Raw genomic sequence first — 58,395 nt, forward strand, 5'->3', positions numbered from 1 at the left:
AAAGTGAGTACTAATAATAATAATATAAATATTTGCACAGAATTGCTTTTATTTGCTAAAATTATCCTTAGAATTTGGGTGTTTAGAATGCTTAGGTATAACCTATTTGGGCTCAATGGATCTATTGTTGTGCTAAACATTAGTCGCACACCTTTAAGACATTCTTCATGATAGCAGATAGTTTAAAGAAAAAGCATAGAAACAGGCCCTTCGGCCCACCAAGTCCACGCCGACCATTGATCGCCCGTTCACACTAGTTGTATGCTATCCCACTTTCTCATCCACTCCCAACACACTCGGGGGCAATTTACAAACCCTTCACGTCTTTGGGACTTGGGAGGAAACCGGAGCACCCGGAGGAAACGTGCAAACTCCACGCAGACAGCACTGGAGGTCAGGATCGAACCCGGGTCTTGGCCACTGTGAGGCGGCGGCTCTACTCGCTACACCACTGTTCTTAAGTTCACGTTATAGGAGCAGAATCAGGCCATTCAGCCCATCAAGTCTATAGACAATAGACAATAGGCGCAGGAGGAGGCCATTCGGCCCTTCGAGCCAGCACCGCCATTCAATGTGATCATGGCTGATCATTCTCAATCAGTACCCCGTTCCTGCCTTCTCCCCATACCCCCTGACTCTGCTATCATTCAATCATTGGCTGATCTATCTTGCCCTCTCAACCCCATGCTCCTACCTTCTCCCCATAACCCCTGACACCCAGAATGTGCTGCGTTTTACATGGTTTTGCAGGCATTAACAGACAGTAGTTCCCGTAAATGTTTCAAGATTGTATTATAAAGTCCTGTAATCTTTCTGGTGGTATCTTGGTACAATTCCTAAAGAAGATCGATGAATATTGGCAATTTCTTTTCGTTCTTTTCGGTTCCTTACTGAGCCTGTTCAGTGAGGTAAGACAGGTATTGTGTCAACTTCACCAGAACCATCAGTATAATTCCACCTAGGAACAGACAAGAAGGCCAGATCATCACATAATACAAAGCTTTAAACATATCAACTCTTTCCAGGAGAACGTTTCTTTGCCGCCCTTTCGGATCATAATAACATGGAAAAGATTGGAATTGTGTGATGTTCCCTTTAAGATAAGCCAACAGCACTTTATTTTCTGAATAATTCCTTTTACAATTTGACGTGCAGAAACACTGTAAAAGAAAAGAAAAAAGGCAAATAATTTTCATGCTGTGGGATTCATTCAGAGCAACTATATGTTTAGTTTAGTTTAGAGATACAGCGCGGAAACAGGCCCTTTCGGCCCACCGGGTCCGCGCCGACCAGCGATCCCCGCACACTAACACTATCCTACACACACTAGGGACAATTTGTATATTTACCAAGCCAATTAACCTACAAACCTGCACGTCTTTGGAGTGTGGGAGGAAACCGAAGATCTCGGAGAAAATACACGCAGGTCACGGGGAGAACGTACAAACTCTGTACAGACGGCGCCCGTAGTCGGGATCGAACCCGGGTCTCTGGTGCTGCAAGCGCTGTCAGGCAGCAACTCTGCGCTGCGCCACCGTGCCGCCCAAAATGTTGTTCTAACTCTGATGCAGAGTTAGTTTAATTTATTATTGCCACGTGTACAGAGAGGTACAGTGAAAAGCTTTTTGTTGCAGTGAAAAGCTTTCCAGTCAGCGGAAAGTTTACATGTGATTGCAATCAAGCCGTCCACAGTGTACAGATACCAGTTAAAGGGGATAACGTTTGAACCAGGCAATTGAACCATCCTACAAACAACAAGGGAGTAAATGAGGTTCTTGAGGAATATAAAGAATGTAAAAGGAATCTTAAGAAGGAAATTAGAAAAGCGAAAAAAAGATATGAGGCTGCTTTGGCAAGTAATGTAAAAGTAAACCCCAAGGGGTTCTACAGATATGTCAATAGCAAAAGGATAGTGAGGGATAAAATTGGTCCATTAGAGAGTCAGAGTGGACAGCTATGTGCTGAGCCGGAAGAAATGGGGGAGATATTAAACAATTTCTTTTCTTCGGTATTCACCGAGGAGAAGGATATTGAATTATGTGAGGTAAGCGAAACAAGTAGAGTAGTGATGGAAATTATGAGGATTAAAGAAGAGGAGGTACGGACACTTTTGAAAAATATAAAAGTGGATAAGTCTCCAGGTCCTGATAGGATATTCCTAGGACATTGAGGGAAGTTAGTGCAGAAATAGCAGGGGCTATGACGGAAATATTTCAAACGTCATTAGAAACGGGGATGGTGCCGGAAGATTGGCGCATTGCGCATGTTGTGCCTTTGTTTAAAAAAGGTTCTAAAAGTAAACCTAGCAATTATAGACCTGTTAGTTTGACGTCTGTGGTGGGAAAATGAATGAAAAAGATACTTAGGGACAATATATATAATTATTTGGACAAACAAGGCCTGATTAGAAACAGTCAACATGGTTTTGTGCCTGGAAGGTCATGTTTGATTAATCTTCTTGAATTTTTTGAAGAGGTTACCAGGGAAATTGATAAGGGCAAGGCTGTGGATGTTGTCTATATGGACTTCAGTAAGGCATTTGACAAGGTTCCACGTGGAAGGTTGATTAAGAAGGTTAAATCGTTGGGTATTAATAGTGAGGTTGCAAGATGGATTCAACAATGGCTGAATGGGAGATACCAGAGGGTAATGGTTGACAATTGTATGTCAGGTTGGAGGCCAGTGTCTAGTGGAGTACCCCAAGGATCTGTGTTGGGTCCACTGTTGTTTGTCATTTACATTAATGATCTGGATGATGGTGTGGCAAATTGGATTAGTAAATATGCAGATGATACTAAGATAGGTGGTGTAGTTAATAATGAAGTAGAGTTTCAAAGTCTACAGAGAGACTTGGGCCTTTTGGAAGGGTGGGCTGAAAGATGACAGATGGAGTTTAATGCTGATAAGTGTGAGGTGCTGCATTTTGGTAGGACAAATCAAAATAGGACGTACAGGGTAAATGGTAGGGAATTGAGGAATGCAGTGGAACAGAGGGATCTGGGAATAACTGTGCATTGTTCCCTGAAGGTGGAATCTCATGTGGATAGGGTGGTGAAGAAGGCGTTTGGTATGCTTGCCTTTATAAATCAGAGCATCGAATATAGAAGTTGGGATGTAATGTTAAAATTGTACAGGGCATTGGTGAGGCCGAATCTGGAGTATGGTGTGCAGTTCTGGTCGCCAAATTATAGGAAGGATGTCGACAAAATGGAGAGGGTACAGAGGAGATTTACTAGAATGTTGCCTGGGTTTCAGCACTTAAGCTACAGAGAGAGGTTGAACAGGTTGGGTCTTTATTCATTGGAGCGTAGAAGGTTGAGGGGGGATTTGATAGAGGTTTTTAAAATTTTAAGAGGGACGGACAGAGTTGACGTGGGTAGGCTTTTCCTTTAAGAGTGGGGAAGATTCCAACAAGGGGACATAGCTTCAGAATTGAGGGACAAAAGTTTATGGGTAACATGAGGGGTAACTTCTTTACTCAGAGGGTGGTGGCTGTATGGAATGGGCTTCCGGTGGAAGTGGTGGAGGCAGGCTCGATTTTATTATTTAAGAGTAAATTGGATAGGTATATGGATAAGAGGGGATTAGAGGGTTATGGTCTGAGAGCAGGTAGATGAGACTAGGTCAGGGAGGGTGGTCGGCGTGGACTGGTAGGGCCGAACGGGCCTGTTTCCGTGCTGTAGTTGTTATATGGTTATATGGTTATATGGTTATATGGAGAGACAGTGGTCCTCAGCTATCTACCTTTTTGAAGACTAAACTAAACTAGACATTTGGTGCAAAATAAAGTCCAATTAAAGATAGTTCAAAGATCTCCAATGAGGTAGATGGGAAGTCAGGACCCCTCTCTAGTTGTGATAGGACGGTTCAGTTGCCTGATAACAGCTGGGAAGAAACTGTCCCTGAATCTGGAGGTGTGCGTTTTCAATCCTCTGTACCTCTTGCCTGATGGGAGAGAGGGGAAGAGGGAGTGGCCGGGGTGAGACTGGTCCCTGATTATGATTTTTAGATTTAGAGATACAGCGCAGAAACAGGCCCTTCGGCCCACCGGGTCCGCGCCGCCCAGCGATCCCCACATATTAACACTATCCTACACCCACGAGGCACAATTTTTTTTACATTTGCCCAGCCAGCCAATTAACCTACAAACCTGTGCGTCTTTGGAGTGTGGGAGGAAACCGAAGATCTCGGAGAAAACCCACGCAGGTCACGGGGAGAACGTACAAACTCCGTACAGACAGCGCCGGTAGTCGGGATCGAACCCGGGTCTCCGGCGCTGCATTCAGTGTAAGGCAGCAACTCTACCGCTGCGCCACCGTGACCGCCCTGAGTTACAATGCTGAGTTACTCCAGCATTGTGTGTCTACCTTCAATTTTAACCAGCGTCTGAAGTTTTTTTCCTACGCGTTTTTTTTCCCTTGGTGTGAATGTAGAATTTTCCTCCTTTATATCACCAATAACGAACATTAACGAACAATAATGAACGGGTGTTGGTGGAGGCAGATATGATAGTGCCATTTAAGAGACTTTTGGATAGGTGCGTGGATATGCAGGGGATGGAGGGATATGGATCATGATGCTGGCCTTGCCGAGGCAGTGTGAAGTGTAGATGGAATAAAGTACAGGTGACCCCTGCAATACAATGGGGTGGTGTTCCTGGAAAACAGGCCTCCTGGCGATAACCCGTAAACGTGAAGCCACAAGTTCAGTCTTCATTCAAACAATCGATCAGATTAATGTTTAGTCTTTAAGACAATCAATCAGCCCGAAGAAGGGTCCCGACCCGAAACATAACCTGTCCAAGTTCTCCAGAGATGTAGCTGACGTTGCTGAGTTACTCCAGCAGTTTGTCTACAACCCAAGATTCAAAGCATCTGCAGTCTTTTACCCAGAGTCGGGGAATCAAAACCCAGAGAACATAGAGAACATAGAGAACCCAAAACCCAGAACAAGGGGTCACAGTTTAAGGATAAGCGGGAAGTCTTTTAGGACCAAGATGAGAAAGTTTTTTTTCACACAGAGAGTGGTGAATCTGTGGAATTCTCTGCCACAGAAGGTAGTTGAGGCCAGTTCATTGGCTATATTTAAGAGGGAGTTAGATGTGGCCCTTGTGGCTAAAGGGATCAGGGGGTATGGAGAGAAGGCAGGTATGGGATACTGAGTTGGATAATCAGCCATGATCATATTGAATGGCGGTGCAGGCTCGAAGGGCCGAATGGCCTACTCCTGCACCTATTTTCTATGTTTCTATCTTCGGGGTAAGCCAGCATCTGCAGTTCCTTCCCAGGCATTACACAGGGCCACATCAGTATGCGATCAGTATCAGCGAGTACATTCCTGCTAGCGGGGGAAGAGCCAGCTTAGCTCCAACATTAAAATCGCTTGCCATTTACTCAAAAAGGCATAGATAGGGTAGACAGTCAGAACCTGTATCCCAGGATGAAAATATCAAAGACTAGAGGTCATACCTTTAAGTTTAAAGGAGATGTGTGGGGCATGTTCTTTTTACACAGAGGGTGGTGAGGGCCTGGAACGAGCTGCCAGGGGTGGTGGTGGAGGCAGATAAGATAGTGCCATTTAAGAGACTTTTGGATAGGTAGGTGGATATGCAGGTAATGGAGGGATATGGATCTTGTGTAGGCAGATAAGAGTTGGTCTTGTCACGGGCTTTGTGGGTAGAAAGTGCCTGTTCCCTTGCTGTGCTGGTCCATGTTCTACAGTATGTTCAAAGACAGAGGAGGTTAGTTTAATTTGTTACCATGTCTGGCACAGGCATCGTGGGCCAAAGACAATTGGTGTGCCAATAGACAATAGACAATAGGTGCAGGAGGAGGCCATTCGGCCCTTCGAGCCAGCACCGCCATTCAATGTGATCATGGCTGATCATTCTCAATCAGTACCCCGTTCCTGCCTTCTCCCCATACCCCCTGACTCCGCTATCCTTAAGAGCTCTATCTAGCTCTCTCTTGAATGCATTCAGAGAATTGGCCTCCACTGCCTTCTGAGGCAGAGAATTCCACAGATTTACAACTCTCTGACTGAAAAAGTTTTTCCTCATCTCCGTTCTAAATGGCCTACCCCTTATTCTTAAACTGTGGCCCCTTGCTCTGGACTCCCCCAACATTGGGAACATGTTTCCTGCCTCTAACGTGTCCAACCCCTTAATAATCTTATAACACAGTTAAATATCACAGTTTAACACCCTCTGCTTTCGATAAGATCTCCTCTCATCCTTCTAAATTCCAGTGCATACAAGCCTAGTCGCTCCAGTCTTTCAACATATGACAGTCCCGCCATTCCGGGAATTAACCTAGTAAACCTACGCTGCACGCCCTCAGTAGCAAGAATATCCTTCCTCAAATTTGGAGACCAAAACTGCATACAGTGCTCCAGGTCCATGTTCGACGTTCTTCTACGACAGGAAACTATTTTGTAGTTATTGGTGCTATAAAGGAGGAAAATTCCACATTCACAACGAGGGGAAAAAAAAAGTGTAGGAAAAAAAACTGCAGATGCTGGTTAAAATGGAAGGTCGGCACACAATGCTGGAGTAACTCAGCATTGTAACTCAGCAACTCAGTAAAGTAGTCCCTGCTTCCGCTCTCTCTCCATCCCCTCCCCTTTCCCAGTTCTCCCACTAGTCTTCCTGTCTCCGACTACATCCTATCTTTGTCCCGCCCCCTCCCCTGACATCAGACTGAAGAAGGGTCTCGACCCGAAACGTCACCCATTCCTTCTCTCCCGAGATGCTGCCTGACCCGCTGAGTTACTCCAGCACTGAGTGTGGTCTACCAAGGGGGAAAAAAAACCAATGTTTAATTCACACTGAGAACATGACCTTCATTCGACACACAATTACTGGGCTCCACGATCCCATCCAGAGCACTAAACGTTATTAGTTCATTGTCATTTCAGCCGACAAGGTAATGTGTTCCTATCAGATTCTATAGTGGGTTTCTTACCTCAGAGTTGAAGCGTACAGCTTCTTCCGACTGGTGTAACAGAACCTTCATCCCTGAGGAGGATAGATTGACATAAACCTGTAGGCAGGTATACTCCAATGGATTCCAGCACTCTGGCCCGCAGCTAACGGTGCAGTTTGTGCAGCTTGTAATTCTGGCTTCAAGCACAGTGCATTTCGACACCCCTGTCCAAACACTAACAAAACACTGGCTATCAGAATACATCCTTTGTAGCTCGACTTAAGTAATTGTCAATAAAATATAGATACTAGAATCTAAAACCTAATGAGGAAATCTGAATCCATTTCATTGCTTCCACAATACGCATGTACTTTTCTTGTGCAGGAAGGAACTGTAGACGCTGGTTTAAACCCAAGAGAGACACAAAATGCTGGAGTAACTCAGCGGGTCAGGCAGCATCTCTAGAGAGAAGGAATGGGTGATGTTTCGGGTCGAGACCCTTCTTCAGACTAGTCAGGGGAAAGGGAAATGAGAGATATAGACAGTGATGTAGAAAGATGTACTTGATATCTACTGCTTAAAATAATCGTATCAACAAGAAACTGCAGATGCTGGTTTACAAAAGAAGACACAAAGTGCTGGAGTAACTCGGGCCGATAAAGGCCTGTCGCCAAGCTATGTGCCTCTTGTGACTCTATAACCATGTTATGACTCTATAACTCAGTGGGTCAGGCAGCATCTGTGGAGAACATGGATAGGTGACGTTTTACAGAGTGCTGGAGTAACTCAGCGGGTCAGGCAGCATCTGTGGAGAACGTGGATAGGTGACGTTTCACAGAGTGCTGGAGTAACTCAGCGGGTCAGGCAGCATCTGTGGAGAACATGGATAGGTGACGTTTCACAGAGTGCTGGAGTAACTCAGCGGGTCAGGCAGCATCTGTGGAGAACAGGGATAGGTGACGTTTCACAGAGTGCTGGAGTAACTCAGCGGGTCAGGCAGCATCTGTGGAGAACAGGGATAGGTGACGTTTCACAGAGTGCTGGAGTAACTCAGCGGGTCAGGCAGCATCTCTGGAGAACATGGATAGGTGAAGAGTTGCGACCCCAAACTTTAGCTATCCATGTTCTCCAGAGATGACCCTGACTCAATGAGTTATTCCAGCATTTTGTGCCTTCCTCACTAATAATAATCAGTTCCTTATTAATTAATATTTCGTAAGATACTAAATATTCATTGTTGGAGCTTTATAGCAAAATGCCATTGCACATTTTATAAATTCCAATCTGCAACCTTGGCTTAATTCCAGCTCACACTCGAGATTCCTGAGGGTGTGAGCTATAGGGAGAGGTTGTGTAGGCTGGGTCTCTATTCCATGGAGCGCAGGAGGATGAAGGGAGATCTTATAGAGGTGTACAAAATCATGAGAGGAATAGATCGGGCAGATGCACAGAGTCTCTTGCCCAGAGTAGGGGAATCGAGGACCAGAGGACATAGGTTTAAGGTGATGGAGGAAGATTTAATAGGAATCTGAGAGGTAACCTTTTCACACAAAGGGTGGTGGGTGTATGGAACAAGCTGCCAGAGGAGGTGGTTGAGGCTGGGACTATCCCAACGTTTAAGAAACAATTAGACAGGTGCATGGATGGGACAGGTTTGGAGGGATCTGGACCAAGTGCAGGCAGGTGGGACTAGTGTAGATGGGGCATGTTGGCCGGTGTGGGGAAGTTGGGCCGAAGGGCCTGTTTCCACACTGTATCACTCTATGACTCTATGACTGTAGGAGATTATTCCAGCTGACAGGAATAAGAAAAATGATTAAACCTTAAAACTTTGCGAACAAATGGATAAAAGAAGAAATTATTTTAATGGTAATATATTATATGTGTATATATATTGTAATATATTATAATAATATAATATATAATATAATGACAATGGTAATAAAGATATGTGTAAGCCAGGTGGTTCTTAGCTCCCTTCTGTAGGAGAGTCTACAATTGAGCTAACATTTCGATTTAAGAGATCATTTTGCAAACAACATTTTCATATCATGATATTTCACAATATGTCAGGTTGTGAGAACATTTTTTGAATTGCTTTATGCAGAGTTTACAACGTTAAAATCAGGATTTAATTCATGATTGGATTGGGTCAGATGCATCTTTATTTCTAATTCATAATATTCTCATATTGCAAACAGCTAAGTAGAAGCTAAATGCATCGGCAGAATACTATACACATGAGATACATTGCACACATAACATTGGCTGTCATATGTTGAAAGACTGGAGCGACTGGGCTTGTACACACTGGAATTTAGAAGGATGAAAGGGGATCTTATCGAAACGTATAAGATTATTAAGGGGTTGGACACGTTAGAGGCAGGAAACATGTTCCCAATGTTGGGGGAGTCCAGAACCAGGGGCCACAGTTTAAGAATAAGGGGTAGGCCATTTAGAACGGAGATGAGGAAAAACCTTTTCAGTCAGAGAGTTGTGAATCTGTGGAATTCTCTGCCTCAGGAGGCAGTGGAGGCCAATTCTCTGAATGCATTCAAGAGAGAGCTAGATAGAGCTCTTAAGGATAGCGGAGTCAGGGGGTATGGGGAGAAGGCAGGAACGGGGTACTGATTGAGAATGATCAGCCTTGATCACATTGAATGGCGGTGCTGGCTCGAAGGGCCGAATGGCCTCCTCCTGCACCTATTGTCTATTGTCTATTGTCTAGATGGTAAAATTGCATGCATAATATATGCTCTATCATGAAGCGCAGGTGGTGCAGCAGGTAGTGCTGCTTCCCCGCAGCACCAGAGACCCGGGTTCGATCCTGACCTCGGGTGCTGTCTGTGTGGAGTTTGTACGTTCTCCCCGTGATCGCGTGGGTTTCCTCCGGGTGCCCCGGTTTCCTCCCACATCCCAAAGACGCGCGGGTTTGTGGGTTAATCGGCCCCTCTGTAAATTGACCCCGAGTGTGCAGGGAGTGGATGAGAAAGTGGGATAACATGGAACTAGTGAGAACGGGCGATCGATGGTCGGCGCGGACTCGATGGGCCGAAGGGCCTGTTTCCGTTCTGTATCTCTAAACTAAGCTATACATTGTGTCGGAAAGAACTGCAGGTGCTGGTTTTAAGTCGAAGGTAGACACAAAGTGCTGGAGTAACTCAGCGGGTCGGGCAGCATCTCTGGAGAGAAGGAATGGGCGACGTTTCGGGTCGAGTTCCTTCTTCGGACTGAACAGAGTATACATTGTTCACAATACAAACTAATTTTATAAATTATAAAGAACACAAAAATACTTCTGACTCAATAGACAATAGACAATAGACAATAGGTGCAGGAGGAGGCCATTCGGCCCTTCGAGCCAGCACTGCCATTCAATGTGATCATGGCTGATCATTCTCAATCAGTACCCCGTTCCTGCCTTCTCCCCATACCCCCATACAATCATGATTTATTACTAAATTTAATTGAAAAAATAAAAGTTATTTTAATTTGGTTCTAAGATTATAGAACAATGTTTTGTATTCCCAGCATTTTATAACTATATCGATGCATCTAAAAAAAACAAGTAGTTATTTCTCTGCTACCTCTCCTTGTATTGTTGAACCACTTTTGTTCCCAAAACGAAGGCAATGAATATTGAACACACCAGCATTGCCAGACCCAGAAATATGGCCCTGTTCTCACCAGCCTTCAGGGCAGTGACTGTTTTCCGTTTCTCCAGAATATCGCGTGGTTTTGTCTTTTTATGGATGTTCCTGAAATGCAAACAGATACATTAGTGAAGCTTGTCTTATCCATTTATGGACAGGCTGAATCACGGTCCCACAGGCCAAACGGACTGTCACCTTTTATAACTCCAGGGACTAAATTTTGTCTTCTCTATATTAACTTAATTAACTTTATTTAGATGCTGTAACTGTAATTCTTTTTTGTGCACAATCCGCAGGCGTTGCCACTTTCATTTCACTGCACATCGTGTATGTGTATGTGACAAATAAACTTGACTTGACTTGGTTCTGTCACTCGAATGGCCAGGTACGAAGGAGATGACATAAAATGGTGGACACTGCCCAGTCCATCACGGGTGCTGACCCCCCCACCATCTAAGGGATCTACAGGAGGCGCTGCCTAGAAAAGGCAGCCAGCATCATCAGAGACCCACACCACCCTGGCCACACTCTCACTGACCCACACCACCCTGGCCACACTCTCACTGACCCACACCACCCTGGCCACACTCTCACTGACCCACACCACCCTGGCCACACTCTCACTGACCCACACCACCCTGGCCACACTCTCACTGACCCACACCACCCTGGCCACACTCTCACTGACCCACACCACCCTGGCCACACTCTCACTGACCCACACCACCCTGGCCACACTCTCACTGACCCACACCACCCTGGCCACACTCTCACTGACCCACACCACCCTGGCCACACTCTCACTGACCCACACCACCCTGGCCACACTCTCACTGACCCACACCACCCTGGCCACACTCTCACTGACCCACACCACCCTGGCCACACTCTCACTGACCCACACCACCCTGGCCACACTCTCACTGACCCACGCCACCCTGGCCACACTCTCACTGACCCACACCACCCTGGCCACACTCTCACTGACCCACACCACCCTGGCCACACTCTCACTGAACCACACCACCCTGGCCACACTCTCATCTCACCCCTGCCATGGGGAAGAAGGTACAGAAGCCTGAAAACTATAAAGCCCAGGTTCAGGAATAGCTTCTTCCCTACGTAACCATCAGGATGAATTAAACTCCGAACTAAACTCCAAACTCCAGGCAGCCTTGATTGCATGAGGGACTTTGGGCTTTGCTTCTGTTTTTTTTCACAATATATTTATTCATTTATTGAACCACTTGTTGTTTAATTTGGTGTGTACTGTGTCCAATGCTGACATGCCTGTTGTGCTACTGTTAGTAAGAATGTCATCGTTCTGCTTTGGGGTACGTGACAATGAGACCCTCCTGACTATTGAAACCCTGATACCAGTGGATTATATGATAAGGTGTGCAGTCACAGGTAGGGTTGCCAACTGTCCCGTATTAGCCGGGACATCCCGTATTTTGGGCTAGATTCGTTTGTCCCGTTTTAGTAGGGTTGCCAACTTCCTCGCTCCCAAATAAGGGACAGAGGGTGACGTCACCGCCCCGCGCCCCACGCGACCTCAACCGCCCCGCGCCCCACGCGACCTCACCCAGCCAGCGGCCACGTGCTCCCGGCCCGGGCGGCCGCCATTGGTGGAGCGGGAGCACGTGGCCGCTGGCTGGGTGAGGTCACGCGGGGCGCGGGGCGGTGACGTCACCCTCTGTCCCTTATTTGAGAGTGAGGAAGTTGGCAACCTTTAATTACAGGGGGCAGGTGACAGGTATAAAGGCTTATATTTTAAAAAGCAGATTTCGAAGATAGGAGTGGAGTGTAGTTAACAAAGTGCTGCCTCAACAATCGTTAGGCCTGACGTCATTAGGCCATAAGTGAAAGGAGCAGAATTAGGCCATTCGGCCCATCAATCATGGCTTATCTATCTCTCCCTCCTAACCCCATTCTCCTGCCTTCTCCCCATTGCCCCTGACACCCACACTAATCAAGTATATACTAATCAAGTGATAGCAGTAGAGGTGCCACGGTTACAGCTGGTCATTTCTCCTAGGACAGTTTATAGACAATAGACAATAGGTGCAGGAGGAGGCCATTCGGCCCTTCGAGCCAGCACCGCCATTCAATGTGATCATGGCTGATCATTCTCAATCAGTACCCCGTTCCTGCCTTCTCCCCATACCCCCTGACTCCGCTATCCTTAAGAGCTCTATCTAGCTCTCTCTTAAATTATTAATCTCGGCCTTCAGTTGCTAAGGAATCTTAGGTACCTATGAGTGATGAGTGTTTAACAACACTGGGCCTGTACTCGCTGGAGTGTAGAAGGATGAGGGGGGACCTCATGTAAACTTACCGAATAGTGAAAGGCCTGGATAGAGTGGATGTGGAGAGGATGTTTCCACTATTGGGAGAGTCTGGGACCAGAGGGCACAGCGTCAGAATTAAAGGACGTTCCTTTAGCTCAGGAGATGAGGAAAATTTTATTTACTCAGAGGGTGGTGAATGTGTGGAATTCTTTGCCACAGACGGCTGTGGAGGCCAAGTCATTGGATATTTTTAAGGCAGAGATAGATAGATTCTTGATTAGTACGGGTGTCAGGGGTTATGGGGAGAAGGCAGGAGAAAGGGGGTAGGAGGGAGAGATAGATCAGCCATGATTGAATGGCGGAGTAGACGATGGGCCGAATGGCCTCATTATCCTTCTATCACTTATGAAATAATAAGTTCATAAGTGATAGGAGCAGAATTAGGCCATTCGGCCCATAATGAGTGAAAATGGTAAGAAAGTCCATAGACACAGCAGTGTACAATAGATCGAGTCGCCACACAGAGGCTCTTGCCCAGAGTCGGGGAATCGAGAACCAGAGGACAAAAATCCCACTGACTGGTTAACTAACACGCGACAGAAAGCTTTTCACTGTACGTCGGTACACGAGACAATAAACTAAACTGAACTAAACTAATGTCCACAATGGGGTAGAGGTGAATCGGACAGTGCCCTAGCTTATGGAAGGGCCGTTCAGAAGCCTGATAACAGAGGGGAGGAAGATGGTCCTGACTTTTCATTTTGCCCGATTGTAAATCTTCCAACACTTAACAGATGGAGGAGAGCCTGGAGTTTAAGCCAGCAAATATCTTTGGAAGATTTGCTTCTTGTGGTACCGTATAGAAATCAGTGAGGATGATTTTATGCTCGGTATAGTGACGTTCATGAAGCTTTCAGATAGGCCCATGGTAATGCAGGGAGTGGAGGGATATAGATCACGTGCAGGCAGAGGAGACTAGTTTAACCTGGCACCAATGTTCAGCACAGACATTGTGGGCCGAAGGGCCTGTTCCAGTGCTGCACTGTTCGATGCTCTATGTCTTATAGACAATAGACAATAGGTGCAGGAGGAGGCCATTCGGCCCTTCGAGCCAGCATCGCCATTCAATGTGATCATGGCTGATCATTCTCAATCAGTACCCCGTTCCTGCCTTCTCCCCATACCCCCTCACTCTGCTATCCTTAAGAGCTCTATCTAGCTCTCGCTTGAATGCATTCAGAGAATTGGCCTCCACTGCCTTCTGAGGCAGACAATTCCACAGATTCACAACTCTCTGACTGAAAAAGTTTTTCCTCATCTCAGTTCTAAATGGCCTGCCCCTTATTCTTAAACTGTGGCCCCTTGTTCTGGACTCCCCCAACATTGGGAACATGTTTCCTGCCTCTAATGTGTCCAACCCCTTACATCTTTTTTCTTCCGTCAGTCATGAGACGCACTCCAAAGACGTGCAGGTTTGTAGGTTAACTGGCTTGATATAAATGTTAATTGTCCCTAGTGTGTGTAGGATAGTGTTAGTGTGCGGGGATCGCTGGTCGGCACGGACTCGGTGGGCCGAAGGGGCCTGTTTCTGTGCAGTATCTCTAAACTAAACTAAACTAAGCTAAACTAAACAGTCAGTGACACACAAAATAATTGCAAACTGTCTGTCTATTAACAGTATTTCCAGCAAGCCAAACTAGGAAACTATGGCAACTTGAGCAGTGAATGAACCCGCTGGTTATAAAAATCACGACGCACATCAGTCAAACAACATTTACCAGCGTAGCTTGAAGTTAGCAAAAGTAAAGATGTAAATTGACAGCTCAGTTTAAAGTCAATGTAAACGATCACTTTCCAGATGAAAATCTAATACTTTTCACATTTAAAAATAATCAGTGATTTTTTGAACATTTGGGCTGCAAATGTTTCTGGGAACTTTTGGCATAAAAGGCGAGAAATGTGCGACTTTGCAGCTTTAAATGATATTGACATATCTTAGAAACATCGAAACATCGAAAATAGGTGCAGGAGGAAGCCATTCGGCCCTTCGAACCAGCACCGCCATTCATTGCGATCATGGCTGATCATCCACAATCAGTAACCCGTGCCTGCCTTCTCTCCATATCCCCTGATTCCGCTAGCCCCTAGAGCTCTATCTAACTCTGTTTTAAATTCATCCAGTGAATCAGCCTCCACTGCCCTCTGCGGCAGAGAATTCCACAAATCCACAACTCTCTGGATGAAAAAGTTTCTTCTCACCTCAGTTTTAAATGGCCTCCCCTTTATTCTTAGACTGTGGCCCCTGGTTCTGGACTCCCCCAACATCGGGAACATTTTTCCTGCATCTAGCCTGTCCAATCCTTGAAGAAATTTCTACGTCTCTGTAAGATCCCCTCTCATCCTTCTGAATTCCAGTGAATATTTCCCATTTGCCTTGCTGAACAGAGGAAGGGTAGGTGTTAGATCTTACCTCTCAGGTTGCTCTGTAGGCTGCGGGGGCTTGGTCCACAAGAACATCCTGGGCATGGGAACGCGGTTGACATCTCTCGCGGACGATGTGGGATTTGCGTTGCGTCGATGGGGCCTAATGAAGGGAAGATCCATGAAACACGCTGGGGAAAACTTGTTTAAAAAACCAAGCCCATTCGCGGCCTTGAAAGCCTCACGCTTTAGCGGAGAACACTCTTTGGGATTTGCACATAATGTTGTACTTTCAGGGCGTTGTGTTTCGCCAGCGGTCGTGATTCGCCTCTTGGCGATAAGACGGGGTATTTTAGTTGGGGACCGTGTGTACAAACGTACAGCAGCTTCGGGATCAGAGATTGGTGCTGAGGGAGGAAGTCATAGCAACAGCTCGAGGTGCACAGGTGCTTCAAATAATCGCTGATGTGGAAGGTAAACTTTGTTCCCTGGTGTTGATTTAAAGACGTGGCCAACTGCAAGAAGCACAGGCCAACAGCTAACAGGTAGAACGCTAGGCAATCTAGGTGGGTGGCACGGCGGTAGAGTTGCTGCCTCACAGCGCCAGAGACCCGGGTTCGATCCCGACTACGGGTGCTGTCTGTACGGAGCTTGTATGGGGAGAAGGCAGGAACGGGGTACTGATTGAGAATGATCAGCCATGATTACATTGAATGGTGGTGCTGGCTCGAAGGGCCGAATGGCCTCCTCCTGCACCTATTGTCTATTGTCTATTGTACGTTCTCCCCGTGACCTGCGTGGGTTTTCTCCGGGTGCTCCGGTTTCCTCCCACACTCCAAAGACGTGCAGGTTTGTAGTTTAATTGGCTTTGATCATGATTGTAAATTCTCCCCAGTGGGTGTAGGACAGTGTTAGTGTGCGGGGATCGCTGGGCGGCACGGACTCGGTGGGCCAAAGGGCCTGTTTCCGCGCTGTATCTCTAAACGAAACTGAACTAAATTGCCATCTTTCTCGTGTTTTTCGACAAGAACACTCAAACAAGCAAATCAGAGGCAGGCAAAGGCCATTCAGCCCTTCAAGTCTGGTTCAGGATTCCATCAGATCATGGCCGACTGTTTCTAGACTCACTGCAGGAACTCAGCTGTTATGACTTAATTCCTTGGAGGGCAGGAGGTTGAGACGTGATCTCATGGAGGTGTATAAAACCACGAGGGGAATAGATCGGCCCTGTGCACAGTCTTTCTCCAGGAGAGAAGAATTAAAAAAACAGAGGACATAGGTTGAAGGTGAGAGGGGAAAGATTTAATCGGAACTGGAGAGGTCACCTTTTCACACAGAGGGTGGTGGGCGTATGGAACAAGCTGCCTGAGGAGGTAGGTGGGGCAGGTACCAAAACATTGGGCGACACGGTGGCGCAGCGGTAGAGTTGCTGCCTCACAGAGCTTGTGGCACCGGAGACCCGGGTTCGATCCCGACCACGGGCGCTGTCTGTACGGAGTTTGTACGTTCTCCCCGTGACCTGCATGGGTTTCCTCCGGGCGCTCCGGTTTCCTCCCACACTCCAAAGACGTGCAGGTTTGTAGGTTAATTGGCTTGGTACAAATGTAAATGTTCCCTAGTGTGTGTAGGGTAGCGTTAGTGTGCAGGGATCGCTGGGCGGTGCGGACTCGGTGGGCCGAAGGGCCTGTTTCCGCGCTGTATCTCGAAACTAAAAGATACTTGGACAGGTACATGCATAGAACGGTTTAGAGGGATATGGGCCAAATGCAGGCAAATAGGACTAGGTTAGATGGGGCATGTTGGTGGGCATGGAGGAGTCGGGCCGAAGGGCCTGTGCTGTGTGACCCCATGACTATAACTCTACTGTCCCCATCTTATTTGCAAGCCCAGATGTAATATTCCAAATGTTGTGACCAACCTTGCTATCAACTTTCCTAGAGGTATATAAAATCATGAAGGGAATGTACAGGGTGCATGCACAGTCTTCCCCAGGGTGGGGGATAGTATGGGTTTAAGGTGAGGGGGGAAAGACTTAATAGGAACCCGAGGGGCGGTGTGTGAAGGAGGGAACTGCAGACGCTGGTTTACCCCAAAGATAGACACAGAGTGCTGGAGTAACTCAGCGGGACAGGCAGCATCTCTGGAGAGAAGGAATGGATGACGTTTCGGGTCGAGACCCTTCTTCAGACTGAGAGTCAGGGGAGAGAGAGACACAGAGATGTGGAAGGGTAAGGTGTGAAAATGAGAGATTAAAGGGGACGAAGCTCAAGGAAAACGTGGAATAGATCATTGTTAGCTAGGGGAAGGTGACAACCAGGCATTTAAAGATAAAATATAATCAGGAGGACACTCAGACTGGTCAGAGAACTAGGATGGGAGAGGAGGTAGGTGGGTTATGGAACGAGCTGCTGATGGTGGAGGTAGGTGGGTTATGGAACGAGCTGCTGGTGGGTTATGGAACGAGCTGCTGGTGGGTGGAGGTAGATGGGTGTATGGAACGAGCTGCTGGTGGGTTATGGAACGAGCTGCTGGTGGAGGTAGGTTGGTCTATGGAACAATGTGCTGGAGGAGGTAGGTGGGTTATGGAACGAGCTGCTGGTGGGTTATGGAACGAGCTGCTGGTGGTGGAGGTAGGTGGGTGTATGGAACAATGTGCTGGAGGAGGTAGGTAAGGCAGGGACTCTCCCACGAGCCACTGTATTTAAGGCCACTAAACCATTCCATCCAATCTGAGAGATGCCTGCTTGCACTCCAGCAATGCGCTCAGTACCAACCCTCTGGGATGATAACTCCCCTGAGCTCCACTCTCCCAATTCAACGGTCCAATGGTTCGTTATTATCATATGTACCGAGGTACAGCGAATACTCCTTGTGCGTACACATGATTGGGATTATTGTTGTACGCAAGGCCAATCCCCCAATGAGTACAGACGGAGAGCAGGTTCACAAACACCTCTTTCCCGGCATCCGCCAGGCTATTAAACCACAACCTCCAACAGGCTCTGAACCACATGCACTTGAAATAGTGCGATAGGCTTTTTGCACTATCATTGTTTGTTTTTTATGTGTACTTATGTGTATGTGTGTGTTTATATATGTGTGTGTGGGTGTGTGTGTGTGTTTGTGTGTGTGTGTGTGTGTGTGTGTATGTGTGTGTGTGTATGTATGTGTGTGAATATTTGTGTGTGTGTGTGTATATGTGTGTGTGTGTGTGTATATATGTGTGTGTATATATGTGTGTGTGTGTGTATATATGTGTTTGTGTGGGTTGTGTATATATGTGTTGTGTGTGTATATGTGTGTGTGTATGTATATGTGTGTGTGTGTATTTATATGTGTGTATATGTGTGTGTGTGTGTGTATATATATGTGTGTGTATGTGTGTGTGTGTGTGTGTGTGTGTGTGTATATATATGTGTGTGTGTATGTGTGTGTGTGTGTGTATATATGTGTGTGTGTGGGTGTATTTATATGTGTGTGTATATATGTGTGTGTGTGTATATATGTGTTTGTGTGTGTGTATATATATATATATATGTGTGTGTATATATATATGTGTGTTTGTGTGTGTTGTGTATATATGTGTTGTGTGTGCATGTGTGTGTATATATGTGTGTGTGTGTATATATGTGTTTGTGTGTGTGTATATATATGTATGTGTGTGTATATATATATATGTGTGTTTGTGTGTGTTGTGTATATATGTGTTGTGTGTGCATGTGTGTGTGTATATATGTGTGTGTGTATATATATGTATGTGTGTGTATGTATATATATGTGTGTTTGTGTGTGTTGTGTGTGCATGTGTGTGTGTATATATGTGTGTGTGTATATATGTGTGTTTGTGTGTGTGTATATATGTGTGTGTGTGTATATATGTGTGTGTGTGTGTGCACACACTGAACGTTTTTTCCGTTTATGACATTGTTTACGGTGCACTATGTTCACATATTGTGTTGTGCTGCAGCAAGTAATAACGTCATTGTTCTATCTGGGCCACACGGCAATAAAACACTCTCGCCTCTTGAATGTACAGAAACAGGCCGCTGAGTCCACATGCTCGAGTCGCCATGTTTTGGCGCCATTGCCAACGCACAGCTATTTCTGGAATGTTACTGTGTCTACCACAGTAATGACCGATGCAGAATAATCTGTTGATGCAACTTCTTGTTTTCCACAATTAACTCCCCAGACTCACGTTGTTAACTCTCTTAATTCTATAATATCTCTTGAAGCACTCATCAGATGACTCCCAGATCTCCCTCTATCTTCCTGTCTCCACCTATATCCTTCCTTTGTCCCGCCCCCCTGACATCAGTCTGAAGAAGGGTCTCGACCCGAAACGTCACCCATTCCTTCACTCCCGAGATGCTGCCTGACCTGCTGAGTTACTCCAGCATTTTGTGAAATAAATACCTTCGATTTGTACCAGCATCTGCAGTTATTTTCTTATACTACCTTTCCACATCACTTTGTCTCATATTCTATCCTTCCTTCTTAAGGGCCTGTCCCACTCAGGCGATTGTTTAGGCGACTACAGGGGACTAGGCTGTCGTTAGACGGTCGCCGGGGTGTCGCCTGTACGGTCGTGAGTCATCTCCAAAGAGTCGTAGCGTCTTTCTGATCGCCGCTGGATTTTCAGAATGTTGACAAATTTTGGGCGACAGTGGGTTTGACGACAATGAGCGTAGCTTGACGTCTCCTGACGGGGGCGCTGCCGTAGGTTGTCGCCAGGTGACGTAGGTTGTCGCCGGTGCTGACTTCGGTGAATTCCATTGGCGACGACCTACGTCAACCGGCGACAGGTACCGGCGTCAGAACCGGAGGCCAAAATGACGTGAATTGTCTTCAGTTGTCGCCGACAGGGTCGTGGCTTGTCGTAGCTTGTCGTAGCCTGTCGTAGCTTGTCGCGGCTTGTCGCGGGTGGACGTAGGTTGACTTTGATTGCCATAGGTTGTTGCCTGTGTGGTCGTAGGTGCGGTCGTAGGTGGACGTCCTACTCGCGACGATTGGGTCGCCGGTTGTCGGCAGCTTGCCGCAGCTTGACGTTGACTAGGTGGTGGGTTGTTGTAGCTTGTCGTAGACATTGTCGTAAGTGGGGTTCAGTCGCCGGTTCATCGGCGACCCGCCACGACTGTGACAGTCGCCGGCAGTCGCCTAAAAAATCGCCTAAGTGGGACAGGCCCTTTAATCTTTTAGTCCTTACTTGCTTTTTCACTTGTTCAGCTTTGTTTAGTTTATTGTCACGTGTATCGAGGTACAGCGAGAAGCTTTTGTTGTTTGTTGATACAGCGCCGAAACAGGACCTTCGGCCCGACAGGTCCGTGCTGACCAGCGATACTCGCACATTAACACTATCCCACACACACTGGGGACATTTGTTTTACACTTACGCCAAGCCAATTAACCCACAAACCTGCACGTCTTAGGAGTGTGGGAGGAAACCGAAATTCCCGGAGAAAACCCACGCAGGTCACGGGGAGAACGTACAAACTCCGTACAGACAGCACCTGAAGTCGGGATCGAACCCGGGTCTCTGGCGCTGCAAGCGCTGTAAGACTTGCTGACCAGTCAGCAGAAAGACCATACATGATTACAATCGATCCATTTATTCTTTTATTTTATATTCTGTCCAGTCTTTTGAGAGTCATAGAGTGATACAAGCCCTTCTGTCCAAGTTGTCCACACCGCCCAACATGCCCCATCTACACTAGTCCCACCTGCCCACACCGACCAACATGCCCCATCTACACTAGTCCCACCTGCCCACACCGACCAACATGCCCCATCTACATTAGTCCCACCTGCCCACACCGACCAACATGCCCCATCTACACTAGTCCCACACCGACCAACATGCCCCATCTACACTAGTCCCACCTGCCCACACCAACCAACATGCCCCATCTACACTAGTCCCACCTGCCCACGCCGACCCAACATGCCCCATCTACACTAGTCCCACCTGCCCACGCCGACCAACATGCCCCATCTACACTAGTCCCACCCGCCCACACCGACCAACATGCCCCATCTACACTAGTCCCACACCGACCAACATGCCCCATCTACACTAGTCCCACCTGCCCACGCCGACCAACATGCCCCATCTACACTAGTCCCACCCGCCCACACCGACCAACATGCCCCATCTACACTAGTCCCACACCGACCAACATGCCCCATCTACACTAGTCCCACCTGCCCACACCGACCAACATGCCCCATCTACACTAGTCCCACCTGCCCACACCGACCAAACATGCCTCATCTACACTAGTCCCACCTGCCCACACCGACTAACATGCCCCATCTACACTAGTCCCACACTGACCAACATGCCCCATCTACACTAGTCCCACCCGCCCACACCGACCAACATGCCCCATCTACACTAGTCCCACCTGCCCACACCGACCAACATGCCCCATCTACACTAGTCCCACCTGCCCACACCGACCAACATGCCCCATCTACACTAGTCCCACCTGCCCACGCCGACCAAACATGCCTCATCTACACTAGTCCCACCTGCCCACACCGACTAACATGCCCCATCTACACTAGTCCCACACTGACCAACATGCCCCATCTACACTAGTCCCACACTGACCAACATGCCCCATCTACACTAGTCCCACACTGACCAACATGCCCCATCTACACTAGTCCCACACTGACCAACATGCCCCATCTACACTAGTCCCACACCAACCAACATGCCCCATCTACACTAGTCCCACCTGCCCACACCGACCAACATGCCCCATCTACATTAGTCCCACCTGCCCACACCGGCCAACATGCCCCATCTACACCAGTCCCACCTGCCCACACCGGCCAACATGCCCCATCTACACTAGTCCCACCTGCCCACGCCGACCAACATGCCCCATCTACATTAGTCCCACCTGCCCACGTTTGGCCCATATCCCTCTAAGCCTTTCCTATCCACGCTCCTGTCCAAGTGCCTTACAAACGTTTTTATATTAGCTGCCGCAACTACCTCTTCTACAATTCGTTCCACCACTCTATGGGAAACAGTCAGCTTTTGTTTTACACTCTCTTTATTTCAGTTAGCCACAAATAGGGAATTCTCTCTTTAGAATTGTCCTTTCCTGTTGAAATGTATCTGCTTTGTGTATTCTGAAAGATCCTCTTAAATCCCCCGCCCCCTCCTCCCCTCCCCCCATCCCCCCTCCTCCCCTCCCCCCCCCCCCCCCCCACCCCACCCCACTTTCAGTCTGAAGTAGGGTCCCGACACGAAATATCATCTATTCCTTTTCTCCAGAGATGCTGCCTGACCCGCTGAGTAACTGCATCACTTTGTGCCTATCTTCGGTATAAACCAGCATCTGCAGTTCCTTCCGCCACCCTTAAGTAACTGTCTCAATAGCCCAAGCCATTAACATAGTGTGGCCAATTACATGAGCTAGCACTTTGTTCTTGATGCTTGGTTCTTGGTCCTCCAAAATATTCCATATTGAATTTAAACTGGAGGTGGCGGAGTATGGACTTAAGCAAGAAGGGCTTCAGACTGAAAGTGGAGGTGGGGGGGAGGGGGGGGAGGGGGGGATTTAAGAGGATCTTTCAGAATGCAAGAGAGAGCTGGATAGAGCTCTTAAGGATAGCAGAGTCAGGGTGTATGGGGAGAAGGCAGGAACGGGGTACTGATTGAGAATGATCAGCCATGATCACATTGAATGGCGGTGCTGGCTTGAAGGGCCGAATGGCCTCCTCCCACACCTATTGTCTATTGTCTATTGGAGAAGAAGAGCTGCCTTAAATGTAGTTGCATCTGGTTGAATAACTGTAGTAGGGTGAAGACTATTCCATCTTTAATTGTGCAAATGAAGAATGAATTGCTGTACACATCTGTCTTGATAGCTGGTATCTCAAATTGAATTGAATGACCTCGTCTAGTCCTGATAGGTGTGGGTTTGGTGTAGATGTGGTCATCTATGTCGAGCTGACCATTTGACATTTTGTAAAAACAGGTCAAACGGTGGGCTTTACGTCTGCCTAGGGGACTGTTCCAACCCAATGAATTTAGAAGTCTGCCACTCTTTAATTCTTATACAGTTATAAACTCTGTAAGACTTTACAACTCTTCAACTAAAGTTGAACAAAAGACTTTTGCCCGGCGATTGGCAAAGCCCGGCTGGAAGGAGGAGCCGGATCGCCACAGTTGGGGGTTGCGTGCGGATCCGGAGCGACGCCAAACTCCGTGTTTTTACCCACGTAATCGCCCTGGTTAAAGTTTAGAGTAATATTCTTGGACCTTTTCTTCTGTCCCTTAATCCTAATTGTAGAGTTCAATCATATTATGATCATTACCACCGAGGGGAACTTCACTGGGAAATCATTAAGTGATTCTACCACGTTGTACATAGAAACATAGAAACATAGACAATAGGTGCAGGAGGAGGCCATTTGGCCCTTGGAGCCAGCACCTCCATTCATTGTGATCATGGCTGATCATCCACAATCAGTAACCCGTGCCTGCCTTCTCCCCATATCCCTTGATTCCACTAGCCCCTAGAGCTCTATCTAACTCTCTTTTTAAATCCATCCAGTGAATCGGCCTCCACTGCCCTCTGTGGCAGAGAATTCCACAAATTCACAACTCTCTGGGTGAAAACGTTCCTTCTGACTTCAGTTTTAAACGGCCTCCCCTTTATTCTTAGACTGTGGCCCCTGGTTCTGGACTCCCCCAACGTTGGGAACATTTTTCCTGCATCTATCTACGTCTCTATGAGACCCCCTCTCATCCTTCTAAACTCCAGTGAATACAAGCCCAGTCTTTCCAATCTTTCCTCATATGACAGTCCCGCCATCCCGGGGATTAACCTGGTGAACCTACTCTGCACTGCCTCAATAGCAAGGATGTCCTTCCTCAAATTGGGAGACCAAAACTGCACACAATACCCCAGATGTGGTCTCACCAGGGCCCTATACAACTGCAGAAGGACCTCTTTACTACTATACTCAAATCCTCTCGATCTTTCAGAATACACAAAGTGCTGGTGTAACTCAGCGGGACAGGCAGCATCTCTGGAGAGGAGGAAGGGGCTTGACCCAAAATGTCACCCGTTCCTTCTCTCCAGAGATGCTGCCTGTCCCGCTGAGTTACTGAACCTTTTTGTTGTTGCTTATTGTGGCTTTTATAGAGTAATATATTTGCAAATATACATTTGATACATCATGGAAACAGGCCCTTCAGCCCATCGAGTTTCCACTGACCAGCGATCACCCCATACTATCCCACACACAGTACGGACAATGTATCATTTACCGAAGTCAATTAATCTACAAACCTGAACGTCATTCGAGTGCATCTCATGACTGAGAGAAGAGAAAAGATGTAAGACATAGAGCATAGAACAGTACAGCACGGGAACAGGCCCTTCGGCCCATAATGTCTGTACTGAACATGGTGCCAAGTTGAACTAATCTCCTCTGCCAGCACGTGATCCATATCCCTCCATTCCCTGCATATCTGAACACTTCCCAATTTCCAATTTATACCAAGCCAATTAACCTGCAAACTTGCACGTCTTTGGAGTGTGGGAGGAAACCAGAGCACCCGGGGAAAACCCACGCAGGTCACGAGGGGGAACGTACAAACTCCGTACAGATGTGGAGATGAGGAACGCAGAGCCAGATATGTCTTATTTGTTTGTTTGGGCCAAGGGAGGAGGCTGAGGAGAAGACTGAGGAGGGGTCTGATGGGGAAAAGGGGAATGTTTAAGTTTAGCTTGCAATAATCTGTAAATGTTGGAGTTTTGGGGAATAAAGTGAGCTTGGTCCTAGGGGCTGGTGTGACACGTTTCCACTGGCCCCGGAGTCCACGACTCTGTGTGTGCTTTTAGAAACCTGTCTACGAGACCTCTAATAAACTACGGATAAGTGAGGTCCGTGCCCACTCGGATTATATTATCAACCAACCGACCGGGAACGCGAACTCGACACAGACATCGCCTGTAGTCAGGATCGAACCCGTGTCTCTGGCGCTGTGAGGCAGCAGCTCTACCCGCTGCCCCACCGTGCCGCCCTTAAATTCTTCGATTCATTATTTCCCACTTCCATCTAAACTATTTCTATGACCTGAATCCCTAAACGTGACTGGCTAATAGTCTTCTCCCCTCTCATTCTCAGCAACATGCAATCTAATTAACAAACGATATCATGTAACACTTCACACTTGACACCTCGTTAACGAGAGGCAATGCTACTGAGATTGAACGCAAATATATCATTTATACCAGGAGTGACTATCAAGAAACTCCAACATTAATTCAATCCTTTGGGAAAATGTCCTTAGATTAGTTTAGTTTAGTTTCGAGATACTGCGCGGAAACAGGCCCTTCGGCCCACCGAGTCCGCGCCGACCAGCGATCCCCGCACACTTTCACTATCCTACACACACCAGGGACAATTTTGCAATTTTTACCAAGCCAATTAACCTACAAACCTGCACGTCTTTGCAGTGTGGTAGGGAAGTGAAGATCTCGGAGAAAACCCACGCAGGTCACGGGGCGAACGTACAAACTCAGTACAGACACCGCCCGTAGTTAGGATCGAACCGGGGTCTCTTGAATGAATGAATGGCGGAGTAGACTTGATGGGCCGAATGGCCTAATTCTGCTCCTATCACTTATGATCTTATGATCTATCCATGTCCTCCAGAATGCCCTGCCTGACCAACTGAGTTACTCCAGCATTTTGTGTCTTCTTTTGTAAAAACCATCATCTGCCATTAGCTTTCTTCACTGCCTGCTGTACCTGCATGCTAACTTTAAGTGCCTGATGAACAAGGACACCCAGATCTCTTTGTACTTCCCGATTTCCTAACTTGACACCATTCAGATAATAATCTGCCTTCCTGTTCTTTCCACCAAAGTGGATAACCTCACACTTATCCACATTAAACTGCATCTGCCAAGCATCCGCCCACTCACACAACCTGTCCAAGTCACCCTGCAACCTCATAGCATCTTCCTCACAGTTCACACTGCCACCCAGCTTTGTGTCATCTGCAAATTTGCTAATGGTACTTTTAATCCCTTCATCCAAGTCATTAATATATATTGTAAATAGCTGCAGTCCCAGCACCGAGCCTTGCGGTACCCCACTAGTCAACCAATTTTCTATCCATGTCAGTACCCTACCTCCAATACCATGTGCTCTAATTTTGCCCACTAATCTCCTATGTGGGACCTTATCAAAGGCTTTCTGAAAGTCAAGGTACACCACATCCACCGGCTCTCCCCTGTCAATATTCCTAGTTACATCCTCAAAGATTTCCAGAAGATTAGTTTGGTACAACTCTACAAAAATACTGCTAACTTTTTTATTCCTCCATTTAGTAATGCGTCTGTCACAAGGAAATAAAAACAATTTCAAAGTAAATGTGCACAAGTATTAAAGTATTTTTACTAGATTTCAGTTTCTGAACATCTAAACCGATTTGCTTTTACTGACTCTATACATTGTTCATTTTGTCCCTCTGTTTACTGAATGACCTAACATTACAAGTCATCTCGAGAAATATATATCTGATGATGCAAACTAATGTGTCTAATGTGCACTTAGTACTCAGGCAAACACAATCACAACATATATTTACCTTCCTTGCGTACGAGGGGAGCACTAGAAATGACAGCAACAGCTGTTCACTTATCAAATCGTCCAAATCAACATGACTGGCCTGATGATGTTCCTTGGTCTATGTGGCTTGTGTAATGTGATATAGCGGGGGGGCACAGTGGCGCAGCGGTAAAGTTGCTGCCTTACACCAAATGCAGCGCCGGAGACTCAGGTTCGATCCTGACTAAGGGGGCCGTCTGTACGGAGTTTGTACGTTCTCCCCGTGACCTGCGTGGGTTTTCTCCGAGATCTCCGGTTTCCTCCCACACTCCAAAGACGTGCGGGTACGTGGGATAATTGGCAGGCCAAATGTAAAAATTGTCCCTAGTGTGTGTAGGATAGTGTTAGTGTGGGGGGATCGCTGGGCTGCGCGAACCAGGTGGGCCGAAGGGCCTGTTTCCGCGCTGTATCTCTAAATCTAAATCTAAAGAAAATAACATTCATGTTCAACATTTAGCTTGTAAATAGAGTCATAGAATGATACAGTGTGGAAACAGGCCCTTCAGGCCCAACTTGCCCACACCGGCCGACATGTCCCAGCTACACTAGTCCCACCTGCCCGCGCTTGGCCCATATCCCTCCAAACCTGTCCATTTCCAAAATGGGGGTAAGGGACCACACGTACTTATTGATGATAATACAGAAGGGCTGTTTTATGGAGTTACTGCACTAAAGATGCAGTGATTGTTCCCAGGCGGACACGGTGGCGCGGCGGTAGAGTTGCTGCCTCACAGCGCCAGAGACCCGGGTTCCATCCCGACTACGGGTGCTGTCTGTACGTGGGTTTTCTCCAAGATCTTTGGTTTCCTCCCACACTCCAAAGACGTGCAGGTTTGTAGGTTAATGGGCTTGGTGTAAATGTAATTTGTCCCTCATGTGTGTCGAACAGCGTTAGTGTGGGGGATTGCTGGTCGGCGTGGACTCAGCTGGCCAAAGGGCCTCTTTCCTTGCTATATCTGTAAACTAAACTAAACTTAAAACTAAAACAGGTACCCCTGACCCTCTGTGTAAAATTACCTGCCCATCCCGTCTCCTTTTAACTTTGCCCCTCTCACCTTAAAGCTAAGCCCTCTAGTATTGATACACGAGTCTGAAGAAGGGTCCCCACACAAAACGTCACCTATCCGTGTTCTCCACAGATGCTGCCTGACCCGCTGAGTTATTCCAGCACTCTGTGAAACGTCACCTATCCATGTTCTCCACAGATGCTGCCTGACCCGCTGAGTTACTCCAGCACTCTGTGAAACGTCACCTATCAATGTTCTCCACAGATGCTGCCTGACCCGCTGAGTTGGTGACGTTTCACAGAGTGCTGGAGTAACTCAGCGGGTCAGGCAGCATCTCTGGAGAACATGGATAGGTGACATTTCACAGAGTGCTGGAGTAACTCAGCGGGTCAGGCAGCATCTCTGGAGAAGGTGGATAGGTGACATTTCTGATCGAGACCCTTCTTCGGATTGACTGCAGGAGTGAGGGGGGGGGGGGGGGGGGGGAGGAGGGAGGGGGAGCGGAAAATATGCAGGGAAGGTTTATAAAAGTTAGCCCCGAATAGACCGAGGGTTCACAATCAGGCTTCTGGAGAAGACGGTTCAAGGATTGAAATAAATGGTTGACACGTACCTGGGTTTTCCCTGTGACTCTTTGCGAGAGTAGTTCCTTTCATCCCTCAACATGCTTTCACTGGCTTCGAGGTTAAGAATCTTCATTCTGTGGGAAGGAAGGGCGGGCAGTAAAGGCAGCATTCCAGGGACAAAGGACGGAAGTTTTCTTTGCTATTAACGGACCATTTCTGTGCCGTTATTCGACAGCGAGTAGTGAAAGTGCTATTTCCCAACTGGAGCGTACATTCCAGAGTAACTATGTCAGGCCTTTAGATTGCAAGATTATTACCATCACGACTCCATTTAAAAAAATACAGACGCATAAACAATAGATTTGATCACAATTCCCCCAGCTTGTTACACTTCAAATAACATTTGTGGAATATAGTACATGTTAACAAATTGCTACTTAAACAAGTTAACTATTTTATAAACAAAATGGACACAGAGTGCTGGAGTAACTCAGCGGGTCAGGCAGCATCTGTGGAGAACATGGATAGGTGACGTTTCACAGAGTGCTGGAGTAACTCAGCGGGTCAGGCAGCATCTGTGGAGAACATGGATAGGTGACGTTTCACAGAGTGCTGGAGTAACTCAGCGGGTCAGGCAGCATCTGTGGAGAACATGGATAGGTGACGTTTCACAGAGTGCTGGAGTAACTCAGCGGGTCAGGCAGCATCTGTGGAGAACATGGATAGGTGACGTTTCGGGTCGGGGCCCTTCTTCACTGATAACAGTTTTTATCTCTGAATTACTGATGCTTAAGTATAGAGGAGTCAGGGGGTACGGGGAGAAGGCAGGAACGGGGTACTGATTGAGAATGATCAGCCATGATCACATTGAATGGCGGTGCTGGCTCGAAGGGCCGAATGGCCTCCTCCTGCACCTATTGTCTATTGTCTATTGTCTAAATATAATAAATGCATTTCTCCTCTAACCACATACTGCTAATTCCTGGTTAACTCCAGTAGATGTCTCCATGTCCTTTACAGCCACTGCCATCACCAGCATTCAATGAAGATTGTGTAGGAAGGAACTGCAGATAGACACAAAATGCTGGAGTAACTCAACGGGACGGGCAGCATCACTGGAGAGAAGGAATGGGTCGTCACGCACTCCTCCTCTCCAGAGATGCTGCCTGACCTGCTGAGTTACTCCAGCATTTTGTGTCTACCTTGAATTTAAACCAGCATCTGCAGTTCGTTCCTACACAAGGAACTGCAGATGCTGGTTTACACTGAAGATAGACATAAAATGCTTGAGTAACTCTGAAGAAGGGTCTCAACCCGAAACGTCACCCATTCCTTCTCTCCTGAGATGCTGCCTGTCCCGCTGAGTTACTCCAGGTTTCCGTGTCTATCTTCAGTTTAAACCAACGTCTGCAGTTCCTTCCTACAACAATACTACCTCACATTTCTTATTGCCATTAGTATTCTTCACTACTATGTCTTGTTCACAACTACTTTGCGTTGTTTTCTGTTTTTTTAACCTGGTCTGAACATAATCTTGAGGCGTGGGTGCACTGTATTTCTACGTAACCAAAACGAAATGTTCCAAATGCTGGGAATCTGAAAGAAAAGCAGAAAATGTGGTGACATCTGTCTGGAGAGGAACAAAATTAAGGACTAGCAAGGAGCTGGAGGAACTCAGCGGGTCAGGCAGCATCTGTGGAGGGAATGCACAGATGATGTTTTGGATCAGGACCGTTCTTAGACAATACTCTTCTTCAGTCTAAATTAGGGTTGCCAACTATCTCACTCCCAAATAAGGGACAAGGTGACGTCACCGCCCCACGCCCCACGTGACCTCACCCAGCCATCGGCCACGTGCTCCCGCTCCACCAATGGCGGCCGCCCGGGCCGGGAGGCGGGCTGCTACGCAAACTCCATTAGGCGGCGCCCGGGCCTCCGGTCCTACAGTGTCCGGACCTACACTGTCCGGACCTACATTGCTTGGGCCTACAGTGTCCGGACCTACACTGTCCGGACCTACATTGCTTGGGCCTACAGTGTCCGGACCTACACTGTCCGGACCTACATTGCTTGGGCCTACAGTGTCCGGACCTACACTGTCCGGACCTACATTGCCTGGGCCTACACTATCCCGGCCTACAGCATCCCGGGCCTGCAGTGTCTGGGCCTACAGCGCCCCCTGGGCCTAAGACAGGACAAGGGCGGTCCCATACGGGACAAGCCAAAAATACAGGATGTCCCGGCTAATACGGGACAGTTGGCAACCGTAGTCTGAATAAGAGTCATGACCTGAAACGTCTCCTATCCATTCCTCCACAGATGCTGTCTGACCCGCTGAGTCATCCAGCAGTTTGTGTTTTGCTCGTGATTCAGTCTCTGTAGTTTCCCTGCATCCCAATCAGATCTTTTTCATCTGTTTATGAAAAGTCAAGACACTGCGATGTTAACATGATTCCTCTTGTTACTGATGTTGACTACATGGTAGTGTTTCAGAACGACACAAGATTCACTGGCAATATTTATTTGGGCAACTATCAGGTTCTCAGGATGTCCTAACACACTTCACAGGTGATTTAATCATGCCTGCTGAGTGTTCACTCCCTCGACATGACATGGCTAATGTGTTAGAACTATTCCCACACAATAGCTTTGCAATGAATTATACATCAGACGAATGAATTGTTACATGGGTGTTGCTTGAGAGATAAGTGTTTGCCCACGTACCGAGGGGACCTCCCTGGTCTGCTTTTGAATCGGGCCTAGTTTTGTGTTACAGCATGGAAACAGGCCCTTCGGCCCACCCACGCCGACCAGTGATCGTCTCGTACACCAGCACTATCCTACGCCCACTAGGGACAATTTTTACATTTACAGAAGCCAATTAACCTACAAACCTGCACGTCTTTGGAGTGTGGGAGGAAACCGGAGCACCCAGAGAAAACCCACACAGGTCACGGGGAGAACGTACAAACTCCGTACAGACAGTACCCGTAGTCGCTGGTCGGCGCGGACTCGGTGGGCCCGAAGGGCCTGTTTCCGCGCTGTATCTCTAAACTAAACTAAATTATATAAGGCTGCTGTACTGGGGCCAGAATCTTATCGACTGATTTGGTGGGGGTTTTTTCTGGTTTAGAATAGAAAAACTTTTCCAAACTTTTAACCTTAGGACCAATCAACTTACAAACCCGCACGTCTTTGGGGTGTGGGAGGAAACCGGAGCGCCCGGAGGAAACCCACGCGGGTCACAGGGGGAACGTACAAACTCCACACGGACAGACAGCACCCGAGGTCAGGATTGAACCCGGGTCTCTGGCGCTGTGAGGCAGCAGCTCTATCCGCTGCGCCACCGTGCTGGCTTCACCAATGGTACAATGATCTTCTTGTACGATGCTAAATTAAAGCAACACAGCACAGGCAGCAGGAGTTTCCCTTGACTGGAGGCTGTGCTTTTACTGGACTTAACTCCAATCTCTGGAATCCCTTCTTGGGATCTGTGGAATTCATCGCCACAGACGGCAGTGGAGGCCAAGTCTGTGTATTTTGAAAACATTTGAGATTGACCAGCTCTTGATTAGTTCCGACGTCAAGGGTTACAGGGAGAAGGCAGGAGAATGGGGCCGGGCTTGTATTCACTGGAATAAGATCCCCTCTCATCTTTGAGGATGAGAGAGGATCTTATAGAGACGTATAACATTATGAAAGGACTGGACACACTAGATGCAGGAAAAATGTTTCCAATGTTGGGCGAGTCCAGAACCAGGGGCCACACACAGTCTAAGAATAAAGGGGAGGCCATTTAAAACGGAGGTGAGAAAAAATCTTTTTCACCCAGAGAGTTGTGAATTTGTGGAATTCTCTGCCACAGAGGGCAGTGGACGCCAATTCACTGGATGAATTTAAAAGAGAGTTAGATAGAACTCTAGGGGCTAGTGGAATCAAGGGATATGGGGAGAAGGCAGGCATGGGTTACTGATTGTGGATGATCAGCCATGATCACAATATGTATATATATACTTTCATAAATATATATACACATTATATATAATTATATATATACACATACTATGAATGTGTATACTGTGTATATATATATACACACACCAAATTATTAACACACACACATATATACTGCATATGTATATATATATATATACACACACACACACATGTATATATATATATATATATATATATTATATATATATATATATATATATATATATATATATATATATATACACACATATATACATACATACATACATGGGGTTATGGGGAGAAGGCAGGAGAATGGGGTTAGGAGGGAGATAGATCAGCCATGCTTGAATTGTGGAGTAGACGATGGGCCGAATGGCCTAATTCGGCTCCTATTCCGTATGAACCTATATAGTCTATAGTTTCCAGCCTACCCATAGTTGTTTGTAGGTAGTTACCTAAAACTGGATAATTCAATGTTCATACCGTTTGGCTGGAAGCTGGACATGTGTTAGGGGTGGGGAGATGGCAGGAGAATGGGGTTAGGAGGGAGAGGTCGATCAGCCAGAGAATGATTGAATTGCGGAGTAGGCTCGATGGGCCGAATGGCCCAATTCTGCACCTATCACTTATGACCTTATGACAAGTGGAAAACAGGCTGCAGATGTAAACAAGATATCCTGATGGTAATCACACTATAACCAATGTAGCCCACATAATGGAAACTGTGTTTGCTGGTTCCGTCAGTCACATTACAACCAGTCTTCATATGGAAACATGAATTACAGCAGAAGCACCTGTATTTGCAAAGTTAGAACCATCTGTTGCAGTAACTCTGCTCCCTGGAAATTCCCAACTTTATCAACATCCCTTCAAAAAGAAACACTTCTCAGCTCACATTCCTGACTGGAATAAACCCCTAGAGTAATTAAATAAAGTCAATTCTTGTATTGCAAAGTTCACAGAACAGGAGCAGGCCCTTCGGCCCACAATGTCTGTGCCGAACATGATGTCAGATACTAGTTATCAAAACTATGAACTCAAATACGCAGGTACGACAATTTTAAAAGTTTTAAACGGAAGCCAACTTGAACTACATCGAAACATATAAGATTATTAAGGGGTTGGGCACGTTAGAGGCAGGAAACATGTTCCCAATGTTGGGGGAGTCCAGAACCAGGGGCCACAGTTTAAGAATAAGGGGTAGGCCATTTAGAACGGAGACGAGGAAAATCCTTTTCAGTCAGAGAGTTGTGAATCTGTGGAATTCTCTGCCTCAGAAGGCAGTGGAGGCCAATTCTCTGAATGCATTCAAGAGAGAGCTAGATAGAGCTCTTAAGGATAGCGGAGTCAGGGGGTATGGGGAGAAGGCAGGAACGGGGTACTGATTGAGAATGATCAGCCATGATCACATTGAATGGCGGTGCTGGCTCGAAGGGCCGAATAAAGTTATATTTAAATCTATCTCCTAGGGAGGGAGGTGGGGGGGGGGGGGGGTGTGGAGGGAGGGGGAGGAGGGAGGATAAGGGGGTTTGAGGGGGATGGAGTGGGGGGAGGAGGAGGGGGGACACAATGGTCTGAACACACATCTTGATAGAATAACTTTAAAAATATAACACCGATCCCAATGAAACTTCTTCCATTGGCACCAAAGGGACGACGGTGAGAAGGTGGGCCTAAAGTTGTCGCGCTATCATGTACCGTTTAGGATGTAGCTCAGGAACAAACACACAAACAAACGAGAGTTTTAGTATATGGATGTATATAGTCATATTCAGCGTGTGTGAATATTCAGTGAATGATTCAATGCCTGAATATGACAATATTATGTATGCCAATATGACTATATATATCGTCATAGACTGGGGACATTATTTTTGACTTAGCACGACTATTGCCTATTTATTCATCTGATTGTTTTAAATATATATATATAAATAGACAATAATAGTGCAAAGTAACAAATAATGTTCCCAAGTCTATATAGTCCAGAGCCTATTTGTCGTGTTTAATAAACCAGTTACTTCTTGAAATTTAATTCTTTCTTGCTGCTGAGATGAGAGGACGATTTTTTATTTCCTGTGCTTGGGTTATTTCCTCATTTTTCTTGTCCAATTTAAATTTAGAAACACCAGTTAGCATTCCTCACTCCCTGAGAGAAAGGTGTTTCAAAATTATAACGGAGGTTGTTCATTTTGTACGCTCGGGCACAGGCTCGACAGCACTGCCACGGATCCACTCCGGTTCCCTGGAGAAATCTCCATTAAATCAATTTATCAGGGTTAACGACTTTAGAGTGCGTGTGGGAACCTGTTCTTTGTGAAAAACGGTGGCTGGGAGATTATCATTCACGCGCTGTTACTGACATTGGAATCGGCTAGTTGTGTGGGGCAGCGCGGAAGTCACGGTTTTATCAAAATATAAATTGTTTTGTTCAATTTATGATCTTACATTCTCTCAATCAATTGTCTCTGGATTAGATCTTATAAAAGAACGTGTGAGTTGAAAAGGAGCTTTGACAACTCTGTCTGTCGGAACAAAAGGTCCAGGTATCCTGGGTCGACCCGCCATTTCTCTGAAGGTTACCAGAGACCTTCGATGTCATTTGCAAACTGATTACGTTCATCAGATTCAAATTATCTGAATGGTGTCAAGTTAGGGAAAAGGGGATGTACAACGAGATCCGGGTGTCTTAGTGCATCAGTCACTGAAAGGAAGCATGCAGGTACAACAGGCAGTGAAGAAAGCCAATGGAATGTTGGCCTTCATAACGAGAGGAGTTGAGTATAGGAGCAAAGAGGTCCTTCTGCAGTTGTATAGGGCCCTAGTGGGACCGCACCTGGAGTACTGTGTGCAGTTTTGGTCTCCAAATTTGAGGAAGCATATTCTTGCTATTGAGGGCGTGCAGCGCAGGTTTACTAGGTTAATTCCCGGAATGGTGGGACTGTCATATGTTGAAAGGCTGGAGCGACTAGGCTTGTATACACTGGAATTTAGAAGGATGAGAGGAGATCTTATCGAAACGTATAAGATTATTAAGGGGTTGGACACGTTAGAGGCAGGAAACATGTTCCCAATGTTGGGGGAGTCTAGAACAAGGGGCCACAGTTTAAGAATAAGGGGTAGGCCATTTAGAACTGAGATGAGGAAAAACTTTTTCAGTCAGAGAGTTGTGAATCTGTGGAATTCTCTGCCTCAGAAGGCAGTGGAGGCCAATTCACTGAATGCATTCAAGAGAGAGCTAGATAGAGCTCTTAAGAATAGCAGAGTCAGGGGGTATGGGGAGAAGGCAGGAACGGGGTACTGATTGAGAATGATCAGCCATAATCACAGTGAATGGCGGTGCTGGCTCAAAGGCTTTACATTTCACTCCTTCTCTTTCCTCCTTATCTGACACAGTTCTTGTCCAATCTTTGTCACTTACCCCACCCATCTCCCAAGCAACCCTCCCTCCCTCCCTCCCTCCTCCCCCCTCCTTCCCTCCTTCCCTCCCTCCCTCCTCCCCCCCTCCTTCCCTCCTCTCCCCCTCCCTCCCTCCTCCCTCCGCTCCTGTGTCCACCCATCACTTAAATTAGGCCCAAAATGCTGGAGTAACATGGCGGGTCAGGCAGCATCTCTGGAGAAAAGGAATGGGTGACGTTTCGGGTCGAGACCCTTCTTCAGACTGAGAGTCAGAGGAGGGGGAGATTAGACGTATGAAAAGGTTCAGAACAAAGGCAGGATCAGAACAAAGGCAGGAACGGGGTACTGATTGTGGATGATCAACCATGATCACGATGAATGGCGGTGCTGGCTCGAAGGGCCGAATGGCCTCCTCCTGCTCCTATTATCTATTGTCTATTGTCTAAATCAGAGCCGGCACTGACGACTGAGGAAAGGTGGGGCTCACCATGGTCCATACACAGAGGGTGGTGGGGGCCTGGAACGTGTTGCCAGGGGTGTGGTGGGGGCAGATACCATGGTGATGTTCAAGAGACTCTTGGAAAGGCACATGGATATGCAGGGAATGGAGGGATATGGATCACGGGCGGACAGAGGAGATTCATCACGGTGGCGCAGCGGTAGAGTTGCTGCCTTATAGCGAATGCAGCGCCGGAGACCCGGGTTCCATCCCGACTACGGACACTGTCTGTACGGAGTTTGTACGTTCTCCCCGTGACCTGCGTGGGTTTTTCCCGAGATCTTCGGTCTCCTCCCACACTCCAAAGACGTGCAGGTTTGTAGGTTAATTGGCGTTGGTATAAATGTAAAAATTGTGGGTGTAGGATAGTGTTAGTGTGCGGGGATCGCTGGTCGGCGTGGACCAGGTGGGCCGAAGGGCCCGATTCCGCGCTGTATCTCTAAACTAAACTAAGTTAGTCTAACCAGGCATCGTGTACAGCAGGGATATTGTGGGCCGAATGGCCTGTTCCTGTGCTGCACTGCTCTCGTGACCGCCCCCTGTGGAGTTTGGAGGTTTTATAAACGGGTGTGGAGGTGAAGTATGTGATGTGATGGAACAGAACAGAGAGAACATCAGCATTCACAGCAGCAACAGTGCGACCAACCCACATTACCACATCCTCCACAGGAGGATATGTACACCATCACCTCACCTACACAACGATACACACACAGAGAGAGAGAGAAACCCACAGGTGCTCTACTCTCAGGGCCCTGCTCATTACACACATAGAAACAGAGGTGCAGGAGAAGGCCATTCGGCCCATCGAGCCAGCCCCTAAAATCAATACCCCGTTCCTGCTTTATAGACAATAGACAATTTCTGGTCGGTGTGGACTCGGTGGGCTGAAAGGCCTATTTCTGCACTGATTCTCTAAACTAAACTAAACTAAACTAAACTTGACAATAGACAATAGGTGCAGGAGGTGGCCATTCGGCCCTTCGAACCAGCACCGCCATTCTATGTGATCATGGCTGATCATTCTCAATCAGTACCCCGTTCCTGCCTTCTCCCCATACCCCCTGACTCCACTATCCTTAAGAGCTCTATCTAACTCTCTCTTGAATGCATTCAGAGACTTGGCCTCCACTGCCTTCTGAGGCAGAGAATTCCACAGATTCACAACTCTCTGACTGAAAAAGCTTTTCCTCATCTCTGTTCTAAATGGCCTACCCCTTATTCTTAAACTGTGGCCCCTGGTTCTGGACTCCCCCAACATTGGGAACATGTTTCCTGCCTCTAACGTGTCCAACCCCTTAATTATTTTATATTAATCTTTCTCCCTATATCCCATGACTCCGTTAGCCCTAAGAGCTAAATCTAACTCTCTCTTGAAAACATTCAGTGAATTGGCCTCCACTGCCCTCTGTGGCATTCAGAGATACAGCGCAGAAACAGGCCCTTCGGCCCATCGAGTCCATGCCGACCATCCATCCCACTAGTTCTTTGTTATCCCACTTTCTCAACCTTTCGCTACACACTAGGGACAATTTACAGAGGCCAATTAACCCACAACACCACAAAAACGTACATCAAGTAATATCAAAAGCTTTTCACTGTACCTCGGTACACGTGACAATAAACTGAACTGAACTCAACTATATTTTGCTGCGAAAAGAGAATTTCAAGGGCCATCCTTACTTGCAGAAGAAGTAACAGCCTTTGATGTTTTAAATTGAATTGAAAGGTAAAGAATGGAAGCAGGCCCTTCGGCCCACCGAGTCCGCACCGACCATCAACCACCCCTACACTTGTTCTATGTTGCCCCACTTTTTCTACACATACTAGGGACAATTTATCAAGGGCCAATTAACTTACAAATCCGCAAGTCTTTGAGATGTGGGAGGAAACCGGAGCACCCGGAGAAAACCCACACGATCACGGGGAGAACGTACAAACTCCATCTACACCTCACGCTGCCTCGGCAAGGCCAGCAGCATAATTAAGGACCAGTCCCACCGCCCCCCCCCCGGCCACTCCCTCTTCTCCCCTCTCCCATCGGGCAAGAGGTACAGAAGTGTGAAAACGCACACCTCCAGATTCTGGGGCAGTTTCTTCCCGGCTGTTATCAGGCAACTGAACCATCCTACCACAACCAGAGAGCAGTGCTGAACTACTATCTACCTCTTTGGTGACCCTCGGACTATCTTTGATCGGACGATACTGGACTTTGTCTTGCACTAAACGTTATTCCCTTATCATCCATCTGTACACTGTGGACGGCTCGATTGTAGTCGTGTGCTGTCTTTCCGCTGACCGGTCAGCACGCGACAACAAAGCTTTTCACTGCACCTCGGTACACGTGACATTAAACTAAACTGAACTAAACTCCGCACACGGGCAGCGCCCGAGGTCAGGATCGAACCGGCGGACTCTGGCGCCGCGAGGCAACGGCTCTACCAGCTGTGCCACCGTGGTGCACAGGCTGAGCTGCCACGACAGGTGGAGGGGTGTTACCTGCAGCTTGCTGGGTGATGAGCTTCACCTGGGGGGTGTGGGTTACTGCTACCTTTGCTCCAGTGCTGCTGCTCAATCGGTCCAGGCGGCATCCAGACCTGTCACGGCTGCTGCAGTTGACTGGACCTGAAAGCTGGAGGCAGGTGGCAAACGCACCTGGTGCCAGGTGTAGCCGTATAGTGGCTGCATTATTAATGTGCTGGGCATCAGGTTTCATCTTAACTAATGGCATTATAATCAGCAAGGTTCATTTATTCAATGCGCAGGTACACTCATATATTAGTAGCGGCTGGCCACACACACAGTGAAAGGGGAGAGGGCCACTCACAGGGAGGGGGAGGGAGAGATCTACATAGATTAGTTTTAGTTTAGAGATACAGCGTGGAAACAGGCCCTTCGGCCCACCGGGTCCGCGCCGCCCAGCGATCCCCGCACACTAACATTATCCTACACACACTAGGGACAATTTACACATACACCAAGCCAATTAACCTACAAACCTGTACGTCTTTGGAGTGTGGGAGGAAACCGAAGATCTCGGAGAAAACCCACGCAGAGAACGTACAAACTCCGGACAGATGGCGCCCGTAGTCGGGATGGAACCCGCGTCTCCGGCACTGCATTCGCTGTAAGGCGGCAACTCTACCGCTGCGCCACCGTGACCGCCATGTCAGAGAACATAGTGCCGTACAGCATGGAAACAGGCCCTTCAGCCCATCCTGCCCACACCGACCAACTTGCCCATACCGACGACCTACATGCCACATCTACACTAATCCCACCTGCCTGCGTTTGGCCCATATCCCTCTCAACCCGTCCTATCCATGTACCTGCCTTAATGCTTCTTAAACATTGTGATAGTCCCTGCCTCGACTACCTCCACCGGCAGCTCGTCCATGGGATAGTAGAGTCCTGAAACACCTACAAAACACAGCGAGGAAACAGGCCCTTTGGCCCACCGAGGCTATGCTGACCATCATTCACTAGTTACACTAATCTAACACTATCCTAGTCCAATTGCATTCTCTCCAGATTGCCATGAGATTGAACTTTATTTATTACAGGAGGGAAATTAGACAATAGACAATAGGTGCAGGAGGAGGCCATTCGGCCCTTCGAGCCAGCACCACCATTCAATGTGATCATGGCTGATCATTCTCAATCAGTACCCCGTTCCTGCCTTCTCTCCATACCCCCTGACTCCGCTATCCTTAAGAGCTCTATCTAGCTCTCTCTTGAATGCATTCAGAGAATTGGCCTCCACTGCCTTCTGAGGCAGAGAATTCCACAGATTCACAACTCTCTGACTGAAAAAGTTTTTCCTCATCTCTGTTCTAAATGGCCTACCCCTTATTCTTAAACTGTGGCCCCTTGTTCTGGACCCCCCCCCCCCCCAACATTGGGAACATGTTTCCTGCCTCTAACGCGTCCAACCCCTTAATAATCTTATACGTTTCAATAAGATCCCCTCTCATCCTTCTAAATTCCAGTGTATACAAGCCTAGTCGCTCCAGTCTTTCAACATATGATAGTCCCGCCATTCCGGGAATTAACCTAGTAAACCTACGCTGCACGCCCTCAATAGCAAGAATATCCTTCCTCAAATTTGGAGACCAAAACTGCACACAGTACTCCAGGTGCGGTCTCACCAGGGCCCTGTACAACTGCAGAAGGACCTCTTTGCTCCTATACTCAACCACTCTTGTTATGAACTCCCGGGGAAGGTAGAATGGACGGCCTGAGATCGTCAGATGCTCCATGTCCGGCGAGCAGGAACGAGAAAGCGTCTTAATATTTCCAGGATTGCACCAGTTATTGTTGGTCATGAAGCAAACTGCCCCGCCCTTGGATTTCACGGATTCTTCCGTTCTGTCCGTCCGGAAAACAGTGAAGGACTGGGTTGGGCAGACCACCTGATCAGGCACCAGCGGGGTCAGCCATGTCTCGGTCAGACGGAAGATGTTGCCATCTCTTAAGTCCCGCTGGAATCCGATCCTCGCCCTGAGGTCATCCAGCTTGTTCTCCAGGGACTGGACTTTGGCCAGAAGGATGCTGGGCAGAGGTGGATAGAAGGCTTGGGCTCTCAGCCTGTTCCCAATCCCCTCCCACCCAGCCCCCCCCCCCCCCCCCCCCCCCACTTTCCTCCATGTTTTCTCCGACTTTTTCTCGGAGCCGTGCTCCGGTTGTCGTTGCCGTGGCGCGGTGCTCTCTTGATCTCAGTCGGCCACGCTGGATCGGTGAGCACACTGTCTAATAAGTCTTCGGTTACGCTAAAGTTCAGTTTTACGAGAGTTTTCAGGATTCAGGATATCTTTATTTGTCATCCAAAAAACAAGTCTTCTGGACAAGATTTCGTCACCCACAGTCCAACAATAAGAGCAATAAAATAAGCAAATTCCACAACCCCAACCAACACAAAACACAAAACAAAAAGAACCATCCATCACAGTGAGTCTCCTCCAGTCCCCTCCTCACTGTGATGGAAGGCCAGAATATCTTTTCTCTTCCCCTGCCGTCTTCTCCCGCGGTCAGGCTGTTGAAGTTGCCACGTTCCAGGCCGCGCCGGACGGTGAAAGGTCCGCAGTGGGCCGACCCAAGCCCCGCGATCCGGGGCGAGCGAAGACTCTGCCGCTGCACGTCGGGGCAGTCGTGGCCCCCGACATTGAAGCCCCCGCCGAGCAGAGAAAAATCCAACGTCCGGTCGTACGTTATTAGTGCTAGTATGTTAGCACTTAAAAATAAATTTTAAAATGAACATTCAAGTTAAAAAACACACGGTCTCCGCGGAGCTACGACAACAGCGACTGGACCCGACCGGGCAATCTTCAAAGTGACAACAACAAGCCTGGGATCCATTAGTGAGCTATTCGAGGATCAGAACAGGAGGTGCGACTAATTGTCGTCTAACAAACGCTATTTTGCAATGAGAATGTTTGGCAACATGTAATTTAACCAGGCAAAGTGCTCATTTATTAAGTAGAAATAAATGGAAAAGAAGCCTTCAATTAAAAACAATGTACTTCAACCATCCAAGTCAAGTCAAGTCAATTTTATTTGTATAGCACATTTAAAAACAACCCACGTTGACCAAAGTGCTGTACATTTGATTAGGTTCCAATAGAAAAAAAACTATGTCACGTGTGGCGGCGCCTAACGGCTGCGGCTCGCTGGCTGTCTGGCTGGCAGTCTTCTTTCCCTTTTTGTTTGTGTGTTGGTGTTGGGGTGGTTTTTGTTTTTGGCTGTGTATGTGTGGGGGGTGTAGGGGGGGGTGGTGGGGTGGGGTGGGGGGTGGTGGGGTGGGGTGGGGTGGGGGGTGGTGGGGTGGGGTGGGGTGGGGTGGGGTGGGGTGGTGGGGTGGGGTGGGGGGTGGTGGGGTGGGGTGGGGGGTGGTGGGGTGGGGTGGTGGGGTGGGGTGGGGTGGGGTGGGGTGGGGTGGGGTGGGGTGGGGTGGGGTGGGGTGGGGTGGGGTGGGGTGGGGTGGGGTGGGGTGGGGTGGGGTGGGGAGGGGTGGGGGGTGGGGTGGGGTGGGGTGGTGGGGGGTGGGGTGGGGTGGGGGAAACCTTTCTTTTTTTAGGTCTCTTCCTCGGGGCGAGGCTCGGCCGCGGGGCCTTCAATCGCCCGGTACAGCCGCGGGGCGTTTCAGCGCCCGGTACGGCTCGGCCGCGGGGCCTTCAATCGCCCGGTACGGCCGCGGGACGTTTCAGCGCCCGGTGCGGCTCGGCCGCGGGGACTTCCCCTTGCGAGGGCTGTGCGTGTCGGTCGCCTCGGTAGGGGTCGAGCTGCCTGTCCGTGGGTGCGGGGGGAAGAGAGTGGAAGTTTTGTTGCCTCCATCACAGTGAGGGGTGTTTGGAGTCACTCTGATGGATGTTTGTGTTGGGGTCGGGTGTCCTGTGTTCTTTTCTTTTTTGTTGTGTTCTGTGACTGCTGGAAAATGTCATTTTGTTCGGTATCTCGGTACCGAATGACAATAAAGCTCTGTATTCTGTACTGTATCAAAAATAAAAATACAAGGGAAGTTTCAATGTACAGGTGACCCCTGCATTACTGAGATAGGGGGAGGGGGTGATGGAGAGGGAGAGGGAGATGGAGGAGGGAGAGGGAGAGGGAGAGGGAGAGGGGGAGGGAGAGGGAGAGGAGAGGGAGAGGGAGAGGGAGAGGGAGAGGGAGAGGGAGGAGGGAGAAGGAGGGGGAGGGGGAGAGGGAGAGGGAGAGGGAGAGGGAGAGGGAGAGGGAGAGGGAGAGGAGAGGGAGAGGGAGAGGGAGAGGAGAGGGAGAGGGAGAGGGAGAGGGAGAGGGAGAGGGAGAGGGAGAGGGAGAGGGAGACGGAGAGGGAGAGGGAGAGGGAGGAGGGAGGGGGAGGGGGAGGGGGAGGGGGAGAGGGAGAGGGAGAGGGAGAGGGAGAGGGAGAGGGAGAGGGAGAGGGAGAGGGAGAGGGAGAGGGAGAGGGAGAGGGAGGAGGGAGGGGGAGGGGGAGGGGGAGGGGAGAGGGAGAGGGAGAGGAGAGGGAGAGGGAGAGGGAGAGGGAGAGGGAGAGGGAGAGGGAGAGGGAGAGGGAGAGGGAGAGGGAGAGGGAGAGGGAGAGGGAGAGGGAGAGGGAGAGGGAGAGGGAGAGGAGAGGGAGAGGGAGGAGGGAGAAGGGAGGGGGAGGGGAGAGGGAGAGGGAGAGGGAGAAGAGGGAGAGGGAGAGGGAGAGGGAGAGGGAGAGGGAGAGGGAGAGGGAGAGGGAGAGGGAGAGGGAGAGGGAGAGGGGAGAGGGAGAGGGAGAGGGAGAGGGAGAGGGAGAGGGGAGGAGAGGGAGGAGGGAGGGGAGGGGGAGGGGGAGGGGGAGAGGGAGAGGGAGAGGGAGAGGGAGAGGGAGAGGAGAGGGAGAGGGAGAGGGAGGAGGGAGAGGGAGAGGGAGAGGGAGAGGGAGAGGGAGAGGGAGAGGGAGAGGGAGGAGGGAGGGGGAGGGGGAGGGGGAGGGGGAGGGGGAGAGGGAGAGGGAGAGGGAGGGGGAGGGGGAGGGGGAGGGGGAGGGGGAGGGGGAGGGGGAGGGGGAGGGGGAGGGGGAGGGGAGGGGGGGGAGGGGGAGGGGGAGAGGGAGAGGGAGAGGGAGAGGGAGAGGGAGAGGGAGAGGGAGAGGGAGAGGGAGAGGGAGAGGGAGAGGGAGAGGGAGAGGGAGAGGGAGAGGGAGAGGGAGAGGGAGAGGGAGAGGGAGGAGGGAGAAGGGGAGAGGGAGAGGGAAGGGGAAGGGGTGGAGGAGGGGGAGGGGGAGGGGTGGGTTGGAGGGAGGAGGGCTTACATTCTTATAGAAAATTGTCATAGAGCAGTTTGGTATGGAGACAGGCCCTTCGGCCCATCCTGTCCAAGCTAAACTAGGCTGGCATACTGGCCTTCCATAAGCTAGGGCACTGTCCGATTCACCTGTACCCCATTGCGGACATTGGACTTTGTCTGTGGAACTGATGCGCTACGATGCTGAGAACTATATTCTGCACTCTGTATCTTCCCCTTTGCTCCACCTGTTGTACTTGAGTTTGGCTTGATTGGTTTTACGTATAATATTATTTGATTTGATTAGACAGTATGCAAAACAAAGCTTTTCACTGCACCTCGGTCGGTACACATGACAATCATGAACCTAAACCTAAACCACTGCCTGCATTTGGCCCTTAACTTTCCTGTCCATGTATCTGACCAAATGTCTCGTAAAAGTGGTGATTGTACCCACATATAGACAATAGACAATAGGTGCAGGAGGAGGTCATTCGGCCCTTCGAGCCAGCACCGCCATTCAATGTGATCATGGCTGATCATTCTCAATCAGTACCCCGTTCCTGCCTTCTCCCCATACCCCCTGACTCCGCTATCCTTAAGAGCTCTATCCAGCTCTCTCTTGAATGCATTCAGAGAATTGGCCTCCACTGCCTTCTGAGGCAGAGAATTCCACAGATTCACAACTCTCTGACTGAAATTTTTTTTTTCCTCATCTCAGTTCTAAATGGCCTACCCCTTATTCTTAAACTGTGGCCCCTTGTTCTGGACTCCCCCAACATTGGGAACATGTTTCCTGCCTCTAATGTGTCCAACCCCTTAATAATCTTCCACAGCTTCCTCTGGTAGCTCATTCCAGTGGCCACCAGGGGGCACAGCAAGATGGCCGCCTCGCCTACAGTCTGTCTGTCCTTTTCAAACTCTTTTTGTTGTTTTGATCAGTTTTAAAAGTTTGTGTAAATGTTCTCTCGTTTGTTTTATGTGGGGGGGGGGGGGGGGGTCGGGGGAAACTTGACTATTTCAATCTCTTACCTTGGCGGAGATGCGATTGTTTTCCGGATCGTACCTCCGGTCCTTCTGCGGCCTAACATCGTGGAGCTGGCGGCCTTGCTCGTGACTGACTTCGAACCCCACCATGGGGCGTGGATTTACCTTCTGAGCGTGCGTTCCCTTGCGCTCCAATGGCGGCCTGCGGATTTAACATCGATGGGCTCGCAGTCTCGTGTTGAGACCGGTCGGGAGCTCCAAAAGAAGCACGACGTTGGCCTAGTCCCGGCCCGGGGTAGATCGCCTGGCGCGGGGGAGGTGAGATACCACCCCCCCTCCGATGCAGGGGCTGGATCGCCCCGACGAGGAAGGCCCGCCGCCAGCTACGGGAGTCAAGATTGTCCCGTCAACGGAAGGTTCCAGCCCCCCGACCGCTGGAGGACAAAGAAGGGAAGAGACTGAACTTGTTTTCACCTTCCATCACAGTGAGGAGTGTGGAGGATGTTTATGTTAAAATGTATTTTGTGTGTCCTGTTGCTTGTTATTGGTACGACTGTACGGCAAATGAAATTCCTCGAATGTTGCAAAACACACTTGGCTAATAAAGTATGATTGTGGTTGTGATTGTGATTGTGACACGGACTACCCTCTGAGTAAGATCGTTGCCACTGAGGGGCCTCGTAAATCTCTTCCCATCTCACCTGAACCCCTCCATATAGTGATTATTCCATAACACGAAGCCGCTCCAAGAATCGCAAGCTGAAAAAATAAATCTGTGCTTGGGTCTAATCATCTCTCAACGTTGTTACAGGTAAGTGCATCTTTTGATAAGTACATTATAATTGGCATGGAACAAGATGGGCTGAAGGGCCTTCTCCTATGTTTTGAATGTTTCTATGATTCTATGTTGTTTGAACATTTTTTGAATAAGTTAATTATATATTTGGACGCATCATTTCAAAGCTGCAAATTCCCGCTGTTATCGGGCAACTGTTATTGTCCCTAGTGAGACCGCACCTGGAGTACTGTGTGCAGTTGTACAGGGCCCTAGTGAGACCGCACCTGGAGTACTGTGTGCAGTTGTACAGGGCCCTAGTGAGACCGCACCTGGAGTACTGTGTGCAGTTGTACAGGGCCCTAGTGAGACCGCACCTGGAGTACTGTGTGCAGTTGTACAGGGCCCTAGTGAGACCGCACCTGGAGTACTGTGTGCAGTTGTACAGGGCCCTAGTGAGACCGCACCTGGAGTACTGTGTGCAGTTGTACAGGGCCCTAGTGAGACCGCACCTGGAGTACTGTGTGCAGTTGTACAGGGCCCTAGTGAGACCGCACCTGGAGTACTGTGTGCAGTTGTACAGGGCCCTAGTGAGACCGCACCTGGAGTACTGTGTGCAGTTGTACAGGGCCCTAGTGAGACCGCACCTGGAGTACTGTGTGCAGTTGTACAGGGCCCTAGTGAGACCGCACCTGGAGTACTGTGTGCAGTTGTACAGGGCCCTAGTGAGACCGCACCTGGAGTACTGTGTGCAGTTGTACAGGGCCCTAGTGAGACCGCACCTGGAGTACTGTGTGCAGTTGTACAGGGCCCTAGTGAGACCGCACCTGGAGTACTGTGTGCAGTTGTACAGGGCCCTAGTGAGACCGCACCTGGAGTACTGTGTGCAGTTGTACAGGGCCCTCGTGAGACCGCACCTGGAGTACTGTGTGCAGTTGTACAGGGCCCTAGTGAGACCGCACCTGGAGTACTGTGTGCAGTTGTACAGGGCCCTAGTGAGACCGCACCTGGAGTACTGTGTGCAGTTGTACAGGGCCCTAGTGAGACCGCACCTGGAGTACTGTGTGCAGTTGTACAGGGCCCTAGTGAGACCGCACCTGGAGTACTGTGTGCAGTTGTACAGGGCCCTAGTGAGACCGCACCTGGAGTACTGTGTGCAGTTGTACAGGGCCCTAGTGAGACCGCACCTGGAGTACTGTGTGCAGTTGTACAGGGCCCTAGTGAGACCGCACCTGGAGTACTGTGTGCAGTTGTACAGGGCCCTAGTGAGACCGCACCTGGAGTACTGTGTGCAGTTGTACAGGGCCCTAGTGAGACCGCACCTGGAGTACTGTGTGCAGTTGTACAGGGCCCTAGTGAGACCGCACCTGGAGTACTGTGTGCAGTTGTACAGGGCCCTAGTGAGACCGCACCTGGAGTACTGTGTGCAGTTGTACAGGGCCCTAGTGAGACCGCACCTGGAGTACTGTGTGCAGTTGTACAGGGCCCTAGTGAGACCGCACCTGGAGTACTGTGTGCAGTTGTACAGGGCCATAGTGAGACCGCACCTAGAGTACTGTGTGCAGTTGTACAGTGCCCTAGTGAGACCGCACCTGGAGTACTGTGCGCAGTTTTGGTCTCCAAATTTGAGGAAGGATATTCTTGCTATTGAGGGCGTGCAGCGTAGGTTTACTAGGTTAATTCCTGGAATGGCGGGACTTTCATATGTTGAACGACTGGAGCGACTAGGCTTGTATACACTGGAATTTAGAAGGATGAGAGGGGATCTTATCGAAACGTATACGATTATTAAGGGGTTGGACACGTTAGAGGCAGGAAACATGTTCCCAATGTTGGGGGAGTCCAGAACAAGGGGCCACAGTTTAAGAATAAGGGGTAGGCCATTTAGAACGGAGATGAGGAAAAACCTTTTTCAGTCAGAGTTATGAATCTGTGGAATTCTCTGCCTCAGAAGGCAGTGGAGGCCAATTCTCTGAATGCATTCAAGAGAGAGCTGGATAGAGCTCTTAAGGATAGCGGAGTCAGGGGGTATGGGGAGAAGGCAGGAACGGGGTACTGATTGAGAATGATCAGCCATGATCACATTGAATGGCGGTGCTGGCTCGAAGGGCCGAATGGCCTCCTCCTGCACCTATTGTCTATTGTCTAACTGAACATCCGACCAACAAGTAGACTAGTCCTGAACTACTATCTACCTCGTCAGTGACCCTCGGACTATCCTTAATCGGACTTTGCTGGCTTTACCTTGCACTGAACGTTATTCCCTTGTCATGTCTCTGTACACTGTAAACGGCTCGATTGTGATCACGTGTTGTCTTTCCGCTGACTGGTTAGCACGCAGCAAAAGCTTTTCACTGTACCTCGGTACACGTGACGATAAACTGAACGACACAGAGCCAATGTACTTGACTGAATTTGGTCGGCCACAGACGATCCTTGGTTGTCCGCTGAGCGCACATTGCTTAATGTATAAATATCTCCGTTAATTGAAAATGGAAATAAACAGATTAATAACCTGCTGCAATTACCAGGCCTTCCCCATCTGATGGAGGCTGCTGGCTGGAGATAATTACGTCGTGTTAACATTTCAACACATTGAATTTTAGATGGGATACCCAGGGGTGATAATGGCATAACTCACAGCAAAATTGCTGGTCATTAAATCTCAGCCTTGTTATTGATGCTGGGCCATGCTGCTTGGTTTAGTTGACCGTGAAGACGCCCTCTGGCTGGCTCGCTCACGTGTCGGACGACACAGCTCGCTGCCGGCTTTTGTCCTCGTCTGTCACGCTGACAGAATCGGTCGCCCGGCGCGCGCTACAGAGGATCGCCACGAGGGGGCGCCCCACTCTCTGACCCAAACGTACACTGCAAAACTGGTGGCACGCTGGACAAATGGACCTGCAGACACCGTTAATAAACAAGGGCACCTCCACTACTGATGCAGCACGCGGCGTTTAACCGGGTGAGAGGAGATCTTATCGAAACGTATAAGATTATTAGGGGTTGGACACGTTAGAGGCAGGAAACATGTTCCCAATGTTGGGGGAGTCCAGAACCAGGGGCCACAGTTTAAGAATAAGGGGTCGGCCATTTAGAACGGAGATGAGGAAAAACGTTTTCAGTCAGAGAGTTGTGAAGGTGTGGAATTCTCTGCCTCAGAAGGCAGTGGAGGCCAATTTTCTGAATGCATTCAAGAGAGAGCTAGATAGAGCTCTTAAGGATAGCGGAGTCAGGGGGTATGGGGAGAAGGCAGGAACGGGGTACCGATTGAGAATGATCAGCCATGATCACATTGAATGGCGGTGCTGGCTCGAAGGGCCGAATGGCCTCCTCCTGCACCTATTGTCTATTGTCTATTGAAAAGGCGACAATTATTTTGGAAAGAGACAAATCTGACAAAAAAATAAATAAGACATTGCAGGGAATTAGTTGCAGCCTGATCAGCATCTGAGAAAACAAGATTAATTAAATTATCCGACACAGAATCTGCCATCAATAGTGATTTACTCAACCTGATGTTGGGCCTGGAGCTTGGGATAATAACTTTATTTCACTAGAGGTCAGTCATACACTTGGTAAACGCCGCGCTGCAGTTAACACAAAGTGAAGCATTGCAAACAATGAACGTGGAGCATGGAACAGTACAGAAGATGGACACAGAGTGCTGGAGTAACTCAGCGGGTCAGGCAGCATCTGTGGAGAACACGAATAGGTGACGTTTCACAGAGTGCTGGAGTAACTCAGCGGGTCAGGCAGCATCTGTGGAGAACACGAATAGGTGACGTTTCACAGAGTGCTGGAGTAACTCAGCGGGTCAGGCAGCATCTGTGGAGAACACGAATAGGTGACGTTTCACAGAGTGCTGGAGTAACTCAGCGGGTCAGGCAGCATCTGTGGAGAACATGATATTAATGCTTTAAAGCAGATCCTCAACATATCAAACGCACCGTCTCTGTCAATTAAAATGTTGCAATAGAGTATTTATAACATTCCCTGAGGGTGTGGCTGAGCCTTTGTTGATTTGCTTGTTGAGACAGGAGTTTTGCAATATGCAGAGATCAGTTCAGTGTGAATCACATTTCATTTCACTGCCTTTCATTCAGTTCACCACCAGAGTCACGTTCAAGTGAATGACATGCTCATTTCATTATCTGCCGTTTCCCATTTCAGTAAGTCTTAATCGTTTCAATGAGAAACCTTAGTGGTGAACATTTGGGCAGCTCGGGCATTTCAAGCAGGTTGTTTCCTTTAGAGATACAGCACAGAAACAGGCCCTTCGGCCCTCCGAGTCCGTGCTGACCAGTGTTCAACCCGGGTACATTAGCTCTATCCTACACACTAGGGACCATTTCTAGAAGCCAATTAACCAACAAACCTGTACATCTTTGGATTTTTGGAGGAAATCGGAGCACCCGGAGAAAACCCACGTGGTCACGGGGTGAACGTACAAACTCCGTACAGACAGCACTCTTAGTTAGGATCAAACCCGGGTCTCTGGCACTGTGAACAGCAACTCTACTGCACTGGCCCAGATTGTGTCATGTATATATTTGCAAGAAATCACCTAAAAAGACACAAAGCGTTGGAGAAACCCTTCCGCATGGCAGAGGTACTCAAAACCAGATGGTCCACTTAATGTAGAACCAAGGAATTGCAGATGCTGGTTTGCAAAAGATGACAGAGTGCTGGAGTAACTCAGCGGGTCAGGCAGCATCTGTGGAGAACATGAATAGGTGACGTTTCACAGAGTGCTGGAGTAACTCAGCGGGTCAGGCAGCATCTGTGGAGAACATGGATAGGTGACGTTTCACAGAGTGCTGGAGTAACTCAGCGGGTCAGGCAGCATCTCTGGAGAGAAGGGATGGGTCACGTACACCGAGGTACAGTGAAAATCTTTGCGTGCTAACCAGTCAGCGGAAAGACAATACATGATTACAATTGATACATTCACAGTGTACAGATACGATAAGGGAATAACGTTTAGGGCAAAGTCAAGTCCGATCAAGGATAGTCCGAGGGTCACCAATGGGGTAGATAGTAGTTCAGCACTGCTCTCTGGTTGTGGTAGGATGGTTCAGTTGCCTGATAACAGCCGGGAAGAAACTGTCCCTTAATCTGGAGGTGTGCGTTTCCACACTTCTGTACCTCTTGCCCGATGGGAGAGGGGAGAAGAGGGAGTGGCCGAGGGTGAGACTGGTCCTTGATTGTGCTGCTGGCCTTGCCGAGGCAGCGTGAGGTGTAGATGGAGTCAGTGGGAGGGAGGTTGGTGTTTGTGTGATGGTCTGGGCTGTGTCCACAATTCACTGCAATTTGTTACGGTCTTGGATGGAGCTGTTCCCAAACCCTTCACAGAGGGGGTTTAGCGAGAGAGGGTGACGTAGATCTCTCCGAGCTCTGTAACACCCGCTCTCATTGCACCCCCCCTCCCCCTTACCCCCCACACTCCCCCCCCTTCCTTCTGTGAATGAATCTCAAGCGTCTGACAGCTGAAATCACTGACGGCTCACAAACAGTAATAAAACAGAGTGACTTTAATCCATACAATGGTCTTGATTGTAAGAACTGCTAAACAGAGACATCGGCTGCAGGCAGCTGCTGGAAGTTAATGACACAAAAACGTCTATGGATTCTTTGCTCCATCAAACTTCAGGCTGTATCATCTTCCCATTCTTGTGTTTGGTCACAATAAGCAGGAGTGTTTTTTTGAGGATTTACAAGACTAGAGGGCCAGAGCTAAAGGGAGAGTTTGGACGTAGCTGGGATTTTATTCCTTGGATTGTGCTGGAGTCTGAGGGGTAGGGTTGCCAACTGTCCCGAATTAGCCGGGACATCCCGTATTTTGGTCTAAATTGGTTTGTCCCGTACGGGACGGCCCTTGTCCCTTGGCTGTAGGCCCGGACACTGTAGGCCCGGACACTGTAGGCCTGGACGCTGTAGGCCCGGACACTGTAGGCCTGGACGCTGTAGGCCCGGACACTGTAGGCCCGGACACTGTAGGCCCGGACACTGTAGGCCCGGACACTGTAGGCCCGGACGCTGTAGGCCCGGACGCTGTAGGCCCGGACGCTGTAGGCCCGGACGCTGTAGGCCCGGACGCTGTAGGCCCCGACGCTGTAGGCCCCGACGCTGTAGGCCCAGACGCTGTAGGCCCGTACGCCATAGGCCCGGACACCGTAGGCCCGGACACTGTAGGCCCGGACACTGTAGGCCCGGACACCTTAGGCCCGGACACCGTAGGCCCGGACACTGTAGGCCCGGACACTGTAGCCCCGGGGGCCGCTGTATTCCGGACAGTGTAGGCCCAGAGGCCCAGGCGCCGCCAGACGGAGGTTGCGTAGCAACCCGCCTCCCGGCCCGGGCGGCCGCCATTAGTGGAGCGGGAGCACGTGGCCGCTGGCTGGGTGAGGTCAGGTGGGGTGCGGGGCGGTGACGTCACCCTTTGTCCCTTATTTGGGAGTGAGGAAGCTGGCAACCCCTGCTGAGGGGTGATCTTGTAGAGGTGTATGAAATCGTGAGTGGGTGGATGCAGTCTTTTACTCAGAGTAGGGGAATCAAGAAACAGAATTAACGTGAGAGGGGAAAGATTTGATGGGAGCATGAAGGGCAATGTTCTCTCTCAGGTGGTGGGTGTACGGAACGAGCTGCCAGAGGAGGAAATTGAGGCAGGTTCTGGAACACTATTTGGACAGGTGTTGGATAGGAAAGGTTTAGATGGATCTGCCTCCGTTACCTCCCCTGGCAGTGAGTTCCAGGTTTTTGTCATCCTTGGCGTAAAAAGAGTGTGTCTCGCACACCTCCTTTAACCTTTCCCCATCTCACCTGCAGCCTATGCTCCCCAGTGTATGAGTCAACTGTCCTGGGAAAATTATTCTGACTGTCCAAACTACCCGTCTCATGTGTATTTCATAACAAGAGGAGTTGAGTATAGGAGCAAAGAGGTCCTTCTGCAGTTGTACAGGGCCCTAGTGAGACCGCACCTGGAGTACTGTGTGCAGTTTTGGTCTCCAAATTTGAGGAAGGATATTCTTGCTATTGAGGGCGTGCAACGTAGGTTTATTAGGTTAATTCCCGGAATGGCGGGACTGTCATATGTTGAAAGGCTGGAGCAACTAGGCTTGTATACACTGGAATTTAGAAGGATGAGAGGAGATCTTATCGAAACGTATAAGATTATTAAGGGGTTGGACACGTTAGAGGCAGGAAACGTGTTCCCAATGTTGGGGGGAGTCCAGAACAAGGGGCCACAGTTTAAGAATAAGGGGTCGGCCATTTAGAACGGAGATGAGGAAAAACTTTTTCAGTCAGAGAGTTGTGAATCTGTGGAATTCTCTGCCTCAGAAGGCAGTGGAGGCCAATTCTCTGAATGCATTCAAGAGAGAGCTAGATAGAGCTCTTAAGGATAGCGGAGTCAGGGGGTATGGGGAGAAGGCAGGAACGGGGTACTGATTGAGAATGATCAGCCATGATCACATTGAATGGCGGTGCGTACAGGCTCGAAGGGCCGAATGGCCTCCTCCTGCACCTATTGTCTATTTCCATCAGGCCTCCTCTCAACCTCCAGCTTTAGAGAAAACAACCCCAATCTGTGCAGCCTCTCCCTGTAGCCGACACCCCAACATCCAGGCATCATTCTTTTATTGGAAAACATCTGGAGGATCACGACCTGAAACGTCACCTATCCATGTTCTCCACAGATGCTGCCTGACCCGCTGAGTTACTCCAGCACTCTGTGAAACGTCACCCATCCATGTTCTCCACAGATGCTGCCTGACCCGCTGAGTTACTCCAGCATTTTCTCTTTTTGTAAATCAGCATCTGCAGTTCCTTGTTTCAATCCTTCCCCCAATGATGTCCCTGGATTTACCTTGCAGTAAATATTATTCCCTTATCATGTATCTGTACACTGTAAATGGCTCGATTGTGATCACGTGTTGTCTTTCCACTGACTGGTTGGCACGCGACAAAAAGCTTTTCACTGTACCTCGGTACACGTGACAATAAACGATCTAAACAGAACACAGTCAGTCTATCGTACAGAATCACTTCCAAGGTGATGAGGCAAAACGCTGGAGTAACTCAGCGGGTCAGGCAGCATCTGTGGAGAACATGGATAGGTGACGTTTCACAGAGTGCTGGAGTAACTCAGCGGGACTTGATGTGTGTGGACCTGGTGTGTGTGTCGGATAGTGTTAATGTGCGGGGATTGCAGGTCGGCGTGGGCTCGGCGGGCCGAATGGCCTGTTTCCGATCTGTATCTCTAAACTAAACTAAACTAAACCAGTCTTTGCTTCAATTGTTGCTGATGAACTGAAGGAATCTTTTCAGTTGTACCTGTGGTCTCCAAAGTGTCACGTCTCATTACATCAAACTGTGACTGAAGGAATTAATTCCTGAACTGAGACTAGACTAAACGTAAATTTATAGTTGAGGCAGGTACAATAACATTTCAACATATTTGGACAGATAGAGGGGTGTGTATCAAATGCAAGAAACCCACGAGATCAGCATGGTTGATGTGTGTCTGAAGAAGGGTCTCGACCCGAAACGTCACCCATTCCTTCACTCCAGAGATGCTGCCTGACCCGCTGAGTTACTCCAGCATTTTGTGTCTAGCGTCTGCATGGATGAGTTGGGCTGAAGGGCCTGATTATGCAGTGAAACTCTACATATGAATTTGTCAGTCAATTTAAATAAGTGACGCATATTTTCACTATTTTTAATATTCAGAACTATTTTTAACAGGTGATTATTGATATTATTGATATCCCGAATGAAGACCACAACTGGAAACATAAATCTAAAGTAACATAGTATACACTGGAATTTAGAAGGATGAGAGGAGATCTTATCGAAATGTATAAGATTATTAAGGGGTTGGACACGTTAGAGGCAGGAAACATGTTCCCAATGTTGGGGGAATCCAGAACAAGGGGCCACAGTTTAAGAATAAGGGGTAGGCCATTTAGAACTGAGATGAGGAAAAACTATTTCAGTCAGATAGTTGTAAAAATGTGGAATTCTCTGCCTCAGAAGGCAGTGGAGGCCAATTCTCTGAATGCATTCAAGAGAGAGCTAGATAGAGCTCTTAAGGATAGCGGAATCTGTGGGTATGGGGAGAAGGCAGGAACAGGGTACTGATTGAGAATGATCAGCCATGATCACATTGAATGGCGGTGCTGGCTCGAAGGGCCGAATGGCCTCCTCCTGCACCTATTGTCTATTGTCTAACATAGAGGTAGATCCAATATAATTTTTGTAATATTCGATTTATTCACAAAATGCTGGAGGAACTCAGCAGGTCAGGCAGCATCTCGGGAGAGAAGGAATGGGTGACGTTTCGGGTCGAGACCCTTCTTCAGTCTGAAACGTCACCCATTCCTTCTTCAGTTTGAAGAAGGGTCTCACCCCGAAACGTCACCCATTCCTTCTCTCCCGAGATGCTGCCTGACCTGCTGAGTTACTCCAGCATTTTGTGAATAAATCGATTTGTACCAGCATCTGCAGTTATTTTCTTACACATAATTTTTGTAATGGTTTTCATTTCACGTGATCTTGGCTGGAGATGATTTTGACATTGGATTGATATTGCAAAACGGGCAATATTGATTCAATGCCCATAATATCACACCCTCGACTTTCATTTCCATTAACTTCAATAGAGGTTTGACAGGAAAACAAGGAATTCATAAATGTACCTGCCAAAATCAATTGAAAATGTCAGCGTCTGTTTTGAAACCCATAAACTAGTTGTATTTTCATGGAAACAAAATGTCATCACCACTTGTCACTGTGCCGGTCGGAGCGATGGTTGCAGCAGACGTTTACCGAAACCTTTGAGCTATGACACGGGCGGGGGGGTTATGGATGGTACATGTTTAGGTTTGTTACTGGCACGTGTACAGAGGTACAGCAGAATGCTTGGTTTTGCACGCTATCCAAATGGATCAGATAATACCATAAGTACAATCAAGATAAACTCGAGTGCAATAGGTAGAGCAAAAAGAACGAGTGCAGAATATACACCGATCAGCCAAAACATAGTCACCTGATGAGCCAAAACATTATGCCCACCTGCCTAATATGCTGTTGGTCCTCCGTGTGCAGCCCCATACGCAGCAGGGTGCGATGCACTGTGTATTGTGACACATTCCTCCCGTGACCACCATTAACATTTTCTGCGACTTGTGCCACAGTCGACCTTCTGTCGGTTCGGACCAGACGGGATAGCCTTCGTTGCCCTCGCGTATCGATGAGCCTTGGGCACCCAACACCCTGTCTGTCACCGGTTTGTGGTTTGTCCCTCCTCGGACCACTGTCGGTAGGTACTCACCACTGCTGACCGGGAGCACCCCACAAGCCTTGCCGTTTCAGAGATGCTCTGACCCAGTCGTCTGGCCATAACAATTTGGCCCTTGTCAAAGTCACTCAGGTCTTTACTCCTGCCCATTTCTCCTGCATCCAACACATCAACTTCAAGAACTGACTGTTCACTTGCTGCCTAATATATCCCACCCCTTGACAGGTGCCATTGTAACAAGATCATCAAAGTTGTGTAGGGAAATAACTGCAGATGCCGGTACAAATAGAAGGTATCACAAAATGCTGGAGTATCTCAGCAGGTCAGGCAGCATCTTGGAGAGAAGGAATGGGTGACGTTTCGGGTCGAGACCCTTCTTCAGACTGATAATCAATGTTATTCACTTTACCTGTCAGTGGTCATAATGTTTTGGCTGATCTGTGTAGTTGTCAGCATTCAGTTCCACAGACAAAGTCCAGTGTCCGCAATGGGGTAGAGGTGAATCGGACAGTGCCCTAGCTTATGGAAGGGCCGTTCAGAATGCTGATAACAGAGGGTAAGAAGCTGTTCCTGAGTCTGGTGGTGCGCGCTTTCAAGCTTCTGTACCTTCTGCCGGACGGGAGCGGGGAGAAGAAGGAATGGCCGGGGTGGGACAGGGACAAGTCCTGATTATGTCGGCTGCTTTCCCGAGGCAGCGTGAAGTGTAGATGGAGTCAATGGTGGGGAGTGTGATGTGTGTGATGGGCTGGGTACATCTACAACTTTCCACAATTTCTTGCAGTCTTGGGCAGAGCTGTTCCCAAACCAGGCCGTGATGTTTGTCCATTGTTGCCGCCTTTAACAAATTCCTGAAGTTGTATTCCTCCAGCTAGTCTTGAAAGGCCTTTCATACACCTTAGCTGAGCTAACACACAAAGTATCACACTGAAACCATCGATCTCTATTTAGAAAGTTATCGTGCATTGTGCAAGATTGTATTCACGAATATGACAAAGATAGACACAAAACGCTGGAGTAACTCAGCAGGTCAGGCAGCATCTCTGGAGAGAAGGAATGGGTGACGTTTCAGGTCAAGACCCTTCTTCAGACTGAAGGGTCTCAACCCGAAACGTCACCCATTCCTTCTCTCCAGAGATGCTGCCTGTCCCGCTGAGTTACTCCAGCATTTTGTGTCTATCTTCGATTTAAACCTGCATCTGCAGCTCATTCCTACACATACAATATGACAAATCCTGTATGTCTTTGGAGTGTGGGAGGAAACCGAAGATCTAGGAGAAAACCCATGCAGGTCATGGGGAGAACGTACAAACTCCATCTGTACGGAGTTTGTACGTTCTCCTCGTGACCTGAGTGGGTTTTCTCCGAGATCTTCGGTTTCCTCCCACACTCCAAAGACGTGCAGGTATGTAGGTTAATTGGTTGGGCAAATGTAAAAAATTGTCCCTAGTGTGTGTAGGATAGTGTTAGTGTGCGGGGATCGCTGGGCGGCGCGGACTCGGTGGGCCGAAGGGCCTGTTTCCACGCTGTATCTCTAAAAAAAAAAAAAATTTTTAAATATATATTCAAAAATATAGCTCTCCAAAATTATCTTTGATACACAGTGCAGCAACTATTCAATACAATACAATACAATACAATACAACACAATACAATATATCTTTATTGTCATTGTACAGGGCTACAACGAGATTGGGAATGCGCCTCCCATACGATGCAATAAATTAATTAGCTAGTCAGTATAAATTTAGACAAGCCAGAGAAACAAAGTTAGAAACAGTTTTAAAACAGAATAAAGTGCAAGTAGATCTGTGCCGGTTCACTGTGCGATGTGACCATCCGGCTCAGCAGGACCGGTTCATGGCAGCTATGGCCCTGGGGATGAAGCTGTTCCTGAGTCTGGAGGTGCGGGCGTAGAAGGCCTTGTATCGTCTACCCGATGGTAGAAGTTCGAACAGACTGTTGCAGGGGTGTGAGGAGTCTTTGTGAATGCTGGTGGCTTTTCTGAGGCATCGTGTGTTGTAGATGCCCTCCAAGGCTGGTAGCTGTGTTCCGATGGTCCTCTGAGCTCTATGGACTACCCGCTGAAGAGCTTTCCTCTCTGCCTCCGTGCAGCTGAGGTACCACACAGGGATGCCATGCGTTAGGATGCTCTCTATGGTGCAGCGGTAGAATGTCGTCAGCAGCTGTTGGGGTAG

The 58,395-nt window shown here is 48.5% G+C and overlaps 1 protein-coding gene across 2 annotated transcripts; it reads right to left on the reverse strand.

Annotated features, from left to right (window-relative positions):
• Positions 1-342: 342 nt before the first annotated feature.
• On the reverse strand, positions 343-28,643 carry s100p (S100 calcium binding protein P). Of its 2 annotated transcripts, none has more exons than XM_078410096.1 (5): positions 28,558-28,643; positions 15,338-15,451; positions 10,511-10,681; positions 6,963-7,158; positions 343-1,160 (listed from the first exon to the last, which is right to left on the reverse strand). In XM_078410096.1, the coding sequence occupies exons 1-5, from the start codon at positions 28,641-28,643 to the stop codon at positions 888-890; spliced, it is 840 nt and encodes a 279-aa protein (XP_078266222.1). In that variant the 3' UTR covers positions 343-887. The 2 variants fall into 2 exon arrangements, with proteins under 2 accessions (XP_078266222.1, XP_078266223.1); XM_078410097.1 differs by having other exon boundaries at positions 343-958; positions 28,558-28,613.
• Between the last annotated feature and the right edge of the window lie 29,752 nt (positions 28,644-58,395).

The sequence above is a fragment of the Rhinoraja longicauda genome, chromosome 13 (assembly GCF_053455715.1).
Source record: "Rhinoraja longicauda isolate Sanriku21f chromosome 13, sRhiLon1.1, whole genome shotgun sequence".
Lineage (NCBI taxonomy): Eukaryota > Metazoa > Chordata > Chondrichthyes > Rajiformes > Arhynchobatidae > Rhinoraja > Rhinoraja longicauda.

What these genes read in the sequence shown, in the direction of transcription:
- s100p (XM_078410096.1), bottom strand. Translation starts at nt 28,643, where the DNA reads ATGAAGATTCTTAACCTCGAAGCCAGTGAAAGCATGTTGAGGGATGAA. An exon ending in GAGTCACAGGGAAAACCCAG is followed by an intron (nt 15,452 to 28,557) that starts GTACGTGTCAAC and finishes TCCCTTCATTAG; the next exon opens with GCCCCATCGACGCAACGCAA. An exon ending in CTGTACGCTTCAACTCTGAG is followed by an intron (nt 1,161 to 6,962) that starts GTAAGAAACCCA and finishes TTTCTTTTACAG; the next exon opens with TGTTTCTGCACGTCAAATTG.